General features: G+C 41.0%; 5 protein-coding genes, 1 long non-coding RNA gene and 1 pseudogene across 6 annotated transcripts in view; 2 read left to right on the forward strand and 5 right to left on the reverse strand.

The window, feature by feature from the left end:
* Positions 1–8213: 8213 nt before the first annotated feature.
* On the reverse strand, positions 8214–27316 carry LOC136767376 (uncharacterized; annotated as a pseudogene).
* Positions 27317–35540: 8224 nt separating this feature from the next.
* LOC136768161 (uncharacterized) lies at positions 35541–43481 on the forward strand. Its single transcript, XR_010821947.1, has 3 exons — positions 35541–35589; positions 35679–35743; positions 43312–43481. It is a non-coding gene; the product is annotated as an uncharacterized LOC136768161 (long non-coding RNA).
* Positions 43482–46056: 2575 nt separating this feature from the next.
* On the forward strand, positions 46057–48867 carry LOC136768162 (uncharacterized). Its single transcript, XM_066722211.1, has 6 exons — positions 46057–46870; positions 47029–47188; positions 47345–47553; positions 47676–47750; positions 47893–47944; positions 48079–48867. The coding sequence occupies exons 1-6, from the start codon at positions 46403–46405 to the stop codon at positions 48093–48095; spliced, it is 981 nt and encodes a 326-aa protein (XP_066578308.1). The 5' UTR covers positions 46057–46402; the 3' UTR covers positions 48096–48867.
* A 593-nt stretch (positions 48868–49460) lies between these two features.
* On the reverse strand, positions 49461–50893 carry LOC136768163 (fish-egg lectin-like). Its single transcript, XM_066722212.1, has 4 exons — positions 50796–50893; positions 50430–50675; positions 49979–50321; positions 49461–49759 (listed from the first exon to the last, which is right to left on the reverse strand). Exons 1-4 carry the CDS (start codon positions 50842–50844, stop codon positions 49597–49599), a joined length of 801 nt encoding a protein of 266 aa, XP_066578309.1. The 5' UTR covers positions 50845–50893; the 3' UTR covers positions 49461–49596.
* Positions 50894–56342: 5449 nt separating this feature from the next.
* Positions 56343–57767, reverse strand: LOC136768164 (fish-egg lectin). Its single transcript, XM_066722213.1, has 4 exons — positions 57678–57767; positions 57312–57557; positions 56861–57203; positions 56343–56641 (listed from the first exon to the last, which is right to left on the reverse strand). The coding sequence occupies exons 1-4, from the start codon at positions 57724–57726 to the stop codon at positions 56479–56481; spliced, it is 801 nt and encodes a 266-aa protein (XP_066578310.1). The 5' UTR covers positions 57727–57767; the 3' UTR covers positions 56343–56478.
* A 5439-nt stretch (positions 57768–63206) lies between these two features.
* LOC136768165 (fish-egg lectin-like) lies at positions 63207–64639 on the reverse strand. Its single transcript, XM_066722215.1, has 4 exons — positions 64542–64639; positions 64176–64421; positions 63725–64067; positions 63207–63505 (listed from the first exon to the last, which is right to left on the reverse strand). The coding sequence occupies exons 1-4, from the start codon at positions 64588–64590 to the stop codon at positions 63343–63345; spliced, it is 801 nt and encodes a 266-aa protein (XP_066578312.1). The 5' UTR covers positions 64591–64639; the 3' UTR covers positions 63207–63342.
* Positions 64640–69995: 5356 nt separating this feature from the next.
* Positions 69996–71342, reverse strand: part of LOC136768166 (fish-egg lectin-like) — a 1433-nt gene continuing 86 nt past the window's right edge. Inside the window, exons 1-4 of the mRNA XM_066722216.1 lie at positions 71331–71342; positions 70965–71210; positions 70514–70856; positions 69996–70294 (exon numbers count right to left, since the gene is read on the reverse strand). The exon at positions 71331–71342 is cut by the window's right edge and continues 86 nt beyond it. Of these exons, the coding sequence (XP_066578313.1) occupies positions 70132–70294; positions 70514–70856; positions 70965–71210; positions 71331–71342 (764 nt within the window). The 3' untranslated portion in view covers positions 69996–70131. The remainder of the gene's footprint in view (positions 70295–70513; positions 70857–70964; positions 71211–71330) is intronic.

Below are 71342 nucleotides of genomic sequence, written 5' to 3' on the forward strand. Positions count from 1 at the left end.
TTTGTTCCTGTCTCCGTAAGGTCCAGGCTCATTCACTGGTTTCACACATCACCAGCATCAGGACATCCTGGAATTCGCCGCACCATTGCACTGATTCAAAAAAGATTCTGGTGGTCTTTCATTAATAAAGATATTGCTCCTGCTCTCCGACCTCGTGGTTGGGTCGCCGATGGTCTACTACACCAGGGGTCGCTCTTGGGGAGGGAGGGTAATGTCAGGCCTGCAGTTTTCAAGCTCACCACTAGATGTCACCCGTACTCCAACTTTTCAGTTATTTTCCTGATTCTCCTAATCATTCAATCAAATAACCTCAGCCGACCCTTATCTCCCTCCTCTTTATCCCTTGTATTTTAACCCCCGTCTCCAAACACTTGTTGCAAAGTCTAGTTATATAACTTAGTTATAGTTATTACTTTTCTGAGCATTCTAATCCTCTGTTTCGACCCTGCCTGGCTTTTTGACTTTGTATTTTGGATTCTCTACGTGGCCCTGTTACTGCGTTCGATTGACCTCAAGCCTGTCTCCCTGATTACAATTTCTGGATCTCCCCTTAAATCTAGTTTGCCAAGCTCCTATCCCTGTCCCTGTTTTCCCTTCTTCCCCAATAGCCCTGCACCTGGATCCACACGCCAGCTCCTTCTCAGGATGACTGACGTGACACCATGGATATCATGAAAACAATATTTGAAAATCTCTAGATTTGAATACGAATAATATCTGCATGTAACTGGAAAATACAAATAAACAGCACATCATACCTACCAGACCCGAGATGTTAAAGCGTAACAGAGATACGTTTCAGTGTTTCCCTTGTAAAAAAGCCAACAAAATACATTATACAAAGTGAAAGAAAACAGATCGGTGTCCAACCTGAGTCTTATGCCCCGTTTCCACTGGCTGAGCATCTGGACGTGGCTGTGTTTTGTGGAGGTTAAATATCTGGTGCTGGACGTGTCCGTAAGCGCCCGTCCCCACTGAGGACATGTTTCGCTTTCAGCAGCGGAGGTGTGCGCTGGACTAGAGACAGACAGGGAAGAGATCAGATACATTGTGTCGGAAGATATAATCTCAAATACCGTGTGCGATCACAAAGAAATTACACATACAGAAACAATGACTGCTTACAGTTAATATCCGAGTGTGTTAACAGTGGACCGGTGCAGTGCCCTGACTAGTTAAAAATAAACTGAAGGATAATAATCGGATCGTAGCAGCCGATTTTATTAATATTTTATGAACAGCTGGACGGTGTGATCTGGGTTTCCCTCTAAAACATTAAGGACTGGTTTAATTAATGCGCCCATAAGTCCATAAACCCCATGACTGAAACGTGCACACTTTAGTTCAATTATAACCTGCTATATTGTAGCTGGATGATTAATCGTGAAACGTGTGTATTTTGTTTCAACTGTAACTTGCCCTGGTTAAGGACGTCTGATAAGTAAATTATAAATAATACGGCAACAAGTATGGTTTGTGGTTACACATCTGCAGAAAGTAATACATTAAGGGAGTCACACGGTGTCATTTAAAATACGTATATACTAGCACAAATGATGATAATAACAATACATATTTGCTATTTAGTTTTATTGTTGCACATGGAAACGTATTCTTATGGGATGTGCTTGTCTGAATATAATGTTGGGTATACACGTTTAACTCTTCCGAATATCTCTTAACAGAAATGTTTATTTATTACGCGGTTTACAATCATGTAAAGCACAAAGAATAAAAGATGCCACAGCTGGCCCTTTAGAGAGAGATAAGGTCCTAAAACTTATAAATCTCTGCCAGGCTCAGAAATCCCCATAAAACACCATGACAAAATAGTCTACGTTTTTAAAAGCAATTTTATTCAACTTAAATCGCAACAGGAAGCGGCCTATGAGAGGAGCAATGGGGAGATCAGCCCAAGACCAAGAAAAAGAATACACCCCAGTATCTAAACATAACCAAAAATAGAAAGTGATATCTATTAAATTATCTAGTAAACCACTAATTAGAACTTCAAGCCAACACAAAAAAACAACAAAGGAACCAAATCTTTAAAATAAAACAGAAAATCAGTCTTGGAATTCTTCCCCACAACTACATCGGAGAGAGTAATGAAAGCTGAAATAAGTTCTACTATCCTCCCCTAAGAGAAATCGACAATTAAAATCAATTCAGAATAAAAATAAAGGGACAACACCTTTAAATAGTCTAGACAAAGAAAATCAAATAATTCAATAAGATCAGTTAAATATATACACTCACCTAAAGGATTATTAGGAACACCTGTTCAATTTCTCATTAATGCAATTATCTAACCAACCAATCACATGGCAGTTGCTTCAATGCATTTAGGGGTGTGGTCCTGGTCAAGTCAATCTCCTGAACTCCAAACTGAATGTCTGAATGGGAAAGAAAGGTGATTTATGCAATTTTGAGCGTGGCATGGTTGTTGGTGCCAGACGGGCCGGTCTGAGTATTTCACAATCTGCTCAGTTACTGGGATTTTCACGCACAACCATTTCTAGGGTTTACAAAGAATGGTGTGAAAAGGGAAAAACATCCAGTATGCGGCAGTCCTGTGGGCGAAAATGCCTTGTTGATGCTAGAGGTCAGAGGAGAATGGGCCGACTGATTCAAGCTGATAGAAGAGCAACTTTGACTGAAATAACCACTCGTTACAACCGAGGTATGCAGCAAAGCATTTGTGAAGCCACAACACGTACAACCTTGAGGCGGATGGGCTACAACAGCAGAAGACCCCACCGGGTACCACTCATCTCCACTACAAATAGGAAAAAGAGGCTACAATTTGCACAAGCTCACCAAAATTGGACAGTTGAAGACTGGAAAAATGTTGCCTGGTCTGATGAGTCTCGATTTCTGTTGAGACATTCAGATGGTAGAGTCAGAATTTGGCGTAAACAGAATGAGAACATGGATCCATCATGCCTTGTTACCACTGTGCAGGCTGGTGGTGGTGGTGTAATGGTGTGGGGATGTTTTCTTGGCATACTTTAGGCCCCTTAGTGCCAATTGGGCATCGTTTAAATGCCACGGCCTACCTGAGCATTGTTTCTGACCATGTCCATCCCTTTATGACCACCATGTACCCATCCTCTGATGGCTACTTCCAGCAGGATAATGCACCATGTCACAAAGGTCGAATCATTTCAAATTGGTTTCTTGAACATGACAATGAGTTCACTGTACTAAACTGGCCCCCACAGTCACCAGATCTCAACCCAATAGAGAATCTTTGGGATGTGGTGGAACGGGAGCTTCGTGCCCTGGATGTGCATCCCACAAATCTCCATCAACTGCAAGATGCTATCCTATCAATATGGGCCAACATTTCTAAAGAATGCTTTCAGCACCTTGTTGAATCAATGCCACGTAGAATTAAGGCAGTTCTGAAGGCGAAAGGGGGTCAAACACAGTATTAGTATGGTGTTCCTAATAATCCTTTAGGTGAGTGTATATATAAAAACAGTTACGCAGTTTACTAAAATACTATTAATTAGACAGCGTCCTCTCGGCTCCAGCAAACAGGCACGGATCTCTGCCTCCGATTTAGTTTTGATCTGTTTCACGGTCTTTGATTCATTCCGCTGTCCGTGGCCTCGTCTGGCTGTTATTCAGTTCGTGGCTACTCAGGGCAATCCTCTTTTACCTCGCCCCCCCCACCCAAAGTCCTTTTTAACTGTGGATGTAATTAAAGAAAACAATGGACAGGTGCCCAATCAAGACAATCTGCAAATCAACCCTTCAAAAGTAAGTGTCCTATCAATTTAGGGATTTCCAAGTCATTTGCACTTGAAAAACAAACCACATTATTAATGACAATACAATACCAAGACAGAAACCGTGACAAAAACGGATTATAAAAGGAATGACCAAATAGTCACTTGTGACACAGACACAAAAGTCCTTTCCACATTATGCTGTATCGCTTGTAGTGTTGGTCTCTGTCTTAGTTTTTAAAACGAAACACAAACCAAACCCATAAGAGGGACGGACTTAACAGCGGCCTGGTTTTACAGAAAAAGCTCTGAGACTCCGGCCTGGCACGACGCTTAAGCCAGTGGAACTTAGGCATTAGAAGGATCCTCGGTAGGGCTGTTTTTGTAAAGCAGTTTGTGCTTGGAAAGTGATCATTCTGCCTAGTATATGAGAGAGAATATAAGAAATAAATAACCTACTGCCTTTTCAAAAAGCAAATAATTTTAGCAATATCATTGCAGTGTACGTTGTTCATAGAGGTTCAGAAAAAGCAATTGGCATTTACTTATCCAAACTTAAATCCAATTGAAAGGGTAGCTTTGTCTCAGGTTTGTGTATCCTGTGTTGGTGTAATTTTTTTGGATACATTAAAGTCTCAGTATTCAGTAGGCAGCTGTCAAGTGTCAAGGTCCTAGGCAGAAGGCCTTCGAAGCGAAAGGGTTTGAGCCAAGCGTGGGGCGAAATATAAAGCAGATAGTTAAGTCAGTAAGTCAGGTGGTAGGTCGTGAGCGTCACTCATAGTGGATAATCTTTTCATAGAAGGACAGTTGTTCTGAGACAAAGACATTGGACACTGTCTTTACTGGTAGCTTTAACCATCATGGAATGGGGAAACCTAATGTGCCCATTGCACGCACACACACACTCACTCATTGCCAACTACCTCTTGTACACGTACACATGCAAACACGCATGTGTACGTTCGCTCCCTCTCTCTACCTCTCTGTTTATAATTCTGTCTTTCTATGTCTCTAGCTCTTTATCTCTCTTTTTTTGTCTACAGAATCCATAGCAACCCTTTATGTTATGTTTATCAATGTGTTTGTGTATTTGTCATGGTGCTCATGTATGTCAATGTTCATTACAAAGAATTAAATGACTTGGGGGGATTAATCTCAATGGAGGAAATACAAATACTGTATTGAGAACATTGTTATGGTGAAGTTGCTTAATAATGTATTCATATATATAATTAATATTGATATACAGCTAGGTCCATAAATATTCGGACAGTGACTCTGTACGACCACCACAATGGATTTGAAAGGAAACAAATCAAGATGTGCTTTAACTGTAGACTTTCATCTTTAATTTGAGGGTAGTTACATCCAAATTGAGTGAACAGTGTAGGACTTACACCCAATTTTATATATGGTCCCCCAATTTTAGGGGCTCAAAAGTATTTGGACAGACTAACATAATCATGAATTAAATGGTGAGTTTCAATACTTGGTTGCAAATCCTTTGCAGTCAATGACTGCCTGAAGTCTGGAACCCATAGACATCACCAGATGCTGGGTTTCTTCCCTGGTGATGCTCTGCCAGGCCTGTACTGCAGCTGTCTTTAGTTCCTGCTTGTTCTTGGGGCATTTTGTCTTTCAAATCCATTGTGTTTGGATTGTTTCCTTTCCAATCCATTGTGGTAGCGAACAGAGCCAAAATTATGACAATTGTGTCAATGTCCAAATATTTATGGACCTAACTATATAATTATAATGGTAATGCTAACATGAGGCTAAAGCTTTGGATTGCAGCTGTCAGAATGACTAATGTGATTAACACCACACTAAATGTAATTGAACAAATTAAGTCATTAATTAGAAATATCCAAAGTCCATTTAAGGTTTCAATTAAACAAGTGACCGCTCTGTTGGAACAAAAAACTGCAGGCACAGGGGTTCACCAGGACCAGTGTTGAGAGCCCCTGCCTACATCAAATGCTCAAACTTTATGAAGTGTCCGTTGCATTTCAATTAAGTAGCCAAATGTATGATATGCATATTTATTTAAAATCAAGTAAATAATAATAATACATATTGTTCTATTCAACACATTCTATTTTATTTCAAAACCACAAACAAGTTCTACAAAAGTTACCAATGTACACTGTTTATCCCAAAGTTCACTTTTCTCAAGAGTTTCACTGTCCCCAATGCCACAATGCTGACCAACCTCCGTATGTGAGCCAGTCATATAGTGAGATATTAATCACATGACCTCCAGCAACCGTCTGTTTGAGCTGAACACTGCAAAACAGCTTCAATGTGAGTGCTGACAAGATAATGTCGTAATATCAAACAAGCTTGTGAAGTAGTGTTTCATAACAAATATTTGCTGATAAGAAACTGAAAATAATATTGAGTGTGTTTTAAAATGACTTGACTGTGACCCTACATCTTGACAGCACTTAGCTTTTACTTTCCAGGATGTATGACCTCACTTACTGTACTTACCCATGTAAGTTGGAAGGTGTAAAATGTATTATTTTGAATTGCTATGTTTAATGTAAATTTTAATTTGTAATGTTTGATGCCTTGTACTTTGCACTTTGCATTGCACTTATGTTGTAAGTTGCCTTAGATAAGGGCGTCTGCCAAGAAATACAAATAATAATAATAAAAAATGGGTACAAATCTGTAAAATTCAAACGCCTCACAATAAATATAGTATAATCATAAATATCGAAAAACTACTCGCTTCTAAATCTTTTGTAGTCATTTTTGTATTAATTTAGTATACATACATGTTAATTTGGATTCATGTATTGTTTTTTTCTGACTTTATGTGAACCAAAAGACACAAATTCGCCCGTTTTCTCATTGGAAATAGTTACATTTCAAAATATCACAAAAGCAAAGTTTGTGGGGAATAATAGCCATTTTCTATTCTTTTGAGGTATAAGCAATTAGGAAATAACACTTACTATCCAGGAACAAAAATTGTGTTTCATAGTGTAATAATTGAGTAATGTTTGGCATGCAGTCCCACTTCCTGTTTGTATAAAAGGTGATGTATATATATATATATATATATATATATATAGAAGCAATTAGGACACTATAAATACATCACATATACATGTAAGCATGCGTAATGTCATGTGTAACTGGTTTGTTTAATTCCCGGCAAGCATTTTGTTTAATGGAGGAAGAAACTGGGAGAAGGTTAAATGATGAAGAAGGTGGAACAGGGAAAGAGAGTAATAAGCAGTTAGAAGGGGGGGAAAAGTGTAGAAAAGGAAAAATAGGCTTCAGAACCCAGATTAAGAATAATCTATGACCCTTCTGTGAATGCCCGATAAGTCTGGGGGGAAATAAATTCAAATCCATATCATCCCCGCAATGGCACAGATCAGGATTCCAGGACACAACAACAGGATCAACTTATTTTCTGATATCCCATCAAAGCACAATGTAAATAAAAATGTAATAAAGGCAATATCAACACAACCAGTGTGACCTCTCGTCGTTTAATCTCTATATACCTAAATTAGGACCAGGAATGGAATATGTAACCCCAGAAGACACATCTACTCAGGCTACTGCTCGCCAAGGCTTCCTCGTCCACCAGGAAATTCCGCCGTCCTCTGGTATGAAATCCTATAATCCATGGGGTTCTTCGCTGCCGCACACTGCCCTCTCCCCCAGCCTCAGCCCCTTAATCCTGTCAGTGAGTGCAGGGCTGCTTATTGCCAACCGACCATCTGCTTACTTCAGCGCCATCCCCAGGTTCTCTCCAGTGCGCAATCAGGGGCACAATAGCCAGTGTGCCTATCCATATTCCCTTTCACTGGACCCGGGTGGGAGACCGGTCACTAATCTCTCTGCTTTACCTCAACCTCTGTTGGTCTCACACACCAACTCTGTCTCAACCCCACTTCTTCCTATCTCTGACTAGAGCAACCAGCCCTTTATACCCGGTCCTTAGATCAGGAGCACAGGTGGAGGTTTGTGGGTTAGTCCATGTGGGAATGTGAACGTACTCAGTGAAAGCAAAATAATTAACACAGGTGAAACCAATAAAGGAATAAACCCGTAAATCAATACAATAAATTAGTTTATTATAACAAAATCATGTGTAAATAAGTGAATAAACAAAGTGCAAGTAATAATATACAATTAGAAACAGAGTTGCTGCACCATCGGTGACACTATCATCAACAAGACAATCTTTCCTCTGAACATCTTCCATATCATCCAGATCGATGCTGGCACAGGGTTCCTTTCTAAGATCATCTCAGCTACATTCTGTACCAAGAAAAGTTTCCTTACAGGTGCTTCCTGGTAAACTTCAAATGCCAATAGCTTCAAAATTTCAAAAATAAGCCTACATTTTCAATACCAGGTCAAAACTGAACGTCTCCTGTGTGTGTGCGGAAGTGTGATCGGCAATGGTGATGCAATGCCGATTATGGTTATACAATACTGATACTACAGTTATACACAGGTGCCGGCAGACATTGTACTCTGGCACAGGGACACACTGGAGTCAGAGAACATAACCCTGAATCCTGCATAGAGGGGTTCAGTGAATGTGCTGTGGAATATGTGCAGGAGGGTCAGGGTGTCAGAGGAGATGTTATAAAATGCCAGATTGCCAGCTGGCCAGTCCAGATATAGCCCTACTTTGCGGGGAAGGGGGGCAGGTATATCAATCCGATTGTTATTGTACCAGGCTATGCAACCAGAATCCACAGATTCCAAACTCCAGGATTTGTCATTGTGTCCAAGGAGACAGTCATCACCCAGTCCTTTCCTTCCAATTCCTTTATATGCAACTCCTATAGCAGCCCCTTTCCCATTCCACTCACTAGCAGCGGCCAGTGAGAGCCTCTCTGCACAGCACGTGCTCCCAGCAGTTAAATCTCTCTGGGTGATCAGGGGATGGCTGCCCACTCCTTCTCCATGTGACCTTTCTGTTCCCCTCAGACAGAGACAGGTATCTGTGTGCTATAAAAAAGTATTTGATCCCCTGCTGATTTTGTACGTTTGCCCACTGACAAAGAAATGATCAGTCTATAATTTTAATGGTAGGTGTATCTTAACAGTGAGAGACAGAATAACAACAAAAAAATCCAGAAAAATGCATTTCAAAAAAGTTATAAATTGATTTGTATGTTAATGAGGGAAGACCAAAAAGCATGAATACGGTAAAACACATATGCACAATGTGGTAAAGCTAATGATATTGGGCAAAGTTAACATAGCTACCCAACTGGATGAGGGCTATAGATACTGAATTTGAAAGCACAATGAAGAGCTAGACAACAACAGGCATATTTTGTTAAATAAAGACTTTAGCACAGTCTTCGTTCATGGTGAGAGTGAAGACTCACAAAACCCAGGAGTGCTTGTAGGTTTAGTGGAATTGGTGTCAATGTTGGACAGTTATTTAAAGCAACACCTAAAGACTGCAACTGTGTTAAGGGGACTGCAAAAACAGTGCAAAACAAACTGCTAGAGTGTATTCTCTGGGTAATGAAACAGCACATTGTGGATGAAATAAGTAATGCCGTCTCAGGGGGATGAGACCATCGATGTCTCAACACGCTGCCAATAAGTCCTGATCTTTTCGTTAAATGGACAAATTAAACAAAGTGCAGGAACATGTTTTGGCTTCCATTTGAAGAATCTCGGTGCATCATCTTAATGCCATAATCTCTGAGAAAGCTCAGGAAAAGACAGGAAAGGAAAAAATAACTATGTGAAGGGAAAAAACACTGTGTGCTTATAGAAGGAGTCACAGGTTCTGTTGTACACAAACTTGGAAAATGACTGAGCTGGGGGTTGGTGCCAAATTGTGGTGCCAAAGGAGGAGTTAAATTCCTCTGAGTTACTTAACCAAAGTTTATGTCATGACATTACAGTGAATCAAAGACTGCGATGACATCACTGCACACAGTTTTTGTCTCTTTTCTTTCATTTGTATCTGTTAAATACATAACAGTAGGCCTACATAGAACATACTTACAGGATAACTTTGTTTCTATTCATTGGTAGGTCCTTGTAGGAAGACAATAAGAAATATTGAAATACCGGACAGCACTACAAACTGATTCACACATTTCTGCATTGTTTCTTTTTATCAATACGATCAGTTAAGCAAGAACAAACCACAACGTGGCCTGCTATGGGATTCACACTTCTAGTCTGTATGTTAAGAGAGCAGCAAATTATATTAGTAAAGACAGTCCTGTGACAGACAATAGGTGTGAGTATTACAAGTGACAGTAGAGGGACTCTACTTTAGAACAGTGTATAGGAGCATAGTTGAGAAACCAGCCTCTTCATGTTGAATTGATCAATTATTCACAGAAATACACACTCTCCACTTACAGCAGTTTCTCTAGTTTACAGTTGGGATCCTCCAGTACAGCGGAGAGCTTTGCCACTCCTGAGTCCCCTGGGTGATTGTAGCTCAGATCCAGCTCTCTCAGAGTTGAGGGGTTTGAACGCAGAGTTGAGGCCAGAGCTGCACAGCCTTCCTCTCTGATTTGACAGCCCGACAGCCTGCAGAAGGAGACACAATCTCACATAATTTTGTTTCACAATATGATAAAGGTGATCACTCAGAATAACTATGTAATGATTTGCAGTGACCCTTCAAGTGACAAGTGGACCCAAACCATGCCAGGAAAATGCCCCCACAGCATAACAGAGCCTCCGGACCGCCTCACTGTAGTGGTCAAGCAGTCAGGCCTGTAGCGTTCTCTTGGTGTCACCACACATGCACTCGCCCACTTGTCCAGAACACGAGCCAGCTGGGCAGCTCCTGCCATTTGTACCCTCATAATGACCTTTCTTTCAAAGTCACTTAGATCCTTTCCTGTGGTGAAGGATGACTCATCTGACCATATAACTTTTTCCACATCTATGTAGACCAGTGCCTACATGGTTTTTGCACCACTGAACTGTCTAATGTGCATTTGTCTTTGTAATGAGGGGTTTATGCACTGCAGCCCTACAATAATATCCCTCTCTGTGTCATTCTCGACAGACTGTTCTTGCTGACACAGTCTGATCACATCCTGCATTGACATTCTCAGTCACCAGGGAAAGAGTTGCTCTTCTGTTTTCTATACAATTTCCTTACATATCGCAGTAATGCACGGGCATCACGGTCATCAAATGTGCGCTTTCTAAAACAATTTCCAACCCTATCGACTGATGTCTTTCCCAAAGATCTAAATGCAGATGTAACTTCAGTCACTGTTCCTATTGAAACACTCCTGCCATTTGTACCCCAATAATGACCCCTCTTTCAAAGTCACTTTAGATCATTTCCTCTTGCTTTCTTGATCCAAAATCGAGGTCAACTGGACCTGCTCAGCATTTTTATACATGCCACAGAGCCTGATAGGATGTGAATTGCTTAATTGTATCATGCATTACACCTGTTTGGAGGCATCTGCATTTGTTATGTTCCTCCAGTCAGGTATTTACTTTAATTTGTCACCTATCTGTATGTTCAATAGTCTAGCTACTGTGGTGAAGTGTGTGAATTTAAGACACAAGGGAGGTATGTCAGCCTACACCTGTCCAAAGCCTTAGTCCCCTATAAGGCCACCAGTACCAGTATCAAGCCCTCTAGAGGTCTGAAGAAAGTCACCTCCCCAAGAACACCTCGTGCAACTCATCTGTTGCCAAACACAGGTGCAGTCAATTACGCTTATAAAATGGCTAGGGAGAGGAGAGGAAGGCTGAGAATCTACAGAGAATCTGTGAGTCACGAAACTGTAATACAGTGAATGGAGAAATGGCATAAAATCTAATTTGTGTTGCCTATGTAAGAGAACAACTTAGATTTCTATCCTGCTGGCCATTCTCTACTCTTACATTAAAGAAAACAAAACTACACAGAGGTTATGTAGACTCAAATTAATTTGCAGACAGACCTGAAGTAGTTCAGATAAACAGCATAATTGTAATTAATTAATGCAATAAAATAATTAAATAATCATATAGTGTAAATATAAATTAATAAATCTTTTTCCCTTCTCATTATAAAGCAAAACTGCTTCTTGTTCGAGCTCTGTCAAATTGGATGGGGATCCAATTTCCCCACATCTGGAATCAAATCTACAATGCCGAAATGGCCGTTATTATGGTCATGTTTCAAAATGGACAAATCAAAATATAGTGATGACACTTCTGGCTAAGGTACTATTAATTAAATGAACAAGGCCATCAGTGGTAGTTTTCCAAATGTGGGTGCTGCACTTTTCTTTTAACCTTACCTGTGACTGGCAACTGCAGCGATTCAGGTCAAACGCCTACACACACAAAAATATATTTGGCAGTGGAAACATGCAACAAGTCAAAAAAATTATAAAACATAATCTTTCAAATGTTAATTAGATGTGGTTAAATTATTTGACGTGTTCATTTGCAATGAATACAATCCCAATCATCACACCTGTGCTGCCGAATACAATTCCTCAGATAGTTCTTTGAGTTTCAGAATGAATTTAAAATTAATAATGCGTTAATATGTTTAATTGCATTTCGCTATTTTGAGAATTCTGTGCACCCATGAACCACAGATGCAATCGTGATGGAGAAGAAAGGTGAATTAATGAATGGCTGTTTCTGTTTTAAAACACTTTGAGATGGTTAAATGGACAAAAACAAATGTATATGATCTCAGTAAAGGTTACTTTCAGTATCATAGAAGCACATGAAGGCTGAGCTGTCACTTAAAACTAATCACCTTAGCTATCACCTAAAAGTGCTAGTCAAGGTGGTGTACAGTGTCAGTGATAATAATATAGAAGAGAGCAGCATTATCTTCTGAAAATGGAAATGTAACTAGTTTGTCTGAGGAACTGGCTCAGTGAGAAGAAATAGGTGACCTGCAGTACTTTGGTTTTAGTTCCTGTATTGAACCTATGCCTTTAAAAGTATTTTTAACTGTATTGACTTTTTCAGTTTACTTAAATTAATCTGATGATCTAAATACATTTACAGGGGACATTTTTCAGTACATTTATTATCATGAAAGGAGATCAATTTGATGGTTAGCACCACCTTGTGGTAAGCTGTAGCAATTGCTTGTAGTTTGCTTTCTCAGTATTCCTGCCTTGAGTTATTAGAATTGTCTGATTGGTTCCCTTTAGTCACATTGCAAGCTCAAAGTGTATTCTGCTTTTTTACACAGAAAAGTCATACAGAATGTATTCTGTCTCTCACAATCTTATTCCATCTGTTAAACTCTGAAGAAACTTTGTTTGTAAGTTATTTAATAAGAAACATAAGAAGAAACATAAGAAAGTTTACAAACGAGAGGAGGCCATTCAACCCATCGTGCTCTTTTGGTGTCCATTAATAAGGACAAGGATCCCATCCAGTCTGACTTCAAATGTTCCCAAATTTTCAGCTTCTACCACATCACTTTTGTGAGTTTGTTACAGATTGTGACAACTGGTTTGATGTGGTTGATGCCTTTCATGATTTTGAAGACTTGAATCAAGTCCCCACGTAGTCTCCTCTGTTCCAGGATGAAAAGGTTCAGGTCCCTCAGTCTCTAAGTATGACTTTCCCTTCAGACCTGGAATAAGTCTGGTTGCTCTCCTCTGAACTGCCTCTAGAGCAGCGATATCTTTCTTGAAGTGTGGAGCACAGAACTGTACACAGTATCCAGATGAGGTCTAACTAGTGCATTGTACAGTCTGAACATTACTGACCTTGTTTTAAATTCTACACTTTTGACAATATACCCTAACATCCTGTTTGCCTTTTTTATTGCTTCCCCACATTGTTTGGATGGAGAAAGTGAGGAGTCCACATAGATTTCATCTAGTTCTATTCATCCCATAGTGTAATTATAGTGGACATTCTTGTTACCTGCATGTATTACCTTGCACTTGTCCACATTGAATTTCATCTGCAATGTGTCGGCCCACAACTGAATATTATCTAAGTCCCTCTGAATAGCCTGTGCTGCCGAGATTGTATCTGCTGAGCCACCTATTTTAGTATCATGTAAATTTGACACGTTTGTTAACTATCCCAGGGTCCAGATCATTAATATAGATTAAAAAAAGCACAGGCCCTAGTACTGATCCCTGTGGAACTCCACTAACAACCTCAGTCCAGTTAGAAGCAACTCCTCTAATCGATACCCTCTGTTTCCTATACATCAACCAGTTCATAATCCATCTACTTACATTACCCTGAATGCCTGCAGCTTTCAATTTGAAGATCAGTCTTTGGTGTGGAACCTTATCAAAAGCTTTTTGAAATCTAAGTATATCATATCATATGCGTTCACATGATCTACAGCTGCAGTTGCATGTTAAAAAAACTCCACTAAATTAGTAAGACATGATCTGCCTCATCTAAACCCATGTTGACTATCTCCAAGAATATGGTTTTTATTAAGATGCTCCTCTATTTTCTATCTAATCATTTTTCCAACATTTTACAGGTGATGCAGGTGAGACTGATTGGCCTGTAATTTCCTGGCTGAGTTTTGTTCCCTTTCTTGTGGATTGGTATGACATTAGCTGTCTTCCAGTCAGTTGGCACATCCCCTATTCTAAGTGTCTTTTGGAATATTTGAGTTAGCGGCCTATAAATGATTTCCCTCATTTCCTTAAGTACTTATGGAGAGATCCTATCTGGCCAAGGTGATTAGTTTGTTTTTAATTCTGCTAGTCCCTTTAGTACCTCCTCCTCATTTATCCTGATCTCTCTAAGGTTTTGACTGGACTGGTTGTTAACCTGTGGCATGTCATCTCTTTTTTTCTTTTGTAAAAACCTCTGTGAAATACTCATTCAGAACATTTGCCACATCTTGTTCATTTTCCAAGATACTTCAATTTTTGCCCTTTATCTGTTTTACTTTCCTCCTTTATTGACCTCTTGCTGTTATAGTATTGAAAAAAGCTCTTTGCATTAGTTTTAGCTCCAAGAGCTATGTTTCTTTCTATTTCCCCTCTTTGCTTTCCTGATCCCTTTCTTAAGATCTTTTTGCAGCTCAACATATTCTTTGTATTTTGTTTAATCTCTATCCCTTTTGTATGCGCTATACAACATTTTCTTTCTCTTGATATTTTTTTGCATACCTCTATTAAACCATTTAGGACAATGTTGGTCCTCACTTTGCTAAATTTTGGTACAAATTTCTCCTGAGCCTTAAGTAGTATATTCTTAAAATATAACCATCCATCAACTGAATCTGTATCCAGTGTGCTCCAGTCTACCTCTTCTAAGTGCTGCCTCATACCTTCAAGGTTTCCTTTTCTAAAATTGTAGACCATTGTTTTAGACTTGCTCCTTGTTTTTTTAAAGTATGCCTCAAAGCTAACCATATTGTGAACACAGTTTGCCATTGGTTCTCTAACTAGTGTCCCTCTGACTCTGTCGATGCATGCACTCTCCCTGGTTGGTTCTCTGACAAATTGAGTTAGAAAGCAGTCATTTACCATCTCAACCATTTCTATTTCTGCTTCTGTAGTCCTGACTGGGCTTACCCAGTCTATGTTTGGGGAATTGAAATCCCACATTATAATAGCCACATCCTTGCTACATGCAGTCCTGATTATACTGTACAATGCAACATCTTTCTGAATATCTGAGTTGGGTGGTCTGTAACACACTCCTACCACTAATCCTCCAGATATTTTATTCAAAAGTTGAACCTACAAAGATTCTGTTTCATTACTAGGATCTCATTTGAATTCTTCTGCCTCAATGTCATTTCTGACATATAATGCTACCCCACCCCCTCTTCAATTTTGCCTGTCTCTCGTAAATTGTGTGTATCCTTTCAACTTGTATTCATCCCCATCATTTTCTGTAAGCCATGTTTCCATCACTCCTACAACATCATAGTCACATGCCAGCACTGTTGCTTCTAGGTCTAACATCTTGTCCCTCCTGGCATTGAGGTACAAACACTTCAGGACTTTCCTACTAGCAGTTTCCCTTGGTTTTCTTTCCTTAGTGGAACATCTCCCATTGTCAGAGCTCCCTGCCCCCCTGGTCCCTAGTTTATAAGATTCTCAATTACTCTGCACATACACTCTCCCAATGCATTAGCCCCTCTTCTGTTTAGATGTCCGGTTTGTACAGGTCCCATCTATCCCAGAAGAAAGACCAATGCTCCATAAACCTAAAACCCTCGTGTTAAACTTTCTCATCTCAGCCTGTCTCCCTGGCCATGCACGTGGTACCGGAAGTATTTCAGAGAAAACTACCGTGGAGGTTCTGCTCTTTAGTTTTGTTCCTAACTCTTTAAATTTGTCTTGCAGCTTGGACCATGACCAATGGATTCCCCCTGGCTTTGGCCAGTAGTCCGTCTACTAGTTTAGGGAGATCTGCAACATGAGCACCAGTCAGGCAAGATACCATGCTGGTTTCCTTATCACTAGAACATACTGTGTGATCTACACCTCTAAGGATTGAGTCTCCTACTATAACTACCTCCCTCTTCTGGGGGGGAGTGGGCACCATGGTGCTCTGGTTCTCAACTGCCCTCCCATCACCCTCTGGGCTGTCACTGTCCAACTCGGTGTTCAGCAGTTGGAACCTGTTGGGCATTTCTAGCTCTTGGGATGTCTCTAAGGGTTGTGCGGACCCTTTTCTGTATTTGTTACAGTGTAGATAAACAGCTGACCTCATTGTTACATGGTAGCATGGCTGTTGAGTTTAGTTAATAATTGTGATGCAATTATATAATTAAAAAATCATACATTTTAAAGGTAATGTCTTTACATGTATTTACATTGTATACTTACTTATGGAATCTAATTGAGAAGATTGTTTGTATATGTTGTCATTTCAGTTCACAAATAGTAGGATTAAGTGCTGTGATAATATACATGTTACTCAGGACATGCAAGTAAACTGCCTAAACCTTACTTCAGCACCTGGGTCTTCATTCAATCCTTAGAGTCCTCATCCTCAGTGTTTAGCTATCTGTCTACTCATGCAGAGCCATGCATGAGGGGGACAGAATATTTATAATGAAGCAGTAGAAACCTCTTGAGAATATGGAAACAATTTTGTGACCATTTTTGATGGCATTGCTGGAATTCTTATTAAAACAACATTTGTGTGGAATAATTTAATATTATTTAATTTTGCTGGAATTACACAATTGTCATGTTAATGTGTGATTAAATATGTGATTAATCAGGATTAATTAGTAAAAAAATAGAGATTAATGTGATTTAAAAAATTAATTATTTTACAGCCCTATTGTGAATATATTATACTCTACATTCCTCACCCCAGTCTCTGTAGTTTACAGTTGGGATCCTTCAGTCCAGCAGAGAGCAGCTTCACTCCTGAGTCCCCCAGGTCATTGTCCCTCAGCTCCAGCTCTCTCAGCTGGCAGTGGTCTGCACTGAGAGCTGAAGCCAGAGCTTCACACGACCCCTCTGAGAGATTACAGCTGCCCAGCCTGTGGAGAGTGAGAACAAGTAGATTTGATTACAGGTACTTATGATACCTAATCAACTTTGCAACACATCTTCTAAAACAACATAATGAGTTTGATAGCTTGAGACTAATAGATCAGTTAGTCTGCTCATGTAAACTTAGACCTATAAATAACAGTTTAATTTAAATCTGACTCCACCTTTATCTGACTTTGCCCCTGCTTTCTCCTCTGTCTCTATCGCTAACTGTATTTTGATCTACAGGCCTCCCATGTGGTGCATCCAGTAAAAGTACTGTATATATGAAACCCAGAAAAAAAAAAAAAGAATTTGTGAAAAAAATCTAAAGAACATTGTTCTTGACAGAACCTCTTCCAACTGCCAACTGCAACTCCTATTGCTTTCAGGAGAAAACAGAAAAGCTCAAGATTAATATGAAACTAACACAGAAATGCTCACAGCTGTGGTCCATGCAAAGTGAAAAGACTTCCTTGACTAAAAAATAATGCCATAGCCACCCTCCAACAAATGGCAAGGCAATGTTTAGACTCCTTGTGGGGAAATGAGTGTTTGTCTATCCAGAATTGTGAAGATACAGTATGGGTGACATCAGAGGGATGTAGTGGTATAAACATTTGTCCTACTGTGAAAGGTACTGCTTACCACAGATCCCACCCTGAATAAATAAACAATGATCAAGCCAAGCAAATGGATTGCAAGATTGACCATTACACATAATTCTTTATCGAAAATTAAGTGTTTAACTCAGCCTTAAGTTTGATGGAGGACATCCTAGTTTTACCTTGACTTGTCTTGACTGAGGAGTTTAGTTAACAGAATGACAAACTCCCCTGTGGTAAAGTGTCTGCAGGAGAAGGAATCCCTGCAGAATTGATCAAATGTAACAAAGATGTCCTGAAGCTCCAGCTGTTAATATTATACTGGCAAGAAAGATGCGTTTCTTAAGACCTTCATGATCTGAACATAATCCCCCTGTAAAAGATCAAAGGAGACCATGGCAACTGCAATATCTACAATGCCATCTCTTCTTTGTATTGGAGGAAAACTCTTCGCTTACTTTGCCAACTTACAATACTGCAAAACATATTATCTGGAGTTCCAGTGCAGGTTTTGGGCAGACTGGTCTACTATTGACATGATATTCTCTGAAATAATTGCAGGAAACTAAACCAAGGATTCAAACCAGCAGAAGAAGGTTTTATTTGCACATATTCTCAAATGGAAACTTGTACCAAATCAAAACTCCGTAAAACTACACTTCAGGAACTTTTCTTCGCAGATGTTGTACTTGTCAGTCACACTGATGAATGGTTACATAGTCTCATCTTCAAATTCTCAACCTCAGAGATTGCAGAGATTGTGGTCTTACTATATGCCTGAAGAAGACTGTTTTCATGCATTAGGAGTCATGAATGCCCTCTTCAATCCTCTTCTTTTGACACCAAAAACATTGTCATTCAGGAAATGACACACTTACACACTTACACTGGATGAGGAGCTCAATTGTCACACTCACAGGCTAACCCAAGTTCGCCGCCAGAGGTCCCCGTTGCCTCATTTCTGACAGACTCCTCTCTTTACTCTTAGCTATCCTGATTATTGAATTATCAATTTAATCACTTAGAGTAATTAGTCACACCCGATTACCACTCCACAATCTTCAGCCCCCTTATTTAAACACCTCTCCAGCTCGCATTCAAAGCAAAATCTTGTCAAACACCAGTGTTACAATTCTAAGCCTTTCCCAGTGTTTTTGCCTCACATGTTCCTGATCTTAGCTATTTACCTTTTTGACTGCGTTCTTCGGATTACCCTTTACCTGTTCACATTATCTTCAACCTGAAGCCTGTCTATTGACCTCGACCCTTGGATTGCCTACTTTACGTTTACCAGCTCTAGACCTCCGCACATCTCTTGGTTACAATTTCAATCCGTGCCTGGGTCCTCTTCCCTTGGCTTCTTCCCATTACATGAATATTTGCAGGTGAGATTGAACAAAAAGCTTTCAGTAAAAAATAAATTATTAAACAGTATGTTTTCAGTACCTTGCTGTTTGACAGTGAAACATTAACCACAGATTCTCATCAGGTGAGATGACATTTGTGGTGTTTCCTATTGATAGAATATTTTGATGTTCTTGACAAGGGTCTGTAACCCGTGTTTTAATTAAATGACATCTGTCCATACAGGAAATCCAGGTAAACAAATGTACGTAACGATTAGAACATTAATATTGAAGCTGGGATTAATTAGGCATCACAACAATAATAACAACAACAACATAGGGGGACAAAATATCTTCCTTCTAATATTCGACCCACAACAGTGTTTGTCCCTGGAAAACCTCGAATTAGAATTGATTCAAGGATTTGATACTGATTGTAAATCAGAAATGGACAAACACCTACCATATGTAAAATATCTGTAAAAATATTGAAAATGAAAGACTATCTGTCCAATTTGTGGATGCTGAAACATGTATTTCTTCTGGTTTAACCAACTGAGAATGTTTGCATAGCATATCAAATTATAATGTACTGTTGGAAGCTGATCTGGAGGACTGAACCTGCAACATTGCTGTCCCCATCTTTATTATAAAACATTTAAAACTTTCCATTTAATTTATGATATTGCTTGTGAATTGACGTGCACCACTGTCTTGTGATTATTTGTAGGAACTGTATTCACTTTATTTTTTGGAACAGTAAACTGTTCTATACAGGCATTTGGGAATCCCACTCTGAACATATGAACTTTAAAGTTATAGTACAGGGCACCAAATTAAACTTGTAAAAAATGTGTGCTTTGCCACTGAAATAAACCCTTTCAAGTATAAAGTTTGAATCACACTGAACTACAACTTCATTGCAACAGGACAGAATAATTAATCTGAGTAAAAACCATCTGTAAGGCTATGTCATGTTTATACAGATACTTACAGAGCTTTCTAGAATTCATGATGACTGGCAGCAGCTTCAGACAACCTTCTTCTGTTCTGCTGTACTTCCCCAAGTCAAACTCATCTAACGAGTCTTCTGATGTCAGCAGCAGAAACGCCAGTGCTGACCACTGTTCAGATGAGAGCTTTCTTTTTGAATGGCTTCCAGAACTGAGGAAATCACTCTTCTTAAAATATTCCTCTTTCTGATCATCATTAAACCCTCGTACCTCTGTAACCTGGTGGACGCACTCAGCAGGGATCTGATTGGCCGCTGCTGGCCGAGAGGTTATCCAGAGCAGGACAGAGGGAAGCAGATTCCCCCAGATGAAGTTTGTCAGCAACACATCCACAGTCAATGATTGTGTCACATCATGCCAGATCTGATTTTCATGAAAATGTAATGGAAGCCGGCTTTCATCCAGGCCATCAAGGATGATCAAAACTTTGTAATCTCCTGACTCAATATTTCCAACCTCTTTTAGTTCAGGGTGGTAGTGGTAAAGAAGGTCCAGCAGACTGTATATTTCTTCCTTCATCAAATTTAGGCCACGGAAAGGAAGAAAGAATATGAAATGAATATCCTGATTAGCTTCTCCAGTTGCCCAGTCCAGAATGAACTTTTGCACAGAAACAGTTTTTCCAATGCCAGCAATCCCCTTTGTCAGCACAGTTCTAATAGTGTTTTCCTGGCCAGGTAAGGGTTTAAAAATGTCATTGCATTTGATTGCTGTCTCTTGTAAGGGTTTCCTTTTGGTTGTCATCTCAATCTGCCTCACCTCATGTTCTTTATTGATTCCTCCACTGTCACCCTCTGTGATGTAGAGCTCAGTGTAAATATTATTGAGGAGGGTGCGCTCCCCTGCCTCAGCTATGCCTTCAAAGACACATTGAAACCGCTTCTTCAGGATTAATTTATGTTTCTCTTGGACTCTTCTCAAGGTGTTGTCTGAAAAAGAAAAAGAAATCTCAAACTCATACAGTACCTTGACATTGTTTTATTAAAATAGCCTGTTATTGGGAAAGGTTGAATAGATGATGTATTCATATTTCAGAAGTTTAAGGATAAAATGTAATTTACCAAAAGTATATTTAAGACACAGCAGTAAATGGTATAATGTAACATTTACATGCAGTGACAGTCTGATTAGTTTGTCGGGTCACTCTTTTGATGGGACCCATAATGTTTCAGACTGACTTTAATTCCCTTTATTTTTGTGTATAGGGCAGTTTGTCAAAAGCTTTTGCACTGATACAGTAGAATACATGTTCCTACTTTTAGACTGGTTTGTCTTGACTTGTCTTTTCCTGGGTGACTTATTGGATCTTTCTGTGTGCAAATCCTCAGAATGATCTGTCAGTTTAGTCACAGCTTTCCTCACCGCCTGGACAGAGAAAGCAGTAACACTGGTTCAGGGTGTGGGTGTTATAATTGGGGCCCTGTGTTTTAAGCAACGTGCTTTTGATGGCTGAACTTCATTCTTCCCCACGCAAGGTGGCCATGTAGTCTGCTTAATTAAACCACTTAGATTAATAATCTCCAGATTCCTTTTATCATCTCAGTGTTTTTATTAAGGCACATTGACGTGTTGATTAAGCAGCAGCAGGTGCGGACATTTATTTAAAGGGACATTAAACTCTTTATTACTAAAACATCTTATTCAATATAATTTGTTAGAATCACTAAATACATAATTCAAATGTTTTACTGTATTATTGGAGACACATCATAGTAACATATAGTAAAAAATGACCCCCCCTGCACATGACAAAGATAACATCCTAATGCAAGGTTGTTCACAAAATCACATAGTGACTTACAGTTTTATGAAAGAAAATGTATCCTATAAAATTTAAGCATCGTCAGCTGGTTAACCTACCTTCTGTCAGAGATTGACATTTATCTGTAAAAACACATCCATCAGAAGAAACACGTATTTCAGCACCTACAGAATTACTAACAACTGACAAATATCTTTTAGCCTTTCGTGTTAAACTGGGAAATAATTATTCAGCTTTAATGCAAAATAATTATATACAGTTAAGTCCATAAATATTTGGAAAGTGACACAATTGTCATTTTGACTATACACTCACCTAAAGGATTATTAGGAACACCATACTAATACTGTGTTTGACCCCCTTTCGCCTTCAGAACTGCCTTAATTCTACGTGGCATTGATTCAACAAGGTGCTGAAAGCATTCTTTAGAAATGTTCGGCCATATTGATAGGATAGCATCTTGCAGTTGATGGAGATTTGTGGGATGCACATCCAGGGCACGAAGCTCCCGTTCCACCACATCCCAAAGATGCTCTATTGGGTTGAGATCTGGTGACTGTGGGGGCCAGTTTAGTACAGTGAACTCATTGTCATGTTCAAGAAACCAATTTGAAATGATTCGACCTTTGTGACATGGTGCATTATCCTGCTGGAAGTAGCCATCAGAGGATGGGTACATGGTGGTCATAAAGGGATGGACATGGTCAGAAACAATGCTCAGGTAGGCCGTGGCATTTAAACGATGCCCAATTGGCACTAAGGAGCCTAAAGTGTGCCAAGAAAACATCCCCCACACCATTACACCACCACCACCAGCCTGCACAGTGGTAACAAGGCATGATGGATCCATGTTCTCATTCTGTTTACGCCAAATTCTGACTCTACCATCTGAATGTCTCAACAGAAATCGAGACTCATCAGACCAGGCAACATTTTTCCAGTCTTCAACTGTCCAATTTTGGTGAGCTTGTGCAAATTGTAGCCTCTTTTTCCTATTTGTAGTGGAGATGAGTGGTACCTGGTGGGGTCTTCTGCTGTTGTAGCCCATCTGCCTCAAGGTAGTACGTGTTGTGGCTTCACAAATGGTTATTTCAGTCAAAGTTGCTCTTCTATCAGCTTGAATCAGTCGGCCCATTCTCCTCTGACCTCTAGCATCAACAAGGCATTTTCGCCCACAGGACTGCCGCATACTGGATGTTTTTCCCTTTTCACACCATTCTTTGTAAACCCTAGAAATGGTTGTGCGTGAAAATCCCAGTAACTGAGCAGATTGTGAAATACTCAGACCGGCCCGTCTGGCACCAACAACCATGCCACGCTCAAAATTGCTTAAATCACCTTTCTTTCCCATTCAGACATTCAGTTTGGAGTTCAGGAGATTGTCTTGACCAGGACCACACCCCTAAATGCATTGAAGCAACTGCCATGTGATTGGTTGGTTAGATAATTGCATTAATGAGAAATTGAACAGGTGTTCCTAATAATCCTTTAGGTGAGTGTATATGCCACCACAATGGATATGAAAGGAAACAATCAAAATGTGCTTTAAGTGTAGACTTTTATCTTAATTTGAAGGTAGTTACATCCAAATTGGGTGAACGGCATAGGAATTACACCCATTTTTATATGTGGTCCCCCCAATTTTAGGGGCTCAAAAGTAATCGGACAGACTAACATAATCATGAATTAAATTATGAGTTTCAATTGGTTGCAAATCACCAGATGCTGGGTTTCTTCTCTGGTGATGCTCTCCAGGCCTGTACTGCAGCTGTCTTTAGTTCCTGCTTGTTCTTGGGGCATATTGCCTTCAGTTTTGCCTTCAGCAAATGAAATGCATCCTCAATTGGATTCAGGTCAGGTGATTGACTTTCCACTTCTTCACCTTAAAATAGTCTTAGGTTGCTTTTGCAGTATTCCTTAGTTAGTAACCAGTTCCCTTGGCAGCCATACATGCCCATGCCATAACATGTTTCACAGATGAGGTGGTATGCTTCAGATCATGAGCAGTTTCTTCCCTTCTCCATACACTTCCCTTCCCACCATTCTGGTATGAATAAATTGATCTAAGTTGATCGTTGTCTCATCTGTCCATAGGATGTTATTCCAGAACTGTACAGGTTCTTTAGATGGTCTTCCTGTTTTTGGGGCTTACTAATGGTTTACATCCTGTGGTAAAGCCTCTGTATTTACTCTGGTGAAGTCTTCTCTTGACTGACTTTGACACAGATATGACTACCTTCTGGAGGGTGTTCTTGATCTGAACTGTTGTGAAGGGGTTTTTCTTCACCAGGGAAATAGTTCATCCACAGTTGTTTTAGCAATTAAACTCGAAAAATGTAATTGTATGCCTTGATCATGTAACTGTCATTATCAGAGACAAATCCAGTCACATTATTAAAGTTAACTTCAAAGCACTTTAAGATTTCACAGCGCCGTGCCCCTGATAAGTGCACATGAATCGTTAGGCTAATACTACTTTCAGTTCGGAGATATTCAGTAGTCCTTGGAAAACAATACAGTTTTCTCATTATTTAATGCAGGTTGCCTATTTAACTTATATTTGAAAGACACTTGTATGCTATGTTAATATGTTAATATTTCTTTTGAAACTAATTATTGGGACAGGAGTTTGGAGACAGGAAATCTTGTTCCCACTGAATTCGGTGGGTTCTCAGTTAAACTTGGCAGTAACAAATGCTCACAAGACAATGAACAAAAGGACAGTGTGCTCCTTGCACACAAATAAAATTCATCCCACACACAGAATAAAAGCAATGATTATACGTATTCAGAAAAGCATTGATTATTCATATTAAAATGCAATGGTATACATATTAAAGAAAAGCATTGATAATGCATATGAACCCTTCGATTTCCTGTGCAGTTATGAGGTTTGAAGCTGTTTAACCCATGTTGTAATTATTTTTTTCTTTATTGAAAGAGTTACAGTGCAGACAAGGACATACGCTGTTTAACAAAAAAAAAATGCACCAGTGAATGCCATAATTTATAGTATTGTCTTTATTTATTTAATGAGTTAGTTATTTATTATTTATTTATTTTAACCAATCACACTCTTTATAAGTCTGACTTTTATAGTCTACTTCTAATATATACTTTTATTTTATGATGGAACAAACCAACCAATACAGCAATACATTAGCAGGTTTGCAAAAAGGTAGAAAGAATCGTCAGGTGGTTTCATTCAACTTAGAATTAGTTAATGTTGACATGAGATTCAGACAGAAACTCTCAACTAAAATAACTGAAAGGGAAATCAGAACAACTAGCAGAGAGAAGCACTACATATTTTGCAGAGTTCTGATATTTTATGGCAGATGAATGACTATAGCTCTTTACCTGATCTATGTATGTGTCATGGCTCTTGTGTTTCTCCACGGCACACCGGCTGCAGATCCAACTCTGGTCGGTCTGACAGAACACCTCCAGAGCTCGGCGGTGCTGCTGGCACAGTCTGTGCTCCAGGTCTCCAGTTGTGTCCTCCAGTCTGTGTGTCTGCAGGGCGCTGTGTAGTGCTGCCGGACGTGAGTCTCACAGTAGGAGGCAGTGCAGGTCAGACAGGATTTCACAGCCCTGCTCTTCCTCCCAGTGCATAAATCACAGGCCACATCTCCAGGCCTGGCATAGCTGTGAACAGAGATTTCTACTTTTCAGATTACTAATACATCTGTGTAAATGTGCAAATCTAATTCAGTCCCCATTCAATCCTATAATTGGAATTGACAGATGCATCAGATTTGCAGAATAGGAACTGGAATTGATTAGATTGAAGCCAAGCAGAACTGGAATTTAACAAAATTCAATCCAACCTCTAATAAGTAGACTTCACAGAGTTCAAAATGTCAACTCAGGCCTCCCGAGTGGCTTAAGTACAAACTGAGCCCTATTAGCTGTGGTTTGCTGGTGTGATCCCAGCTCATGTCATTGTGACCTGGAGTGGGAGGGGGGGCTCATCGCTAACAGGCATTCCCTGATACCTGGATGCCTGCAGGTTTCCAATTCTACCGAGGGGGACATGCCTCTACAATTGCTGCTGAACCTCCTGTGCAGGCTGTGTAGCCTGCAGTGTGTAAAATGACGGGTGGCTCGAGGGTGTGGGAAATAAGGATCACAGTCTTACTTTCTCACCTTCCCAAAGTGTTGGCATTTCTGAAAAATGCCCATGTAAAATACCACTTGGAATTTGCAAAACAACATGGGAAAAGATTCTGTGGTCTTATGAAACAAAAATGTCTGTAGGGCTTTGTTAAAATGAATACAAAACCAAAAACACTCCTGGAACATAAAAAGTGAAACTGCCACAACCATGCATCACAGTAGGGATGGTATTACGTTTGTGATGTGCTGTGTTGCACTCACTTTTAGCATTTAGCATCTCACAATTAGCAATTTACTGCAAATATCACCTTGCTAGCAAAGTTTTCCCCAGTGGTTTCTTATAACTTTGCCTATTGGTTTGATATATCCTCTGTACATGGCTGGGCTATCTTCACAAAGTTTTTTGTATAGATGTACAATACCTTACCTTGGGTCAGAAAGGAAGCACTCTGCACTGGATTGGTGTATACTGTCTTTCACTTCTCATAGACAGACAGCTGGACACAGGTGACTCTGCTCTCTCCAGTGGGTCTCTGTAAGCAGATGATGCAAGCATGCAGACCTTTTGTATAGCTGGACAATCTATGGAAATTCAGTTTTAATGGGGGGATTGAGAGAAAAAACAAACTAATACATCAATAGATTATGTCAAATGTATTCATTCTAAGACTCTAAGATTTGAAGATTCATTCTAAGTAGTGACACCTATAACTTCACCTATATATACAGTGGTGCAAGTAGGTAGTGTCCAGTACTTCATAACAGTATAACATCTTGATACTACATTGCATAATTAAGTTTCTTTTCAGATATACATTTTAAAGATCAAATATATTAAATTAAATTATCACATTAGCATCACATATGCATGTCTCAACTGTGGCAGGGTACACTTGTCAATTAAAATTGTCATGGTAAGGTATCAATGTTGGATGGTGATAAAACAAACTGCAGTGTGGAATTTAAATTGGTGGAAACAATAAATTGAATACCACTAGTTTTTAGGTTGCAATAAAAATGGCAGACAGATATATATATTGTTCAATCTTGTTTCAATTTTGAGAATCCATTAAATAACTTTTTTCACATTCTTCTGTTTTATATGTTTCAATGAATATCTTAAATATTTTATTATCGATTATTTTCATACTATCTGTTCTTATTTGGTGCATTTGGAGATATCTTTAAAGGGCCTGTGTGACATCTACAGCCTGACTATTCCCGGTTCCGCCGCCAGAGGCCACCCTAGCCTTACCTTCTTTAGTCTTGGCTCCCTGATCTCTGCTTCCAATCATTCTATCATTCAATCATCTTCCCAGTTTCATCAGTTACAATTCCTACATGTTTCATATTCCCTCATTAGTCCTTGTATTTATACTCCATATGTCTCCATTTAATTCCAGAATTTAAAGGGACATAATTTATTTCAAATAGTTTTGAGATAGACACATATGTATTTAACTGATGTGAAATACCACCCCAACTGATATTTTCAGTTTATTATAGATGGTGGGTCAAAGTTAAAAGTGAATAGCTGTGTTTTTTGTACATATCCATATTCCTCTAGAGATATCATTAATTCAGTAAATATGATATAACAAAACCTAATCTGGTAAAAGGGCAAAACAGCTGCTCTGCCTCTTCAGAATGTCTGTGGGATATCTCAGGAAACCAGAGCACCCAGATAAAACACACATGGACCCAGGGAGTGAAATACAAAATTGAAACCTCACCTTCGGTCACAGGAGGATCAATCTGCACTGAACTTGATTGGTGGACTCATTGAGTTATCACTCCTCATAGACAGACAGCTGGGCACAGGTGACTCTGCTCTTTCCAGCGTGACTCTATAACCAGATGTAGCATTATGTTGGGTGTATTTTGATAAGAGCATTTTAGCTCTGAGCTGAAGCACTGATCTAAAGAAGACCTCTCCCCCCCAAAGTTATCAGATTTCCTTAACTCATCAGCTTGGAACTGGTTTACATCAAAGTGACAGTTTTGGGGAGGATGGCACAGAGAATAGGCCAAATAGTTTGGAATCCTGCTATGAGATGTCTGGAGAAAGGGGCCTGTAGGTAATAAAAAACTATTTGAAATGGACGAGAGCCGAAATCCAGACACAGAGCTACGAACCTGGGCCAACCGGCATTTCCAAAAGATGGCATGGATTGACATCAGTCATAAATCAAGCCCCCCTCCAATAGGACACTGGGGGCTGAAACCAAAATCCAATCTCAAAAACTCAAGAACCAATCACCTATTGATCTGACAGACTATAAAGAACAGCGCACGGTCTCTCTCTCTCTCTCTCTCTCTCACCTGAACCAGTAACTCGCTGCCACAGCTCAACCTGTAGCTCTGTTGCCCGAACCGGAACCAGAAACCAACCAAGTCTTTGCCGGCAACAGAAGAGTTAAACTGGGAGAAGGAGATTGAGCCGTACGAAAAATTATTTTAAAGGACTTTATTAAATAAAGAACTTTACAGACTGCGCATGCCCGCCTGTGCCCACCTGATCAGTGGAGTTTTACAGCTGGACAATTGACTAAGTCGACTGAATACGAAAGTGTCAGTCATTTAAATAACTATTGAGTCTTAAGAAACTTGACCCTTGGAACAAACAGGGCCCTGCTTTCCTCAAAGACTTTGTCTTCAAGTAACTACGGTGGAAACCCTGCTTACAAAGAAGATTTTGTGCACAACCTTGGAGCCTTCAAACCAGAGGAAAATCTGTTTGGAAAAGACTCTACTTTCGCGAAACCCCAACTTCCAGGTGCATCGACTGAGTGGAAGTTCTTGGACAAAGCCAAACCTTTGCCTTTGTTCCAAACCACACGGACCTCGTGCCGTGTGCTGTTATCTGAGCCCGAAGCCAGAGAGGCCTCTCTGCGACGAAGTTCAGATAAGTTTAACAGTTTGGAGTTTGTGATTCATGACATTTGAGAAATCAATTAGAAATGTTAATCTGTGATTCATAACTCTAGAATGTGTAATATCATTTAGTTTTCTTAAATATGTGTGTTGCATTAAACTGTTTTGTTGATAATTTTAGAAATAAAATCTGTCAACGCCGAGAAATATCTTCTCATTCCTGTTTAAACTGTTTAGTCTGAAATTGACACAAGGTGGCCCTGCCTATCCTTAATCATTGAATAATAATCAGTTAAGGGAAATTGTGGTAACATTTAATGATATTATCTTTCTCGGCACCTAAACGTAAATGAGATTGATATATATATATAACGAGAAGTTACCTGACATAAATACTAACCTGCATAGTTATTTAATGTCTGACTAACAATACTAATGAGAGACTCACCTTCGTCTTACTAAGCGGTATTGTAGTCAATGTGTTTATAACCTTTTTTGTTTAACGATTTGTGTTATCATATGCGATCCCATGGTCTTTGATTTGGTCACGGAAGTGATTTGTCTTTGATTTGTTGATCTAGACTTGAATTTTAATTAGTTTTTCCCTTTTGTATAATTAGTGTAGTGCTACATTTAGTCTTTGTTTTCGAATACATTTGACAATTTATATCTTTGGAATTGGTGTCTTCGTCCAATTATTACGGAAATTGAGTTCTACAAGATTCCAGGATTCGTGATAAGGTGATACTATAAATTCACAGGTGTGCTGAAAGGGAATGTTGAATTTTTATGGGTAATCAGCTGAATTCAGATGCTCTGCTTTCCTTGACTGTCTGATGTGTGTTTGTCCTCACAGATAAGGCCTAGCTTACATAGCATGTTTACAATAGAGAAATGTAAAATAATAGTAGTCAAACCTCCCTAGACTACTCTATTTAATTACAGTAATATTACATAAATAACTCAATGACAGATTAATACTCAGTACCCATGCACTAGAGTAGATGCTCTGTCTCATCCATTCAGAGCCATTCTGCCACTCGCATCTCTTTTTCTCTCGTGATCTCAGGGCCTGTGGCTGCATCGTGGGCCTCTGGCTCCTTAGAGAGACTCATCTCAGAGGCAGCTCTCCCTCCTCGGGATGTTGGGCTGGGGCAGATCAGGGGGTGTCCAGGATCAGCACACTTGCAGAAACACACACCATAAACACAGTGAGAGACAGTCCCGGATCCTGCATTGCATACTAACATCAGCTCAATGAAGAAGGACAGAGGGGGATATTTTTCTTTAATTATAATATTTTAAATTGACATTTGTTGCATTTCCGTGAAAATTTTTTGTTTTTCCCAGTTATATTAATGAGCTTTTCTAATTTTCTTTCCAGATCTCTTATGTTGTTGTTGGTCCTGTATTTCAGACTGTCAGCATTATTGTTAGTAAACCTCAACAATAAAATCCTAAATCACAATTATGGCCACTGCAAAAATATTATGGTAATCAACTGCTGTCCAAAATAGTACGTCCTTTTTTGTGCTATTGTCCTAAATATCGTACAAAACACAGACTATAATTAATTATTAATTAATTGTATACAAATCTCTAGTTGTGTTTCAGATACTATAAAAATCACAAGATCTAGTGAAAATAATGAAGTAAATACACACATCTGAATCTGACTGGAAGTTACCTTACTGGAAGGAAACTGGTTTTATTCTCAGGAAAGCAACTTGTACATGAAGGGGTTAAGGCAGAACCAGAAAACAACAGGTCTTCACAGGGCTATGTTGGTCTTGGAAGTGATAGCCTTAACCCAACTGAAATATTGCATGTGCTTCACATAAAATTGCAACCAATATAAAAACTCCAGAAGATGTTCCAGATTGATTGGACACAGAGATATATGTAGTGTATTTTTTTTCAGGATACATATATCCATGTGCACAGTGAATTCACTTTCCTGAATATTCCATTATTAATATCAACATACCACGTGTCACCCTTTAATAAAAGAGACCTTTCAATTTATCCTAACTATTTTATTTTAAATTATATCTGGCATCTGAATTGCCAACACACATATTTCCTCTCTTCAACTTCTCTCCTGCAAGCACTTCACTTGTGTCTGCTCACTAGTGTGGACACTTTTCCAAAAATAAAAACGTTTAATATGGTCAAATTAAGATAAATTACAGATTCTATATTTAATCTAACCAAAATTATGAAACAACACCTTGTGTTATTATTCAATATTCATAGAATTTAAAGTCTTATACATATTTGATAATATTATTAAGAGTGGTGTAAGTAGGGCTGCGCCGATATATCGGTTGCTTATCGTATTGGGGATCAGGGAGAAACTACATTATCAACCGATAATGTTTACCAATACTTATGCTTGTCGCATATAATGCTGTGATGCATAAACCGTGAGACAGTAAAGTATTTGCTGTGATGTGTAATGTGCGATCTGTAGCAGTAAATATGTCTCAAAGGTGTGTTATGTTTTTGTTTTGTTTTTCATTTCCAAAAATAACATCCGAACAGCTGGACATAGTTATATACAGATGGGTGACAAATTAAAGGAAAAAAACAGAATAAATGAGTGGAGGAACGAATGCAGATGCCTCCAAACAATTAAGCAATTATCATGCTCTGATTTTGGATCAAGATGGCAAGAGGAAAGTGACTTTGAAAGAGGGGTCATTATTGGGGCACGAATGGCAGGAGCTTCAGTCACACAGATGCTCAGCTGGCTAGTGTTCTAATACTAAAAAGGTCTTACTTTAAGTCTTAGCCTTAGGCCCTGTGTCCACCCCGGCGCTCGTCTGAAAGCCCCGGGCTGCAAGCGTTTGACAGCACTTTGGAGGCACAGCACTGTTTCAGTGCAATGATATGGAATATCCACGGAGAGGACGTAGAGAGAGAGGACGGACAGTCAATGTGGTGTTTGTCCCGCCCCTCCTCCGCTGTGATTGGACAGCTGGGTAAAAAGTGACAGTGACGAGCGCAGCGTTTTACTCAAAGTTGAAAATTTTTCTACTCTCGGCGACCAGACAAAAACGCGCAGCGCTCAGCGTGAAAAGACGCTCAGCGCCGCGTCACGCTGCCGGCGCTTTAAAAACGCGGCGCTCCCATTGCAAACAATTGAGAAAACACGGCGACCTCAGGCAAAAACGCTTTGGTGGACACACGGCCTGAGTATTGTGAAATTGGACTTGCGTAAGATCTCGCGGGTCCTACGTTAGCCCTGGCTTACCTGATGTTTCTAAGCAGCAAAGTCTGGTCTTATTATTTTTGTTAAGAATGGAAAAAAACATAATGGCTGCTTGTAAAGTAAAAAATACAAATTTCACCTAAGATGGAAAAACTTGCGATGGTTGTTCAACTAATCATAAGAAAACGGGTAAATATGGGGGAAAATGCTGACAAAAATAAACGCAAATGCCATCAACCCCGCGGTAGTGCACACTGTAAATGTAGTGCAGAAGTGCACAAGGGTGTGGAGGAATGTTAATTGGGTGATTGATAGGTGAAAAAAGAACAATGAAGGGAAAGGAAAGACAGGGAGACAGCGGCCTCTAGTGGAGAGAGAGGGTGTTGGCTTAAAACCCTGACAGTACAACCCCCTCCAAGCTCGGCGTAGCCGAAATGGGTCAGACATGGCAGGGAGGGCCATAGGACAGGGACTGGGTCGGGAGGTCTGGGAGGAGGCCACTATCGGGAATGGGTCGGGAGGTCTGGGAGGCAGCCATAGGACAGGAGCAGGGTCCGGTGGCTGGGAAGGCGGCCATAGGATTAGGACAGGGTCCAGAGGTCTAGTAGGCGGCCCCAGGACGGGAGTGGGGTCAGGAGGTCTGCAAGAGGGCCACTGGGCAGAGGCAGGGTGCAGGTCAGGCGGAGGATGTGCTGGACACACTGGAGGCAAATTCAAAATTAACAAAAAAAATAATTAATATATGTTGCTTATTTTACAGCTGTTTTACCGACTACATAACAACAGGACATTTACTGTACTTATTTAATTCCAGATTCTGAAGATGTCAGCCCCACTCAAACTAAACAAAGAAAATCTAGGTTCAAAGACATGACCTTTACGTTGAAGTGTTGGAACTACAGAAGGGAAATATTTTGTTGTAAAGGGAACAACTTGATCTAGAAATCAAAATGTTAAAAGGGGAAGGAGAAAAGTATTATTGTAATTTATTAAGAGTTGTCGGTTGTTAATACAGCTGTCATTCTTTATAATAGATACTAGATTATAGATTTGAATTTATATTGTAATAATTCACCTAAAGTATGAATACAGTTTTTATTAATTAAACATTTCAGTGTCAAATTAGTTGCAACTATTATTAGTTAAACTTCCATTACTTTGTATGTACACCCCTTCATTTAAAAAAATCTAAATTACCTCAGTTAAATTATGTCAGTTTCTATAGCAAGAGATACCTTTTTCCCATTTAAGCCTGGTGTAGAGTAGGCTTAAAAAATTTCTTAAATTTAATACCAAACTGATTCTAATTTTTTTTGTGCAACATGCCTATTTATTTTGGGCTTAAATTTAAGTCTAAGACCTAAACAAATGGTCTTAAAAGCATTTAAGACCTTTTGTGCAACTGGCCCCTGGACAAGTGGGCGAGTGCATGTGTGGGACACCAAGAGAACGGCACAGGCCTGACTGCTTGGCCCCTACAGTGATGGGGTCCGGAGTAGTGTTTCCAGCCCAGGGACCCAGGGCAAATTCTCAAACCCCGCGCCCGGGTTTGGCATTGGTATAAAACCAGGGTTGACGAGAAAAAACAAAACAAAAAAATCATACTTGCGTGCACAGCGCAACAGCAAACTCTTGTACTTATACTTATACTTTTCTGTATTTTTTCATTTGGTGAGAAGATTGAAGCGGGAATGTTGATTCAGTAAGCTGTCGGCAAAACCTACAATACAATTGAGCACTATTGCATAATACGAGGAGTTCAAGAAACATGTTCCAATCCTAGCTTGGTTTGGTTCTATTTCCTACAAGAAGTAAACGGCCAATCAGCCAAATGCAAAAAGCATGCAAACAAGGTATTGCAAACAGCTGGGGGCTCTACAGGTTCGCTTCTATTTATACAAATGATCAATACATAATAATATTATTTATATTATTATAAATAATAATATTGCAATATAACTGAGTTTGTGTTTAATTTCAGCTCCACATAAAATACAGACACAAAAAACGCATTTATTATTTTACTTATTTAGTATTACCTTGTTGATATGGCCAGTGGTTCTAGTTTAATTAATAAAATAACAGGAAAAAAATAAGACTTCAGGAGTTCAGTCAACTAATACGTTTTATGTGTCCAACAGTGTGTGACAGGGTGAGGTGTGGGCCTGCAAGGTATCGTGGCATGCACGCTGCACTGAAAGCGTTGTATAATCGCATTTGAGAGAGAGATCCTCCCCCATATTTTTTTAGATAACAAGCTATATTTTTATGCTTTTTTATGTACTCTGGCACCTTACTTACATTCAAAGTACATGTCTTAATAATTGAAAAATGTAAATGTGTAGGCCAACCTCAAAAACTGTTGTTTTCTTTCAAGTTTAATTATGTTAATGATGTTAAAATAGTAGTAGTTGTTAGTAATTTGTATTAGTATTGAGTAGAAACAGAATACTTCATAACTGCTATCATTAAACATTTATTGACACGCTACACTACCAAACTAGACAAAAACTGTTACATGTATTTATGTTAACATTAGTTTGTTGGAATTCTACTATTATTTTATCTCACTCATACACACACACATCTCAGATACAGTTCATACAGTGTAGTGCTGCACTGTTCACCTCTCCATCATCTGCTGCTGTCTGACTCTGTACAGGCATGATGAGTAGCATTAGCATTTTAGCTAATACAAATTGCTTCACTCATTAATGACTCTCTCTGACACACAAATACACAAAGTAACACCAAATAGTTGTTACCAGTTTCCATGCTATGGCCTTCACACTCACCAGATCTCAGCCCAATTGAACACCTATGGGAGATTTTGGACCGACGTCTCCACCGACGTAGATCAAAACACTGAATGAGGGAATATCTCTTTGAAGAATGGTGTTCATCCCTCCAGTAGAGTCCAGAGACTCATAGAATCTTACTGAGACACTTTATGTTGGTTTTTCCTTTAATTTGTCACCCGTCTATATATCCATATTAGTTACTTTTTATTTGCTTTTTCAACTTATATTATGACCCACGTTACAATTATACATTTCTGACAAATACTGTCATCTGCTAAAAAAAAATCCCTAAAAAGTGTAGCCAGGTGGTAAATTTGGATATAGTTAATTTCCTTGTAGTTTAGTTTCCTTGTGTTGTATTTAGATTTAATTAATTTATGTATAAACTTATTAAGCTTTATACAGTTTGAAGTTTGCATACCCATTGATTGGTCATTTAAAAGGGTAGAAAAGGAAAGTGTTAAAACTAATTTGTGGACCGCAGAGAAACGAATACAAAGATTAATCTAAATGGTGACATCTCTAAGGTCTTTCTCACCTCCACCGCCACTAGGGGCCGCTGTTCCGTATAAGTTATTAGGTTAAGTTAAGCACTTCCTTTTTCATTGCGTTTCTGGGTAGAGCTGAATGGGGAGAGTGATGCAAGATGGATGCTGTGGTGCATCGGAGCTAATCGCGGGTAAATCTCCAATTTAGTTATGTAAATGTAAATGTATACACGTTTATATATTTATAATCTTTGATATGTGAACATATTACATGTTTTAGGTGTTTATCGTGACGGATGCCTTGAGTTAATGAAGTAACCTGATGTCTCCTCGTGGTTAGCGAAGGTAATCAATCCAAACGATTTGAAATTCACATTGGGGTTTTACTTTTGTACTTATATTTAAAAGACTGATATTTTAATTCAAGAGTGTTGGTGTTAGTGCCTTTTTTTCCTGTTAAATCTAATTCAGGAACAGCTGTATAAGTGAATTGTAGTGGAAGTAAACGTATGCACACGTGAGATACAGTGGGCTTAATAGATGTGTTCTGTATTTTGTCTTTGTCTTCATAGAGCTGTAAGCCCACTGCCGTATTGGTTAGTATTGTTGTGTATTATCTTGTATTGTTTTTATTTTATATCCTGTACCTCGTATGTCCTATAGTAAATTCATTTCATGCCAATTTAGAAAGGCCATTTGCACACCCTCTCAGCAACATATAACAAAAATAAAGAACCCCCAAAGAAGTTAATGTGTCCTGTGTAGTTTATCAATTTCACGGGCTACAAAAGAAAAACAGAATGTAATACTTTTTTTTTTTTTTTTCAAAATAGGTTTATAGTGGAACTAATTGTAATCTTGAAATGTGTATACATTTTTATGTTGTTGCAGTGTTGACAACAACCCTGTTTTTACAGAACACAATTTATTCTGCACATCTGCTTATTAAATGACCAGTTGTGTTTCTACTGTTGCACTCAATGCTACTACATGTATAGTAGGTAAATGCCTAAATAAAGTGTTACCATATTTTTAAATGTGATTATGGACAGCTAAAATGGTATATTCAATTTAATCAACCAATGCTTGATTCACCTTCTCTTAACATGACTTGTCATGTGATGAAGAATACTAGATTTGAATGCCTACTCACATACTGCACAAACGTTGTTTCATTACAGACCTGTCATCACAGTCCAGACAAAAAATAATTCTTCACTATTTAAACTTGATTGATCTCCATCCAGATCCATTAATCTATTCACACCAAATGGTTTCAGAATGGTTTTGTCTTACCTGGTGCACTTCTGATATTGTTTTCCCAGATGTTTTCAAATGCTCTTTGGAAAGGAAAGTATTTTTCATATCCCTCCCTGTAAACTTTGTACTTGCAAGATGGAATCAATATCTCAGTGTCGGTTAATAATGAACTTCAGAGATGCATGATTATACACTTACATGTACATTCCATATATATAAAGGCTGGCATAGCGTGGACCCACATTTTTAAAAAGCCCTGGACAATAGTTCATGCGGTGTGATAAAAAAGGAACTATTTTTATCCATACATATGGTGGAAGGTAGGGTGCACCCTGGACAGGATGTTAGTCCATCACATGGCAGCACTCCCATACAGACATGGGAGAACATGCATTGTCGCCACTTTCTATTGACTCTTCAATAACCCACCCTGAATTCCCTGGCAGGCAGACAAGATCCCCAGGGCACCAACACAAGGACAATATTACATATACAATTATAAAATAAATGCAATAACTAAAAGCTACATTATACACTCACCTAAAGGATTATTAGGAACACCTGTTCAATTTCTCATTAATGCAATTATCTAACCAACCAATCACATGGCAGTTGCTTCAATGCATTTAGGGGTGTGGTCCTGGTCAAGACAATCTCCTGAACTCCAAACTGAATGTCTGAATGGGAAAGAAAGGTGATTTAAGCAATTTTGAGCGTGGCATGGTTGTTGGTGCCAGACGGGCCGGTCTGAGTATTTCACAATCTGCTCAGTTACTGGGATTTTCACGCACAACCATTTCTAGGGTTTACAAAGAATGGTGTGAGAAGGGAAAACATCTAGTATGCGGCAGTCCTGTGGGCGAAAATGCCTTGTTGATGCTAGAGGTCAGAGGAGAATGGGCCGACTGATTCAAGCTGATAGAAGAGCAACTTTGACTGAAATAACCACTCGTTACAACCGAGGTATGCAGCAAAGCATTTGTGAAGCCACAACACGTACAACCTTGAGGCGGATGGGCTACAACAGCAGAAGACCCCACCGGGTACCACTCATCTCCACTACAAATAGGAAAAAGAGGCTACAATTTGCACAAGCTCACCAAAATTGGTGAGAAGACTGGAAAAATGTTGCCTGGTCTGATGAGTCGATTTCTGTTGAGACATTCAGATGGTAGAGTCAGAATTTGGTGTAAACAGAATGAGAACATGGATCCATCATGCCTTGTTACCACTGTGCAGGCTGGTGGTGGTGGTGTAATGGTGTGGGGGATGTTTTCTTGGCACACTTTAGGCCCCTTAGTGCCAATTGGGCATCGTTTAAATGCCACGGCCTACCTGAGCATTGTTTCTGACCATGTCCATCCCTTTATGACCACCATGTACCCATCCTCTGATGGCTACTTCCAGCAGGATAATGCACCATGTCACAAAGGTCGAATCATTTCAAATTGGTTTCTTGAACATGACAATGAGTTCACTGTACTAAACTGGCCCCCACAGTCACCAGATCTCAACCCAATAGCGCATCTTTGGGATGTGGTGGAACGGGAGCTTCGTGCCCTGGATGTGCATCCCACAAATCTCCATCAACTGCAAGATGCTATCCTATCAATATGGGCCAACATTTCTAAAGAATGCTTTCAGCACCTTGTTGAATCAATGCCACGTAGAATTAAGGCAGTTCTGAAGGCGAAAGGGGGTCAAACACAGTATTAGTATGGTGTTCCTAATAATCCTTTAGGTGAGTGTATTATAAATCAGGGAACAAATAAAGGCTTAGCCCTAAGGCCATACTGTTACTTGCCCATACCATATATACAAATAAATCATAAATTAGTTAATGTTTGTGACCTATTTATTTTTATCTTTTAGATTGTGATTGTCTATTAATAAGGCAGGAAGTCTCTCCATTGTAATATTCTCTCAATTGCAGGTCTTGGCACTCAAAATGCAACTTGCTAACAATGTTTTGATTGTAGTTTTGATAAGAAGTGCACATTTGTATATAAAATTAACATTAAAGGCAAATGTTTTATTGGTGCATTGTAATTAATATTACCTTACAATTATTACTGTACATTTGCAAGAGCAGAATCTTTTTGCACGTATAAACAAACATGTAAACTTTCCAAGTACCCACCAATTATTCTGCTTTTGGCAGACTGCACATTTCTAGGGTTGAGAAATGGTAAGGCATTTTCCCTGGCTGTGAATAATGAAGCTGAATGACAAACCTGAAATATGTTCTAATTTAAATGCATCTGTGCCCCCACACTCAACTCCTCTTCAAATGCTCCAAGCAACTACTCCAAATCTACTTCTCTTTAAACCCTCTTTTTTATGTCACATGTGGGTTTTTGTGGGTTCAGCCTTATCTTGAGAATACAGGTGATGTGGACTGACGGATAATCCCCAGGTCCAGAGCCTGATGTACTCCTCCATGGCCTGTGATTCTGGGAGGGAGAGAGGGTAAAAGTGACCACTTAGAGGAGAGGTGCCCGAAAGGAGGTCAATGGCACAGATCAATGTGGTGGCAAACGGGAAGCCTGGGTTTTGCTGAAGACCTCTGCTAGGTCAGTGTGTTCTGGGGGAATCTGTGTTGGTGAGGAGACAAGGGGGCTAGGATGAGACAGAAAAATGGTTTTGACCCCAGGATATTATGTCCCATATCTGCTCCAGGGGAGTTGATCACCAGAAAGGGAAGCTATTCTGAATGAAGCAGACCAATGGACATGGTGAGGGGCTTGTCTTTTGGGAAACCGGGCCGGAACCAATGTGCTGGTTGTTGACAGCACCGACACCGAAAGGAGGCACACACGGTGAGAGAGGGATTTGGCGTTTCATCACTGTCGCCCTGGTGATAAAATTCCCAGCAGAACCAGAGTAAAGCAGAGCATAAACAAAGACGTGTTTATCACTGAGCAGGATCCAAGCCAGAACATGACATTGAGCCGGAGTGACAAGCAGGCAAAGTGTTGCACTCACAGGGTCGTCGGGGGAAATGAAGGAGGAGCCAGAATGACTCGGACATGCATCCCAAAAATGCCCAGACTGTCCACAATAGAAGAATGTTGCTGTTGAGAGCTTCGTCTCGGCACACAAGCTCAGAACAGTAAGGAGAGCATGATCACCCCATCCGCTGCTTGCTGTCAGGGTGTGGAATTTCAGGGAGTAATCCGTAGCAGATGAGGTGTCCTGGTGTAGTGCGAGGAGTTGTTTCCCGGCGTCTCTCTCTTCCGCTGGGTCTTGAAAGCCATCCTCAAAATTAGTAAGAAAGGCAGTGAGGGACCTTGTAGTCTCACCTTGTTGCTCCCAGACAGCAGAAGCCCACCTGAGCGCTTTCCCGGTCAGGAGGATGACAATGAAGGTGTTCATAGCCTCCTCGGTATGGAAGGACATAGGCAGGTGAGCGAAATCCAATTTACACTGTAGTACAATGCCCTTGCAGTGTTCTGGGGAACATCGTATTTCGCTGGAACAGCCAGCTGGACCACCCTGACAGGAGCTGCAGGGGCAGCAGCAGGAGCCAGAGCAGCCATCACCAGATTGTAAGGTATGCGCTTGAGAAGCTGGTCCAAGACAGTCTCAACTCGTGGAGCACGGCCCCCTGGGTGGAGAGGGTGGTCAACACCGCTGGGTCCATTAGCAGTGAAGTTTTCTGTCACAGTCTGCGAGACAGTGGAAAGGGGGACCCAATTGCAGGGTGAGGTAGAGGTGGTCAATTAAGCAAGGGTCAGATACCAGCGAGACAGGGCAAACAAAGGCAAGGCAAGATGTAGTCATGGTCACAAGCTAGGGTCAGGCGATCAGGCAAACAGGGAATCAAAGGAAGTCCAAGGTCATGGTCAAGAGGTAAAGCTGGAGGTCGAGGATACAAAGGATATTACAAGGCACAAGGAGACTGCTTGGAGATGTAGGTAAACTGACAAAACTTCTCAGTTAGTGAGAGTCAGGGAGATGTTTATAAAGGCTGGTGGGAGAAGCAGATGATGGAGTGGAAGCAGGTGTGCGATGAAGATGAAATGATCAACTGAATGAAAGCTGATAGAGAAGACAGTTATGGAGAGGGCGATGGCGACCTCTGGTGGGGACATATGGAGATGCATTTATTCTGTGCTGTAATGCAGGGATTCCCTGTATGGCGGTGGAACGGGGGTTCTGAAGGTTAAAACCTGCTGTAATGAACTGTAATGTAGCAGTACAATACAATTGGAAATTGTAGGCATTCAGGGTAATGTAAGTCGATGGATTATGAACTGGTTGATGTATAGGAAACAGAGGGTGTCGATTAGAGGAGTCACTTCTAACTGGAACGAGGTTGTTAGTGGAGTTCCACAGGGATCAGTACTAGGGCCTTTGCTTTTTCTAATCTATATTAATGATCTGGACTCTGGGATAGTTAGCAAACTTGTCAAATTTGCAGATGATACTAAAATAGGTGGCTCAGCAGATACAATCTCGGCAGCACAGGTTATTCAAAGGGACTTAGATAATATTCAGTTGTGGGCCGACACCTGGCAAATGAAATTCAATGTGGACAAGTGCAAGGTAATACATGCAGGTAACAAAAATGTCCACTGTAATTACACTATAGGAGGTACAGATCTAGATGAAGTAACGCATGAGAAAGACCTAGGAGTCTATGTGGACTCCTCACTTTCTCCATCCAAGCAATGTGGGGAAGCAATAAAAAAGGCGAACAGAATGCTACGGTATATTGTCAAAAGTGTAGAATTTAAAACAAGGGAAGTAATGTTAAGACTGTACAATGCGCTAGTTAGACCTCATCTGGAATACTGTGTACAGTTCTGGGCACCACACTTGCTGCTTGCTGCTCTAGAGGCAGTTCAGAGGAGAGCAACCAGACTTATTCCAGGTCTGAAGGGAAAGTCCTACTCGGAGAGACTGAGGGAACTGAACCTTTTCACCCTGGAACAGAGGAGACTACGTAGGGACTTGATCCAAGTCTTCAAAGTCATGAAAGGCATCGACCACATCAAAACAGAGGAGCTTTTCCAGATCAGCAGGGACACACGCACCCGGGGACACAAATGGAAATTGGGCTTCAAGGCATTCAAAATGGAAAACAGGAGACACTTCTTTACACAGAGAGTAGTCACAATCTGGAATAAACTACCCAGCGATGTGGTAGAAGCTGAAAGTTTGGGAACATTTAAAAATAGACTGGATAGGATCCTTGGATCACTTAGATATTAATGGACACCAAACAAGCATGATGGGTCAAATGGCCTCCTCTCGTTTGTAAACTTTCTTATGTTCTTATGTTCTTAATAAACAACCCATTTCTTGTTTTGTATTTGGCCTAATACAGGTTACAATTAAGTTGTAGATAACTTTTTGGGTCAGCAAACTAGACATGCTACTGTTGATTGACTTGCTAAGTGCTGTAGAAGAATAATAATATTGACCTGACTGAAGTTTTAATATACAGTTCACACTCCGCAGTAGCCTACACGGCAGTCCCCCGAATAAAATAATCATGTAAAATAATTGTGACCGTTCTGGTGGGTGAAATAAACTTTTTATGTCTACAAACTGATGGTTCTTTCTGAAAAATAGGGTGATGGGGCCATTGAAAGTGCATAAAATGTTATGTATTAATGATTTTCGTGACTTTTCTGATTTCCCACATTGACTTCCATCAAAGCAGCTTCAGAGTTAGCACCCCCGTGACGTCAGGGTATATTTTTTTATCTCCAATTTCTGGTTCATAGAATGAGCTGGACATGAAAAACTCCATAGAATATGTTTCTACTTATAGAATAACCTGAGAAAATATAGATTTACTCTGTAAATAATGTATTTCGTGACAATAAGATCTGCATAAGTAATAGGTTTATAAAAACACAGGAAACCGAGCATTAACTACCGAATACAGAAATCTCTAACCCTGGTCCTGTAGAGCCTCAATCCACTTAATCTTATAGGTCACTCTAAATCACCAATTTCCACAATTTCCAAATACTGGGAACACATCAGTTATTCATCAATTAAGCAACCCAATAAGGATATTTTTGCTTCGAGAGGCTCCAATGGCATCTAAAGGACTGAATTTACAAAACAGCCTGCATAATTGTGCAGAATGAAATACTTCCAGGTGTTTATAAACTGGTGATAGAAGGTGACCTCTGAACCCTGTTGGATAGGGGCTCTCCAGGATCAGGGTTGGAGACCACTGACCTAATAACATATTAACTGCAGTGTACATTTACCACTGCAGCATTTAAAGGTCAGTCTTAGCACTATAGAAATGATCCTGCGTTAATTAAAAACAAATCGGAAACTTAGTTACAAAAAAAATTGCATGGAAAGGAGAGGAGGTTGATTTTCATTTATTACAACATTTGAACACTAGAGGGCAACATATAAAGCTAAAGGGCCTACAATTTTTTTTATTAATTGACTTATCAGAATAAATTTTTAAAAATGCCTTTATATTTTTAGATTTATTTTCACTATTATTATTATATGCTTTATGTATAATTGTTAAATATATTTATATTTATATATTCAATATATATTGATTGGATATTATTTTCGTCATCTCATGATGATTTGTTGCTTTAATTATCATTGCCTTTTGCTGGTGTGATTTGATTGTGTCCATGTTTTACATGTTTTCTGTGTTACAGACTTTGACTGGAGGCACCTGAGCTGATTAGGGCACTGCCCAGCTTCCATTGACTAGGAGGAAAACAGGTGAGTATCGTTTCTAAACCTGGGCGATCTGGCTTCAAAAAGGGACAGCTAGTTGGGACAGCGGGTACACAAAGCACACTGAAATAGCAACATTAAACATTCCTGGTAGGACGCAGGAAAGTGGTGGCAGCACCAGTGAAAAAGGTCCAAGAGTACCCAGGCTCTGCCATTGTTTTGGCTGGGCAGATTGGAATACTTGCTTTATTGAAGAGGGAACTGGACTGTCGAAGCTACATGAGTGAATGGCAAACAAGTTAGTGCTTTCATTGATTTCAGCAATGCCCCCTGGAAGAATATCGCCACAAATCTGGTTTCTATAGCCTTACAGTAAATCGTGTTTTTAAAATGTATGATCCTATTGCTAAAGCTAACATTTAAATCTTTAAAAAATGTACCATAATATGAAGTACAAATGTGAAATTTATTAAAACATTGTTCTGAATTGGTGGAGTTTGCCTAGATGGATGCTACTTGGCAAAATAATCTGGGAAGTGCCAATACATTAATTTGTACATTTTGGATTTCAATACCAATTTGTTTAGGTTATATAGCCCACTCCTTTTAAACCTTCACCCCTAAGCAGTGGACCGACCTTCCCACTGAGGTCATGACCACATGTCCCAGACCACCTTCTGGCAATATCAAGACACCTGTGTATTACTGCTGTATTACAGGTACAGTTTAATCCCCTGGGTGGCTCAGCACTTTATTATGCATTTTATTAAACTCTGATTCTGCCCTTGCACACTTTTGTATGGTTAGCACTTCTTTCATTGTACTACAGCTTCTCCTATGCCTGACCTTCCCTTTAGCACATATCTAAGACTTAACTGTTATGTCATTTTTTACAAGGTTTGCTTATTGTATTTTGTCCTGATTGTATGCACTTTTGTAAAGCTTTAAAATGTTTCTTGTGTGAACTGTAAATTGCACTGGATGAAGGGCGTCTGCTATGAAATATCAGTTTGCAATAACAGATCCCATATATAAAACAGTTTGAATCAAATACTATACAGTGAGGGAAAAAAGTATTTGATCCCCTGCTGATTTTGTACGTTTGCCCACTGACAAAGAAATGATCAGTCTATAATTTTAATGGTAGGTGTATTTTAACAGTGAGAGACAGAATAACAACAAACAAATCCAGAAAAATGAATTTCTTGTTATAAATTGATTTGCATGTTAATGAGTGAAATAAGTATTTGATCCCCTATCAATCAGCAAGATTTCTGGCTCCCAGGTGTCTTTTATACAGGTAACGAGCTGAGATTAGGAGCACTCTCTTAAAGGGAGTGCTCCTAATCTCAGCTTGTTACCTGTATAAAAGACACCTGTCCACAGAAGCAATCAATCAATCAGATTCCAAACTCTCCACCATGACCAAGACCAAAGAGCTGTCCAAGGATGTCAGGGACAAGATTGTAGACCTACACAAGGCTGGAATGGGCTACAAGACCATCGCCAAACAGCTTGGTGAGAAGGTGACAACACAAAATAACTGTCAGTCTCCCTCGGTCTAGGGCTCCATGCAAGATCTCACCTCATGGAGTTTCAATGATCATGAGAACGGTGAGGAATCAGCCCAGAACTACATGGGAGGATCTTGTTAATGATCTCAAGGCAGCTGGGACCATAGTCACCAAGAAAACAATTGGTAGCACACTACGCCATGAAGGACTGAAATCCTGCAGCGCCCGCAAGGTCCCCCTGCTCAAGAAAGCACATGTACAGGCCCGTCTGAAGTTTGCCAATGAACATCTGAATGATTCAGAGGAGAACTGGGTGAAAGTGTTGTGGTCTGATGAGACCAAAATCGAGCTCTTTGGCATCAACTCAACTCGTCGTGTTTGGAGGAGGAGGAATGCTGCCTATGACCCCAAGAACACCATCCCCACCGTCAAATATGGAGGTGGAAACATTATGCTTTGGGGGTGTTTTTCTACTAAGGGGACAGGACAACTGCACCGCATCAAAGAGATGATGGACGGGGCCAGGTACTGTCAAATCTTGGGTGAGAGCCTCATTCCCATAGCCAGGGCATTGAAAATGGGTCGTGGATGGGTATTCCAGCATGACAATGACCCAAAACACACAGCCAAGGCAACAAAGGAGTGGCTCAAGAAGAAGCACATTAAGGTCCTGGAGTGGCCTAGCCAGTCTCCAGACCTTAATCCCATAGAAAGTCTGTGGAGGGAGCTGAAGGTTCGAGTTGCCAAACGTCGGCCTCGAAACCTTAATGACTTGGAGAGGGTCTGCAAAGAGGAGTGGGACAAAATCCCTCCTGAGATGTGTGCAAACCTGGTGGCCAACTACAAGAAACATCTGACCTCTGTGATTGCCAACAAGGGTTTTGCCACCAAGTACTAAGTCGAAGGGGTCAAATACTTATTTCCCTCATTAACATGCAAATCAATTTATAACTTTTTTTAAATGCGTTTTTCTGGATTTGTATGTTGTTGTTCTGTCTCTCACTGATAAAATACACCTACCATTAAAATTATAGACTGATCATTTCTTTGTCAGTGAGCAAACGTACAAAATACTTTTGTCCCTCACTGTAGCTGTTATTATATCAATGTTATGTCAAAAACACAGGGGCCCATAGGAAAAAGTCTGTTTTAGGCCTTTTAACCCCAGTGTCCAAACATAAAATGTTATTCTCTTACACCCCCTGTTAAACTCAATGCAAACACATCCAATAATTAGATGTTTGTCCCTGAAGCGGGACATTATCTGTTGGACTTAACATAACCCCTTTCCGTCTTCTCATCCACAGGTTAAGAAGCAAAAAACCCGCCGGGTTTTCGGGCATGCACAGATCGCCCTCAATGCCGAGGAGTTTGGGTGGATGGAGGAATACCTCGGCATTCGGGGCAATCTGCCTGGTGGAGATTCAGACTTTTTTTTCTTCAGTTCAAATGGGGGGCCTTAGAAAGGCCTCTTGGAGGCCTTCATGGCCCATTGGGAAGGCATGGGACTGCCAGGGACACCGTCGTTCGAAATAATCAGAGCGTCCATCAGCACATGCATAAGTCATTCAACCTCATTGTGTATTCACAAGTTCTCGTGGAAACAAAACAGAACATGCACTTATTTTACTTTTTCTTCCAGGCAAGCCGTGCCCTCTCAAAGAAAAACAAAGGCCAAGTACATAGACATATGTGCCATGATGAAGCAACAGCAGACACATTTTACGTTGCAGAAAACAGTGTGGAGGAAGCTTGGAAAATACAGAAACTTATTGAGCAGTCCCTAATTTCCTCCTCTGCCCCAGTTGACTCTGGAGAGCAGGAGGAGAGTGAGGCATCGGGGTCAGAGGGGGGACAGCTCCCTTCGACTCCTAGGAGGAAGAGGAGGGCCCCAATTCACCTTTCAATTGAGGGGGAGGGAGTGGCATCAGGGTCAGTGTGGGGACAGCTCCCTTCACCTCCAAGGAGGAAAAGGAGGGCCCCCCTTCACCTTTCAAGTGAGGAGGAGGAGGAGGAGGAAAGGGTCAGTGATATTTTTGGTGTTTTAGTCCACTTAGTAAAAGTCATAAAATATTCATATTTTTACAAATAAATGTATAGCTATTCATGTCTGTGTAAAATAGTTCCAGCATATACTCTTTTGAAATGGACTAAATCCAAACTTGTTACACTGTGTCACAGGAACCCAGGACGCCAACCAGCATGGTCCAGCTGGAGCACTGTTACTCTGTGTTGAAAAACATCCCGGCCCCCACCGCTGCCAGGAGAGGAGCCAGGAGGAACCTGGCAGTTGAGATAGGGGGCACTGACACAGAGGAAGCGGCAGGCGCTGGGCAGTCTGGTGAGTGATATGCATTGGTTATTTTCTCACCTGCTAAGTCATGTTGTGTTACAAATATAGCTGTTTCACTGATGTCATCTTTTTCCTGTCAGTTTGTGTTAGTGGGTGGTTAAATTGATGTAAATAGTTTGTTCTTGTCTCTGTGTTTTGTGTCAGGACCAGACCAACCCTTACCCCTCCAGCCTGACCTCCCCTCATCTCCCCTTGCCAACCCACTCTCAGCGGTCTCCTCCACCTACAGCTCCCCGTCCTCCTACAGTGGGGATTTCTATTTGAGGGATTGGGAGGTGGATGGCCAGGGGGAGATAATCCGGTTGACTGAGGGTGAGGAGGGGCAAAGTTTTGTATTGGAGGTCTTAGATTCGGTAAGAACGAATCAGTATTATATATATATATATTTTTTTATGAGTAACAGATAAAAAAACAAGAATCAACATCACCAATATGTGTATAGCTCAGCAAATCACACAATATAATCACTGTGCAGGACATGGATACACAAAATATGGCGGAGGGTGTCACAGAAGTAGGAGGACAGGTGGAAAGGGAGCAGCTGCCATTGGTAAGATTGAATCTGTATTATATATATATATATATATATATATATATATATATATATATATATTTCTTTATGAGTAAAAGATAAAAAACAATAATTGATTGCACTGTTATGTTTGTATGTCATGCAAATTTGTTTTCTTCAGGTCTCTCCCCTACCAAAGACATTTCAGGGGTGGAAAAGCAAGGTGGTAAGTGGTAAGTATTCTGCATATAAATGTACTAATCTGATTGTATCAATGTGTACCAGCACCACCATGAATGCCATAGTGGATTTAACATTACAGTGCAATGATCTAATAACATAGTTTATGCATTGTCTTTTATTTTAGAAAAGGAGGTCTCTTGAGTACCCCCCTGAAGTACGTAATATGATAATTCATACCTTTCATGGCCTTTGGGACGGGGACTTCACCACCTCGATTGTAAGTTTATGATGAACTGTGTTCGTGATGCTAACATTACTAATCCTGCATGTGTTTCCCACACCAATTCCTTACCCATTCAATTATCAATGGACACTCACTACACATTGATATTTGCCTTAATATTCAGCTGTGTCTTTCATTTTTTTTACCATTTCTCCTTCTCACTGTTATAATTTTTGTGTTCTTGAATTAGATCCAGAGGGTTCTCCAATCTCAGCCAGAGGTCCTTGCTGAACTCAAGAGATGAAACTATACAATTCATAACATCCGTTATTTCATAAGAAAAATCTAAATAAGTTTAATTGTTATACATCATTTACATCATTTACATTTATTTAGCAAACTACCTTATACAGGGCAACTTATATTTTTACCCATTTATACAGCTGGGCATTTTACTGGAGCAATCCAAGTGAAGTACCTAGCTTTAAGATATAGCAGCAGTGTCCCACCCTGTATTCAGAACCCACAACCTTCCAGTTACAAGAACCCTCACACTGATGCCTTACGTGATAAAAATGACCAACTGATTAAGGGAAATCACTGATATGGTACTTTTCATTACAGGGAGATGGCTGGCTGATCTTGTGCCTCCATGGGCTACACATGGGGATGTGGACAGTTTTTTTTTTTTTTTTTTGCAGTGTATGTGTGCACAACATTGTCAAACAAAAAATAAATTTGTTAAAATTATATATATATGTGTTGTGTGATTTTTGAGAGTGGATAGGACCATGGGAAGTATGTTTGCCAGGGTGCCAAGGACCAACACAGTGCACATCTATGGTCTGACGCCATACACACAGACCACCTTAACAAGTCCCTACCATCTGCCCCTTTGAATACAGGCATCTGACATTGGGACACAGACATGCCAGGGTACATTGGGGGTGCTCACCTAGAATTTGGAGTGGATAGGACCATGGGAAGCCTGTTAGGTTAGAATTCATGTTACAAAGATAGTGATTTACATGACATGATTGGATGTATGGATGCCATACACAAAGATCACTTTCAAAAGTTCCTAAAACCTGCCCCTTTGAAGAGAGGGTTCCATCTATACTTCCCATGGTCCCATCCACTCCAAATTTTAGGTGGGCACACAAAGCTAGAAGTGTCCCCATATGCCATAGAACCATTGGCAAGAAGTGAAGTCAAGGCAAATGGGGTCTTAGGATAAACCATTTCTAGACCAAACATTGGTGCACATTTGGCTTCATGGCATCAGCTAAGATGGGAGTAGTGGAGAGTACACATTAAGGCAGAGAAGCTTGACAAAACAGATGGTCAGTCCATTTTCCTAGAGCTTTATTATTAACACATGGAACAAAGATTACAGAGCATGTGGAAGCCAGAGAAGTACACTTCTCCCAAAGCCATGTCAACTCAAAAGTAGCATCAGCCTACACAGGAGGCCAACATTTACTCAGATGGCAGGGCTTCAGAGAACCTGCACTTCTGGACTTCGCCACTTCTGCAGATAATCCAGAGGACTCCACGATCATACGACACATGGCTGCTTATGCCAGCTACCCTTAGATGTTCCCACCCACTGCCAAAGGGGTTACAGGCACTGACACCAATCCTGAAAGGCAAAAGGGAGAAGTCAGGAGCCAGAGCATTGAGGCTTCTAGACATGGTCCAAACAAGCCCCTTGACAGGATCACACCCTTGTCCAGTCAGTTCATACAGAGGCTATGGTCAAGCATTTCACAACCTTCCTCTCCCCAGTCCAGTTCGACTAGCCATTCAAACCCATCCATTAGCAGCATAACCTGCTCACATTCAACAGCTGGAACCTCACCTTTTGAATACCGAGCCATGTTTGTTCACTCCATGCACTTCACCATCTGCGCTCACTTCCACCATGGACAGGGAGCCTGGAATGCGGTACCACTTCTCAGGGCCAGGACAGGAATTCCCACTGACACCCAGCTTGACGTGGATTTCATCTAGCTTGTTCACTCCCCAGCACCCAACAGGCCCACAGGAGTAGTACTTGAGCTCGCCTGGGACGGCCATCCAGGACACACTGCCAGAGCCATCGTAGCTCAGTGCAGGCCTGTGGTTTAGACAGACAATGCCACTGGAGGGATTGCAGCCCACCACAAACTTGTCCCCACCAGCATCAATCTGGATCAGGTTGCCTGCCAGAGGAATGAAAGAGGGTCTACAGCAAGAATGTGACCTGATGGACAGCTGGTGCAGGTCGAGATTTTAAGCAAGGGATGCAGTAGATCACATCCAGGCCATACCTGGATTCACCTGGACCCAGCCTTTTTGAAACCACTTGAAGACCAGGCCATCAAGGCCAACTCTCCAGAGCCCAGCAGGCCCTACACTGACATGTTTACCAGATGCCTCTAGGTCAACCCAACCATCGTCACGGAAGTCCACAACTTTGCCCTCTTTCGAGATGCCACACACTCTGCCAGCACCAGCATCAATCTGCTTCAGGACACCAGGGACAGCCTCACAGTGCAGGGCTTCAGCTACCCACACTGAAGGGAGAGGGATCCATTAGAGCAGTACACAGTCACCATCTCCATGTGCATGTGCATCTCAAGTGGAATACATTTCATCTCCATAACAAAGAGGATTTATATTTCAAACAAGCTTACCAATGCCAGAACCCACCAACAAAACCACACCAACAATCCCTCCTTTCATGGTTGCTATCACTCTCAGAGAATTGATATATTAGAACTGTTCACACACAGGCATTTAAATACCCCGGTCCACCGCTAGACACACCTGTCTAATCGCTGGTTAATTGATTAATTGAGATGCACAGCGGCAATGAAATGAGGGACCTGATTAGTGATAATCCTCTTAATGAATTCAACCTGTAAGACCATTGGCCAGGGTAGATGACATGGCAAGTGGCACCACTGCTCTGACAATTAAATGATTAACATAATTCATGAAAGACTGCATGTTTTTAGCCACACATGGCTATGACTGCCACCGATACTTATTAACTCTCATATTCCAGCTGCTGTTTAAGTTCTAACTGTGTTTGTTGATTTCTAGTCCGTATTGGGTCAGTTGAGTCATGACTTTGTGTCATGTTTCAATGGAGTGATTCCAGGATACATTTGCCACTACTAACTGGAATTAACTGGCAGTTAGGTTTGAATCATACTTATGCAAATCTGTTGCTGGCAATACACAGAACCTGGCACATGAATTGGATGAATTACATACATTAAGGGAATATGTCTTACTAATGTGGAAGAAACTCAGCCTTCAATCAGGTTAGTGCGTTTGATGAACAATGAATCGAAAACCATACAAAGTTGCTCTGACGCGATACAAAAAGACAGAGGCTTTTATTCACAAAAGTAAACAAAGATCTGGTTATAATTAAGCCATTTCTGTGCTGTCTTTAAAGCAAGCTAAGCAGAAGATATTTATGTATGGATGACAGTTCCCAGGCCAATGCATAGATAAGGGAAGAGACCCTTAAATCACACAGTTCGACATCGTCTGCCAGATGCACATAATTTTTCAAAGAGCGATCAAGGTACCTCCTGGCCTGATTTGAATCTTGACATATCTTCAAGTATACAGGCAGTAAAGCCTTGCAAAGAGAGACATTCAAGTCTTCCTTCCACACTTACATCTTTCATATCTTTATATATCTTTAAATAATCTGCATAACAAATATGTCTACAACAGTGTATGCATTCATAAACACTATTTCTTTTAGTGTATTTTATAACAGTAGCAGTGACAGTGACAGTGATGTCCCCTGTGAACAAGAGCAAGTACTTGACACTGCATGAAATTAAAAGTTTACTGAGCTGCACTCTTTGTAAACTCAAGTCATCTACAAATGTACACAGTGTGTAAACTGCTTTGTAAACATTACGTTTACACTGTTTACAAAGATCTGCTAACCTAGTAGCTCACCATGTATATTTGTACAGCTGGTTTCACAATCAGTTTACAGAGTAATGTAAAGTGTAAACTTCAGGTTCACAAACATATACATCACCTTTGGCTAGTTGCAAACATTACATTTACAAAAGTTAAATTACACAGCATTGTAGGTCATCAGGTTTAGAAATGTTAAACTTTAGGCTTGTGTTCAGCTTGCACAGCAGTGTAGTATGTAAACTGAGTAACCACGTGTCTAGCCACCTGTAGTTACTTGTAAACGGAGTGTGGCTTTTTGCTCTCTTTTGGTTTCACTAAACAATGCAGGAATAACATAGGGAGGCAGAATCAAAAGCCATTGAACTTTGTTTGACACAGAACAGATGCATGAACTTGACTGAAGCGACACTCTCAACTGACTGACTCTGAACTTCTATCTCACCTGAAACTGAAACTCTAATCTGATATGTGGGATCCGGGCACCCCTGTTTAAGTCGTTGTACCATGTGACTGGATCCCTCAATTAAGGAGCCCCCTGTGTTCCTGCGCCGGGCCAACTCCTGACCCCAGAACTAACTAATCCCCCACTACCAACAGTAACACAAGCACATGCACAACACGTGAACATTACACACACACCTGCCCCACATGTCCCCACAGTCCCAGATCACTACAATATGAATTGTGAGAAAGATGTCACCACAGCAGAGGCGCAGATACAGGTTGCAAAATTAAAACAATACTTTAAATGAACAAAAACAAACAGCTAAAACGGAAAACAAATACAAAATAAGCACAAGTTGCCAGGCTGAGCCGCTCCTTCACTAGTGGTGTTACGCTCGAAGCAGGCTTCACGATGCAGTACCAACACATCCGAAGCACAATGTATCGATACAGTGTGTCACAGTCCTGTGACACCTTGCCAGAAATCATGTGATCACTGCAAACAAAGCTTCATTACGTCACACCTGCATCTAACAGTGAGGAATTGGTGTTCAATCCGTGTGGGCTTACCAAACCCCTGTAATGCTTAAAGAGGTCTGAACCACCTCAAATCCAAGGGTTATAGAGAGGAGACAGATTTGTGGTCGCTACAGAATACATTTATTGAGAGAGAGCCAGAGAGAGCTAGAGATATATAGTTAGACAGACGTACAGATTGCGATAGAAGATAGGGAGATAGATAGAGATATAGATTTAAAGACAGTAATAAAGACATGGATTTAGCCATAGATTGATAGATATTTTTGGACATTTTTTTCACATAACCTAAATTGAGCCACATATCAGAGATGCTGATGGGTTCATTTGTATATTGCCTCACGGATGTTTCAAGTACTGCAGCCTTTCGAATCACTCAATACAGTCGCACTACCATGTATTCACCAGCTGATGCCACTATGGAGTGAATGTATGGAGTACTTTGAAGCAGCAAACCCTTTTCTAGGTGCAATAGCTTCAAATGGTTCAATGCTTCTGAAAGGTTTGTATCCCCACCACTAACCTTCACTGGCTTCTGCTATTTATAGCTTTTCTGTTTCCACAGCCACTCTACTCCCTACTCTCCACTCCCTTTCATGGGAATGAAATGAGACACAGAGATTAATAACTGCCATCAGTTACCTAACAAGTATTTTGTTGAAGGAGCTGGTGTAATCATGATTTTAATGGTCTCAGATATTTAAGTTAGATAAAAAGGAAAGAGATAAGCACATTGTTTTGAAAGTTTGACAGCTCCACACAAAAATAGAGTGTTTACACTAGGAAGTAAACACAGGAGATATGATGCTGCTGATGACAGCTGAGTGCTAAATAATGTGTGGTTGTGATCAATTATTATTATTTTGAATTGTCCCTATACTGGAAACCTTATAGATTGTGTGAATGTCAACTACTGTACTTGTGATAGAGATGCCTTTCATAAGGAGGATCTCTGACATTGTGCGAACCACACATTGTGTCTTCAGATGACGGATTTATTCCATATGGCAGATATGCACATTATGAATCGTATCCTGAAGGAACCGACGTTTGACCCGTAGTGGCAAAGGTGCATACTGAGAAGATGCTGGTGTTACAGTAGGCCAAGGGCGCGGCTTTAAAGACAGCCACACGGCATCTTGAACAGACCGATGTTGCAGTCCACAACTCCAAAGTGATGGTTGACTGAGTGGAGAAAAAACTTAAAATATTATAATTGAAGGTTTCCCAGATTATATGAATGTACAATACATTGTGAAACAGCTGTGCTGTGGCATCCACAGTAGCATATAATCTTGTACTGATAGTTTAATTTATAATGTACTTTTGGTGGAGATGTCAAATTATTCAAATGAACAGAACAAGAGCCATGAAGAAAGAATAAGTATGTATTATGTAGGTAGTAACTGGGGATTTACTTTTATGACCTGGGGCAGGATGAAACATAATTTGAGACGCACTGTAAAGCTCCAGGAATTTGTGATGACCACTGCAATTTCCATAAGAGATCTCAATATTCAGAAAGGTGTAGTTATGACATTATTGTTTGACTGACCAAGCAAAGAAAAGGACATTGCTCTCCCCTGATTATTTGAATACCTCACCGTAAATACATACACACCTCGTAGGTGGCAGACTGGGATGGATGGGAACTGAAAACACAGCACCAGACCACCTGCCCCTCAGGAGGAAGAAATTATTGTAACTGACAAACACGATTCTTTTGGCTTCATTCTGCTTCGCTCTATTACTAACTGGAGGGACTGAAGAGCTGGTATTAATGTTTTGAATAAACTTTATAATGGTTTACATTAATGTTTGAAATACTAATATGTCAACAGAGCCAATTGTATTAATGGTCAAGCAACCAAATGTTAGCAAGGCTGTTTTTATGAGTGCTGACGCTGCAGAAGTCCCTCCCAGCATTTTCTTCAAGGTTTTCTGTGGCTTATCTTAAGGCTAGGGAGGTCACATCATGGTTATTGATTAACAGATGTTAAAGATGACCATGGGACTGGACCTCCCCCAGTATATCAAAGGAAGCCATCTGGTTTCCACATCCCACACCTTCCCCCAGGAAGACAACCATGAACATTACAAGGGCCAGAAACCTGACCTTGAGGCAACACTTCTTGGAAACATGTGACTGACCCTGCCCACAGAACCACATGTCATGCTTCCTATAAAAGCTGTTAACTCTTGCTGTTCAGAGAGACTCCACTCAGGTGGAGAGCTTCCATGTCAGGGCCTTCCAGGCCGGACATGTTAAATAAATACATTATCTTCTGTGCTTGAAGACTTCAATTCTATACCTGGGTTCAACAGATACTTTATCAGTGACTGTATTATTATGCATGTGGTGGACTGAACTGGTACAACTGGTTTAGATTGAGATCAAACTTTTTGAGATCACTTTTGACAGATAAGACTAACCTATTGTCTATCAAGAGATACAAAAAGGCTTCTTTCAACTCACATCACAAGTTCTTTTTCTTCACTTCATGTGACAGGAGGGCTCAGAGTTAACCTGTACTTATATTTTGTGCAATAAACTTCTTAATTCTTCACCAGTCTATAGTGGGATTTACTGTAACCACTACTGAACGAGGGCAGATCATTTCATAAATGCTCTCTACCGTTAGTGAAAGGATTCAACATCTTATCACATTGCTCATTGGTGAAAGAAGCAGGAGATTGTATTGGCTTAGGAAGTTTATCTCAGGGGTCCAATGCCCACAGTTGCCTCCCCTCCTTTCCAACTATTTTGGCTACAGTAGCCAACCATTAGAAGCTGGAATAGGATCCAGGAGACACTGTGACGAGTCCACACAATGAAAGGGTCAGTATGGAATGTGGAAAGGGTGTGACTTGCTGGTTTCCTGTTCAGCACAACTATAAATTATGGTTTGAATGATCAAATGGGCTTCTAGGTTTCCCCACCCTAGAGAGGTCAGATCTATATCCAATAGGACATCCTTGTGAGGCTATGCTGAAGAGAGGAGAGAAATCCTCATGCCTCAAGAAGCTTATGCATACTGGGCTCCCCACCCCCCCCATACAGTATCAAGGCTCAATCTGCCATGCCATGGGCACAGCAGAGGTGGACTGTGCTTGCATGCACACAAAGCTAGAAGTGTCCCCATATGCCATAGAACCATTGGCAAGAAGTGAAGTCAAGGCAAATGGGGTCTTAGGATAAACCATTTCTAGACCAAACATTGGTGCACATTTGGCTTCATGGCATCAGCTAAGATGGGAGTAGTGGAGAGTACACATTAAGGCAGAGAAGCTTGACAAAACAGATGGTCAGTCCATTTTCCTAGAGCTTTATTATTAACACATGGAACAAAGATTACAGAGCATGTGGAAGCCAGAGAAGTACACTTCTCCCAAAGCCATGTCAACTCAAAAGTAGCATCAGCCTACACAGGAGGCCAACATTTACTCAGATAGCAGGGCTTCAGAGAACCTGCACTTCTGGACTTCGCCACTTCTGCAGATAATCCAGAGGACTCCACGATCATACGACACATGGCTGCTTATGCCAGCTACCCTTAGATGTTCCCACCCACTGCCAAAGGGGTTACAGGCACTGACACCAATCCTGAAAGGCAAAAGGGAGAAGTCAGGAGCCAGAGCATTGAGGCTTCTAGACATGGTCCAAACAAGCCCCTTGACAGGATCACACCCTTGTCCAGTCAGTTCATACAGAGGCTATGGTCAAGCATTTCACAACCTTCCTCTCCCCAGTCCAGTTCGACTAGCCATTCAAACCCATCCATTAGCAGCATAACCTGCTCACATTCAACAGCTGGAACCTCACCTTTTGAATACCGAGCCATGTTTGTTCACTCCATGCACTTCACCATCTGCGCTCACTTCCACCATGGACAGGGAGCCTGGAATGCGGTACCACTTCTCAGGGCCAGGACAGGAATTCCCACTGACACCCAGCTTGACGTGGATTTCATCTAGCTTGTTCACTCCCCAGCACCCAACAGGCCCACAGGAGTAGTACTTGAGCTCGCCTGGGACGGCCATCCAGGACACACTGCCAGAGCCATCGTAGCTCAGTGCAGGCCTGTGGTTTAGACAGACAATGCCACTGGAGGGATTGCAGCCCACCACAAACTTGTCCCCACCAGCATCAATCTGGATCAGGTTGCCTGCCAGAGGAATGAAAGAGGGTCTACAGCAAGAATGTGACCTGATGGACAGCTGGTGCAGGTCGAGATTTTAAGCAAGGGATGCAGTAGATCACATCCAGGCCTTACCTGGATTCACCTGGACCCAGCCTTTTTGAAACCACTTGAAGACCAGGCCATCAAGGCCAACTCTCCAGAGCCCAGCAGGCCCTACACTGACATGTTTACCAGATGCCTCTAGGTCAACCCAACCATCGTCACGGAAGTCCACAACTTTGCCCTCTTTCGAGATGCCACACACTCTGCCAGCACCAGCATCAATCTGCTTCAGGACACCAGGGACAGCCTCACAGTGCAGGGCTTCAGCTACCCACACTGAAGGGAGAGGGATCCATTAGAGCAGTACACAGTCACCATCTCCATGTGCATGTGCATCTCAAGTGGAATACATTTAATCTCCATAACAAAGAGGATTTATATTTCAAACAAGCTTACCAATACCAGAACCCACCAACAAAACCACACCAACAATCCCTCCTTTCATGGTTGCTATCACTCTCAGAGAATTGATATATTAGAACTGTTCACACACAGGCATTTAAATACCCCGGTCCACCGCTAGACACACCTGTCTAATCGCTGGTTAATTGATTAATTGAGATGCACAGTGGCAATGAAATGAGGGACCTGATTAGTGATAATCCTCTTAATGAATTCAACCTGTAAGACCATTGGCCAGGGTAGATGACATGGCAAGTGGCACCACTGCTCTGACAATTAAATGATTAACATAATTCATGAAAGACTGCATGTTTTTAGCCACACATGGCTGACTGCCACCGATACTTATTAACTCTCATATTCCAGCTGCTGTTTGAGTTCTAACTGTGTTTGTTGATTTCTAGTCCGTATTGGGTCAGTTGAGTCATGACTTTGTGTCATGTTTCAATGGAGTGATTCCAGGATACATTTGCCACTACTAACTGGAATTAACTGGCAGTTAGGTTTGAATCATACTTATGCAAATCTGTTGCTGGCAATACACAGAACCTGGCACATGAATTGGATGAATTACATACATTAAGGGAATATGTCTTACTAATGTGGAAGAAACTCAGCCTTCAATCAGGTTAGTGCGTTTCTTGAACAATGAATCGAAAACCATACAAAGTTGCTCTGACGTGATACAAAAAGACAGAGTAAACAAAGATCTGGTTATAATTAAACCATTTTCTGTGCTGTCTTTAAAGCAAGCTAAGCAGAAGATATTTATGTATGGATGACAGTTCCCAGGCCAATGCATAGATAAGGGAAGAGACCCTTAAATCACACAGTTCGACATCGTCTGCCAGATGCACATAATTTTTCAAAGAGCGATCAAGGTACCTCCTGGCCTGATTCGAATCTTGACATATCTTCAAGTATACAGGCAGTAAAGCCTTGGCAAAGAGAGACATTCAAGTCTTCCTTCCACACTTACATCTTTCATATCTTTATATATCTTTAAATAATCTGCATAACAAATATGTCTACAACAGTGTATGCATTCATAAACAGTATTTCTTTTAGTGTATTTTATAACAGTAGCAGTGACAGTGACAGTGATGTCCCCTGTGAACAAGAGCAAGTACTTGACACTGCATGAAATTAAAAGTTTACTGAGCTGCACTCTTTGTAAACTCAAGTCATCTACAAATGTACACAGTGTGTAAACTGCTTTGTAAACATTACGTTTACACTGTTTACAAAGATCTGCTAACCTAGTAGCTCACCATGTATATTTGTACAGCTGGTTTCACACTCAGTTTACAGAGTAATGTAAAGTTTAAACTTTAGGTTCACAAACATATACATCACCTTTGGCTAGTTGCAAACATTACATTTACAAAAGTTAAATTACACAGCATTGTAGGTCATCAGGTTTAGAAATGTTAAACTTTAGGCTTGTGTTCAGCTTGCACAGCAGTGTAGTATGTAAACTGAGTAACCACGTGTCTAGCCACCTGTAGTTACTTGTAAACGGAGTGTGGCTTTTTGCTCTCTTTTGGTTTCACTAAACAATGCAGGAATAACATAGGGAGGCAGAATCAAAAGCCATTGAACTTTGTTTGACACAGAACAGATGCATGAACTTGACTGAAGCGACACTCTCAACTGACTGACTCTGAACTTCTATCTCACCTGAAACTGAAACTCTAATCTGATATGTGGGATCCGGGCACCCCTGTTTAAGTCGTTGTACCATGTGACTGGATCCCTCAATTAAGGAGCCCCCTGTGTTCCTGCGCCGGGCCAACTCCTGACCCCAGAACTAACTAATCCCCCACTACCAACAGTAACACAAGCACATGCACAACACGTGAACATTACACACACACCTGCCCCACATGTCCCCCCAGTCCCAGATCACTACAATATGAATTGTGAGAAAGATGTCACCACAGCAGAGGCGCAGATACAGGTTGCAAAATTAAAACAATACTTTAAATGAACAAAAACAAACAGCTAAAACGGAAAACAAATACAAAATAAGCACAAGTTGCCAGGCTGAGCCGCTCCTTCACTAGTGGTGTTACGCTCGAAGCAGGCTTCACGATGCAGTACCAACACATCCGAAGCACAATGTATCGATACAGTGTGTCACAGTCCTGTGACACCTTGCCAGAAATCATGTGATCACTGCAAACAAAGCTTCATTACGTCACACCTGCATCTAACAGTGAGGAATTGGTGTTCAATCCGTGTGGGCTTACCAAACCCCTGTAATGCTTAAAGAGGTCTGAACCACCTCAAATCCAAGGGTTATAGAGAGGAGACAGATTTGTGGTCGCTACAGAATACATTTATTGAGAGAGAGCCAGAGAGAGCTAGAGATATATAGTTAGACAGACGTACAGATTGCGATAGAAGATAGGGAGATAGATAGAGATATAGATTTAAAGACAGTAATAAAGACATGGATTTAGCCATAGATTGATAGATATTTTTGGACATTTTTTTCACATAACCTAAATTGAGCCACATATCAGAGATGCTGATGGGTTCATTTGTATATTGCCTCACGGATGTTTCAAGTACTGCAGCCTTTCGAATCACTCAATACAGTCGCACTACCATGTATTCACCAGCTGATGCCACTATGGAGTGAATGTATGGAGTACTTTGAAGCAGCAAACCCTTTTCTAGGTGCAATAGCTTCAAATGGTTCAATGCTTCTGAAAGGTTTGTATCCCCACCACTAACCTTCACTGGCTTCTGCTATTTATAGCTTTTCTGTTTCCACAGCCACTCTACTCCCTACTCTCCACTCCCTTTCATGGGAATGAATTGAGACACAGAGATTAATAACTGCCATCAGTTACCTAACAAGTATTTTGTTGAAGGAGCTGGTGTAATCATGATTTTAATGGTCTCAGATATTTAAGTTAGATAAAAAGGAAAGAGATAAGCACATTGTTTTGAAAGTTTGACAGCTCCACACAAAAATAGAGTGTTTACACTAGGAAGTAAACACAGGAGATATGATGCTGCTGATGACAGCTGAGTGCTAAATAATGTGTGGTTGTGATCAATTATTATTATTTTGAATTGTCCCTATACTGGAAACCTTATAGATTGTGTGAATGTCAACTACTGTACTTGTGATAGAGATGCCTTTCATAAGGAGGATCTCTGACGTTGTGCGAACCACACATTGTGTCTTCAGATGACGGATTTATTCCATATGGCAGATATGCACATTATGAATCGTATCCTGAAGGAACCGACGTTTGACCCGTAGTGGCAAAGGTGCATACTGAGAAGATGCTGGTGTTACAGTAGGCCGAGGGCGCTGCTTTAAAGACAGCCACACGGCATCTTGAACAGACCGATGTTGCAGTCCACAACTCCAAAGTGATGGTTGACTGAGTGGAGAAAAAACTTAAAATATTATAATTGAAGGTTTCCCAGATTATATGAATGTACAATACATTGTGAAACAGCTGTGCTGTGGCATCCACAGTAGCATATAATCTTGTACTGATAGTTTAATTTATAATGTACTTTTGGTGGAGATGTCAAATTATTCAAATGAACAGAACAAGAGCCATGAAGAAAGAATAAGTATGTATTATGTAGGTAGTAACTGGGGATTTACTTTTATGACCTGGGGCAGGATGAAACATAATTTGAGACGCACTGTAAAGCTCCAGGAATTTGTGATGACCACTGCAATTTCCATAAGAGATCTCAATATTCAGAAAGGTGTAGTTATGACATTATTGTTTGACTGATCAAGCAAAGAAAAGGACATTGCTCTCCCCTGATTATTTGAATACCTCACCGTAAATACATACACACCTCGTAGGTGGCAGACTGGGATGGATGGGAACTGAAAACACAGCACCAGACCACCTGCCCCTCAGGAGGAAGAAATTATTGTAACTGACAAACACGATTCTTTTGGCTTCATTCTGCTTCGCTCTATTACTAACTGGAGGGACTGAAGAGCCGGTATTAATGTTTTGAATAAACTTTATAATGGTTTACATTAATGTTTGAAATACTAATATGTCAACAGAGCCAATTGTATTAATGGTCAAGCAACCAAATGTTAGCAAGGCTGTTTTTATGAGTGCTGACGCTGCAGAAGTCCCTCCCAGCATTTTCTTCAAGGTTTTCTGTGGCTTATATTAAGGCTAGGGAGGTCACATCATGGTTATTGATTAACAGATGTTAAAGATGACCATGGGACTGGACCTCCCCCAGTATATCAAAGGAAGCCATCTGGTTTCCACATCCCACACCTTCCCCCAGGAAGACAACCATGAACATTACAAGGGCCAGAAACCTGACCTTGAGGCAACACTTCTTGGAAACATGTGACTGACCCTGCCCACAGAACCACATGTCATGCTTCCTATAAAAGCTGTTAACTCTTGCTGTTCAGAGAGACTCCACTCAGGTGGAGAGCTTCCATGTCAGGGCCTTCCAGGCCGGACATGTTAAATAAATACATTATCTTCTGTGCTTGAAGACTTCAATTCTATACCTGGGTTCAACAGATACTTTATCTGTGACTGTATTATTATGCATGTGGTGGACTGAACTGGTACAACTGGTTTAGATTGAGATCAAACTTTTTGAGATCACTTTTGACAGATAAGACTAACCTATTGTCTATCAAGAGATACAAAAAGGCTTCTTTCAACTCACATCACAAGTTCTTTTTCTTCACTTCATGTGACAGGAGGGCTCAGAGTTAACCTGTACTTATATTTTGTGCAATAAACTTCTTAATTCTTCACCAGTCTATAGTGGGATTTACTGTAACCACTACTGAACGAGGGCAGATCATTTCATAAATGCTCTCTACCGTTAGTGAAAGGATTCAACATCTTATCACATTGCTCATTGGTGAAAGAAGCAGGAGATTGTATTGGCTTAGGAAGTTTATCTCAGGGGTCCAATGCCCACAGCTGCCTCCCCTCCTTTCCAACTATTTTGGCTACAGTAGCCAACCATTAGAAGCTGGAATAGGATCCAGGAGACACTGTGACGAGTCCACACAATGAAAGGGTCAGTATGGAATGTGGAAAGGGTGTGACTTGCTTGTTTCCTGTTCAGCACAACTATAAATTATGGTTTGAATGATCAAATGGGCTTCTAGGTTTCCCCACCCTAGAGAGGTCAGATCTATATCCAATAAGACATCCTTGTGAGGCTATGCTGAAGAGAGGAGAGAAATCCTCATGCCTCAAGAAGCTTATGCATACAGGGCTCCCCACCCCCCCATACAGTATCAAGGCTCAATCTGCCATGCCATGGGCACAGCAGAGGTGGACTGTGCTTGCATGCACACAAAGCTAGAAGTGTCCCCATATGCCATAGAACCACTGGCAAGAAGTGAAGTCAAGGCAAATGGGGTCTTAGGATAAACCATTTCTAGACCAAACATTGGTGCACATTTGGCTTCATGGCATCAGCTAAGATGGGAGTAGTGGAGAGTACACATTAAGGCAGAGAAGCTTGACAAAACAGATGGTCAGTCCATTTTCCTAGAGCTTTATTATTAACACATGGAACAAAGATTACAGAGCATGTGGAAGCCAGAGAAGTACACTTCTCCCAAAGCCATGTCAACTCAAAAGTAGCATCAGCCTACACAGGAGGCCAACATTTACTCAGATGGCAGGGCTTCAGAGAACCTGCACTTCTGGACTTCGCCACTTCTGCAGATAATCCAGAGGACTCCACGATCATACGACACATGGCTGCTTATGCCAGCTACCCTTAGATGTTCCCACCCACTGCCAAAGGGGTTACAGGCACTGACACCAATCCTGAAAGGCAAAAGGGAGAAGTCAGGAGCCAGAGCATTGAGGCTTCTAGACATGGTCCAAACAAGCCCCTTGACAGGATCACACCCTTGTCCAGTCAGTTCATACAGAGGCTATGGTCAAGCATTTCACAACCTTCCTCTCCCCAGTCCAGTTCGACTAGCCATTCAAACCCATCCATTAGCAGCATAACCTGCTCACATTCAACAGCTGGAACCTCACCTTTTGAATACCGAGCCATGTTTGTTCACTCCATGCACTTCACCATCTGCGCTCACTTCCACCATGGACAGGGAGCCTGGAATGCGGTACCACTTCTCAGGGCCAGGACAGGAATTCCCACTGACACCCAGCTTGACGTGGATTTCATCTAGCTTGTTCACTCCCCAGCACCCAACAGGCCCACAGGAGTAGTACTTGAGCTCGCCTGGGACGGCCATCCAGGACACACTGCCAGAGCCATCGTAGCTCAGTGCAGGCCTGTGGTTTAGACAGACAATGCCACTGGAGGGATTGCAGCCCACCACAAACTTGTCCCCACCAGCATCAATCTGGATCAGGTTGCCTGCCAGAGGAATGAAAGAGGGTCTACAGCAAGAATGTGACCTGATGGACAGCTGGTGCAGGTCGAGATTTTAAGCAAGGGATGCAGTAGATCACATCCAGGCCATACCTGGATTCACCTGGACCCAGCCTTTTTGAAACCACTTGAAGACCAGGCCATCAAGGCCAACTCTCCAGAGCCCAGCAGGCCCTACACTGACATGTTTACCAGATGCCTCTAGGTCAACCCAACCATCGTCACGGAAGTCCACAACTTTGCCCTCTTTCGAGATGCCACACACTCTGCCAGCACCAGCATCAATCTGCTTCAGGACACCAGGGACAGCCTCACAGTGCAGGGCTTCAGCTACCCACACTGAAGGGAGAGGGATCCATTAGAGCAGTACACAGTCACCATCTCCATGTGCATGTGCATCTCAAGTGGAATACATTTCATCTCCATAACAAAGAGGATTTATATTTCAAACAAGCTTACCAATGCCAGAACCCACCAACAAAACCACACCAACAATCCCTCCTTTCATGGTTGCTATCACTCTCAGAGAATTGATATATTAGAACTGTTCACACACAGGCATTTAAATACCCCGGTCCACCGCTAGACACACCTGTCTAATCGCTGGTTAATTGATTAATTGAGATGCACAGCGGCAATGAAATGAGGGACCTGATTAGTGATAATCCTCTTAATGAATTCAACCTGTAAGACCATTGGCCAGGGTAGATGACATGGCAAGTGGCACCACTGCTCTGACAATTAAATGATTAACATAATTCATGAAAGACTGCATGTTTTTAGCCACACATGGCTATGACTGCCACCGATACTTATTAACTCTCATATTCCAGCTGCTGTTTAAGTTCTAACTGTGTTTGTTGATTTCTAGTCCGTATTGGGTCAGTTGAGTCATGACTTTGTGTCATGTTTCAATGGAGTGATTCCAGGATACATTTGCCACTACTAACTGGAATTAACTGGCAGTTAGGTTTGAATCATACTTATGCAAATCTGTTGCTGGCAATACACAGAACCTGGCACATGAATTGGATGAATTACATACATTAAGGGAATATGTCTTACTAATGTGGAAGAAACTCAGCCTTCAATCAGGTTAGTGCGTTTGATGAACAATGAATCGAAAACCATACAAAGTTGCTCTGACGCGATACAAAAAGACAGAGGCTTTTATTCACAAAAGTAAACAAAGATCTGGTTATAATTAAGCCATTTCTGTGCTGTCTTTAAAGCAAGCTAAGCAGAAGATATTTATGTATGGATGACAGTTCCCAGGCCAATGCATAGATAAGGGAAGAGACCCTTAAATCACACAGTTCGACATCGTCTGCCAGATGCACATAATTTTTCAAAGAGCGATCAAGGTACCTCCTGGCCTGATTCGAATCTTGACATATCTTCAAGTATACAGGCAGTAAAGCCTTGGCAAAGAGAGACATTCAAGTCTTCCTTCCACACTTACATCTTTCATATCTTTATATATCTTTAAATAATCTGCATAACAAATATGTCTACAACAGTGTATGCATTCATAAACAGTATTTCTTTTAGTGTATTTTATAACAGTAGCAGTGACAGTGACAGTGATGTCCCCTGTGAACAAGAGCAAGTACTCGACACTGCATGAAATTAAAAGTTTACTGAGCTGCACTCTTTGTAAACTCAAGTCATCTACAAATGTACACAGTGTGTAAACTGCTTTGTAAACATTACGTTTACACTGTTTACAAAGATCTGCTAACCTAGTAGCTCACCATGTATATTTGTACAGCTGGTTTCACAATCAGTTTACAGAGTAATGTAAAGTGTAAACTTCAGGTTCACAAACATATACATCACCTTTGGCTAGTTGCAAACATTACATTTACAAAAGTTAAATTACACAGCATTGTAGGTCATCAGGTTTAGAAATGTTAAACTTTAGGCTTGTGTTCAGCTTGCACAGCAGTGTAGTATGTAAACTGAGTAACCACGTGTCTAGCCACCTGTAGTTACTTGTAAACGGAGTGTGGCTTTTTGCTCTCTTTTGGTTTCACTAAACAATGCAGGAATAACATAGGGAGGCAGAATCAAAAGCCATTGAACTTTGTTTGACACAGAACAGATGCATGAACTTGACTGAAGCGACACTCTCAACTGACTGACTCTGAACTTCTATCTCACCTGAAACTGAAACTCTAATCTGATATGTGGGATCCGGGCACCCCTGTTTAAGTCGTTGTACCATGTGACTGGATCCCTCAATTAAGGAGCCCCCTGTGTTCCTGCGCCGGGCCAACTCCTGACCCCAGAACTAACTAATCCCCCACTACCAACAGTAACACAAGCACATGCACAACACGTGAACATTACACACACACCTGCCCCACATGTCCCCACAGTCCCAGATCACTACAATATGAATTGTGAGAAAGATGTCACCACAGCAGAGGCGCAGATACAGGTTGCAAAATTAAAACAATACTTTAAATGAACAAAAACAAACAGCTAAAACGGAAAACAAATACAAAATAAGCACAAGTTGCCAGGCTGAGCCGCTCCTTCACTAGTGGTGTTACGCTCGAAGCAGGCTTCACGATGCAGTACCAACACATCCGAAGCACAATGTATCGATACAGTGTGTCACAATCCGTGTGGGCTTACCAAACCCCTGTAATGCTTAAAGAGGTCTGAACCACCTCAAATCCAAGGGTTATAGAGAGGAGACAGATTTGTGGTCGCTACAGAATACATTTATTGAGAGAGAGCCAGAGAGAGCTAGAGATATATAGTTAGACAGACGTACAGATTGCGATAGAAGATAGGGAGATAGATAGAGATATAGATTTAAAGACAGTAATAAAGACATGGATTTAGCCATAGATTGATAGATATTTTTGGACATTTTTTTCACATAACCTAAATTGAGCCACATATCAGAGATGCTGATGGGTTCATTTGTATATTGCCTCACGGATGTTTCAAGTACTGCAGCCTTTCGAATCACTCAATACAGTCGCACTACCATGTATTCACCAGCTGATGCCACTATGGAGTGAATGTATGGAGTACTTTGAAGCAGCAAACCCTTTTCTAGGTGCAATAGCTTCAAATGGTTCAATGCTTCTGAAAGGTTTGTATCCCCATCACTAACCTTCACTGGCTTCTGCTATTTATAGCTTTTCTGTTTCCACAGCCACTCTACTCCCTACTCTCCACTCCCTTTCATGGGAATGAATTGAGACACAGAGATTAATAACTGCCATCAGTTACCTAACAAGTATTTTGTTGAAGGAGCTGGTGTAATCATGATTTTAATGGTCTCAGATATTTAAGTTAGATAAAAAGGAAAGAGATAAGCACATTGTTTTGAAAGTTTGACAGCTCCACACAAAAATAGAGTGTTTACACTAGGAAGTAAACACAGGAGATATGATGCTGCTGATGACAGCTGAGTGCTAAATAATGTGTGGTTGTGTTCAATTATTATTATTTTGAATTGTCCCTATACTGGAAACCTTATAGATTGTGTGAATGTCAACTACTGTACTTGTGATAGAGATGCCTTTCATAAAAGGATCTCTGACGTTGTGCGAACCACACATTGTGTCTTCAGATGACGGATTTATTCCATATGGCAGATATGCACATTATGAATCGTATCCTGAAGGAACCGACGTTTGACCCGTAGTGGCAAAGGTGCATACTGAGAAGATGCTGGTGTTACAGTAGGCCGAGGGCGCTGCTTTAAAGACAGCCACACGGCATCTTGAACAGACCGATGTTGCAGTCCACAACGCCAAAGTGATGGTTGACTGAGTGGAGAAAAAACTTAAAATATTATAATTGAAGGTTTCCCAGATTATATGAATGTACAATACATTGTGAAACAGCTGTGCTGTGGCATCCACAGTAGCATATAATCTTGTACTGATAGTTTAATTTATAATGTACTTTTGGTGGAGATGTCAAATTATTCAAATGAACAGAACAAGAGCCATGAAGAAAGAATAAGTATGTATTATGTAGGTAGTAACTGGGGATTTACTTTTATGACCTGGGGCAGGATGAAACATAATTTGAGACGCACTGTAAAGCTCCAGGAATTTGTGATGACCACTGCAAATTCCATAAGAGATCTCAATATTCAGAAAGGTGTAGTTATGACATTATTGTTTGACTGACCAAGCAAAGAAAAGGACATTGCTCTCCCCTGATTATTTGAATACCTCACCGTAAATACATACACACCTCGTAGGTGGCAGACTGGGATGGATGGGAACTGAAAACACAGCACCAGACCACCTGCCCCTCAGGAGGAAGAAATTATTGTAACTGACAAACACGATTCTTTTGGCTTCATTCTGCTTCACTCTATTACTAACTGGAGGGACTGAAGAGCCGGTATTCATGTTTTGAATAAACTTTATAATGGTTTACATTAATGTTTGAAATACTAATATGTCAACAGAGCCAATTGTATTAATGGTCAAGCAACCAAATGTTAGCAAGGCTGTTTTTATGAGTGCTGACGCTGCAGAAGTCCCTCCCAGCATTTGCTTCAAGGTTTTCTGTGGCTTATCTTAAGGCTAGGGAGGTCACATCATGGTTATTGATTAACAGATGTTAAAGATGACCATGGGACTGGACCTCCCCCAGTATATCAAAGGAAGCCATCTGGTTTCCACATCCCACACCTTCCCCCAGAAAGACAACCATGAACATTACAAGGGCCAGAAACCTGACCTTGAGGCAACACTTCTTGGAAACATGTGACTGACCCTGCCCACAGAACCACATGTCATGCTTCCTATAAAAGCTGTTAACTCTTGCTGTTCAGAGAGACTCCACTCAGGTGGAGAGCTTCCATGTCAGGGCCTTCCAGGCCGGACATGTTAAATAAATACATTATCTTCTGTGCTTGAAGACTTCAATTCTATACCTGGGTTCAACAGATACTTTATCAGTGACTGTATTATTATGCATGTGGTGGACTGAACTGGTACAACTGGTTTAGATTGAGATCAAACTTTTTGAGATCACTTTTGACAGATAAGACTAACCTATTGTCTATCAAGAGATACAAAAAGGCTTCTTTCAACTCACATCACAAGTTCTTTTTCTTCACTTCATGTGACAGGAGGGCTCAGAGTTAACCTGTACTTATATTTTGTGCAATAAACTTCTTAATTCTTCACCAGTCTATAGTGGGATTTACTGTAACCACTACTGAACGAGGGCAGATCATTTCATAAATGCTCTCTACCGTTAGTGAAAGGATTCAACATCTTATCACATTGCTCATTGGTGAAAGAAGCAGGAGATTGTATTGGCTTAGGAAGTTTATCTCAGGGGTCCAATGCCCACAGCTGCCTCCCCTCCTTTCCAACTATTTTGGCTACAGTAGCCAACCATTAGAAGCTGGAATAGGATCCAGGAGACACTGTGACGAGTCCACACAATGAAAGGGTCAGTATGGAATGTGGAAAGGGTGTGACTTGCTTGTTTCCTGTTCAGCACAACTATAAATTATGGTTTGAATGATCAAATGGGCTTCTAGGTTTCCCCACCCTAGAGAGGTCAGATCTATATCCAATAAGACATCCTTGTGAGGCTATGCTGAAGAGAGGAGAGAAATCCTCATGCCTCAAGAAGCTTATGCATACAGGGCTCCCCACCCCCCCATACAGTATCAAGGCTCAATCTGCCATGCCATGGGCACAGCAGAGGTGGACTGTGCTTGCATGCACACAAAGCTAGAAGTGTCCCCATATGCCATAGAACCACTGGCAAGAAGTGAAGTCAAGGCAAATGGGGTCTTAGGATAAACCATTTCTAGACCAAACATTGGTGCACATTTGGCTTCATGGCATCAGCTAAGATGGGAGTAGTGGAGAGTACACATTAAGGCAGAGAAGCTTGACAAAACAGATGGTCAGTCCATTTTCCTAGAGCTTTATTATTAACACATGGAACAAAGATTACAGAGCATGTGGAAGCCAGAGAAGTACACTTCTCCCAAAGCCATGTCAACTCAAAAGTAGCATCAGCCTACACAAGAGGCCAACATTTACTCAGATAGCAGGGCTTCAGAGAACCTGCACTTCTGGACTTCGCCACTTCTGCAGATAATCCAGAGGACTCCACGATCATACGACACATGGCTGCTTATGCCAGCTACCCTTAGATGTTCCCACCCACTGCCAAAGGGGTTACAGGCACTGACACCAATCCTGAAAGGCAAAAGGGAGAAGTCAGGAGCCAGAGCATTGAGGCTTCTAGACATGGTCCAAACAAGCCCCTTGACAGGATCACACCCTTGTCCAGTCAGTTCATACAGAGGCTATGGTCAAGCATTTCACAACCTTCCTCTCCCCAGTCCAGTTCGACTAGCCATTCAAACCCATCCATTAGCAGCATAACCTGCTCACATTCAACAGCTGGAACCTCACCTTTTGAATACCGAGCCATGTTTGTTCACTCCATGCACTTCACCATCTGCGCTCACTTCCACCATGGACAGGGAGCCTGGAATGCGGTACCACTTCTCAGGGCCAGGACAGGAATTCCCACTGACACCCAGCTTGACGTGGATTTCATCTAGCTTGTTCACTCCCCAGCACCCAACAGGCCCACAGGAGTAGTACTTGAGCTCGCCTGGGACGGCCATCCAGGACACACTGCCAGAGCCATCGTAGCTCAGTGCAGGCCTGTGGTTTAGACAGACAATGCCACTGGAGGGATTGCAGCCCACCACAAACTTGTCCCCACCAGCATCAATCTGGATCAGGTTGCCTGCCAGAGGAATGAAAGAGGGTCTACAGCAAGAATGTGACCTGATGGACAGCTGGTGCAGGTCGAGATTTTAAGCAAGGGATGCAGTAGATCACATCCAGGCCATACCTGGATTCACCTGGACCCAGCCTTTTTGAAACCACTTGAAGACCAGGCCATCAAGGCCAACTCTCCAGAGCCCAGCAGGCCCTACACTGACATGTTTACCAGATGCCTCTAGGTCAACCCAACCATCGTCACGGAAGTCCACAACTTTGCCCTCTTTCGAGATGCCACACACTCTGCCAGCACCAGCATCAATCTGCTTCAGGACACCAGGGACAGCCTCACAGTGCAGGGCTTCAGCTACCCACACTGAAGGGAGAGGGATCCATTAGAGCAGTACACAGTCACCATCTCCATGTGCATGTGCATCTCAAGTGGAATACATTTCATCTCCATAACAAAGAGGATTTATATTTCAAACAAGCTTACCAATGCCAGAAC

This window comes from Amia ocellicauda, chromosome 14 (assembly GCF_036373705.1).
Source record: "Amia ocellicauda isolate fAmiCal2 chromosome 14, fAmiCal2.hap1, whole genome shotgun sequence".
In the NCBI taxonomy this organism is placed as follows: Eukaryota; Metazoa; Chordata; class Actinopteri; order Amiiformes; family Amiidae; genus Amia; species Amia ocellicauda.

What these genes read in the sequence shown, in the direction of transcription:
- LOC136768162 (XM_066722211.1), top strand. Translation starts at nt 46,403, where the DNA reads ATGCATAAGTCATTCAACCTCATTGTGTATTCACAAGTTCTCGTGGAA. An exon ending in GGCAGGCGCTGGGCAGTCTG is followed by an intron (nt 47,189 to 47,344) that starts GTGAGTGATATG and finishes GTTTTGTGTCAG; the next exon opens with GACCAGACCAACCCTTACCC. An exon ending in TATTGGAGGTCTTAGATTCG is followed by an intron (nt 47,554 to 47,675) that starts GTAAGAACGAAT and finishes ATCACTGTGCAG; the next exon opens with GACATGGATACACAAAATAT.
- LOC136768163 (XM_066722212.1), bottom strand. Translation starts at nt 50,844, where the DNA reads ATGAAAGGAGGGATTGTTGGTGTGGTTTTGTTGGTGGGTTCTGGCATT. An exon ending in GTTGGTGGGTTCTGGCATTG is followed by an intron (nt 50,676 to 50,795) that starts GTAAGCTTGTTT and finishes CTCTCCCTTCAG; the next exon opens with TGTGGGTAGCTGAAGCCCTG. An exon ending in CATGGCTCGGTATTCAAAAG is followed by an intron (nt 49,760 to 49,978) that starts GTGAGGTTCCAG and finishes TTTGCCTTTCAG; the next exon opens with GATTGGTGTCAGTGCCTGTA.
- LOC136768165 (XM_066722215.1), bottom strand. Translation starts at nt 64,590, where the DNA reads ATGAAAGGAGGGATTGTTGGTGTGGTTTTGTTGGTGGGTTCTGGCATT. An exon ending in GTTGGTGGGTTCTGGCATTG is followed by an intron (nt 64,422 to 64,541) that starts GTAAGCTTGTTT and finishes CTCTCCCTTCAG; the next exon opens with TGTGGGTAGCTGAAGCCCTG. An exon ending in CATGGCTCGGTATTCAAAAG is followed by an intron (nt 63,506 to 63,724) that starts GTGAGGTTCCAG and finishes TTTGCCTTTCAG; the next exon opens with GATTGGTGTCAGTGCCTGTA.
- LOC136768164 (XM_066722213.1), bottom strand. Translation starts at nt 57,726, where the DNA reads ATGAAAGGAGGGATTGTTGGTGTGGTTTTGTTGGTGGGTTCTGGTATT. An exon ending in GTTGGTGGGTTCTGGTATTG is followed by an intron (nt 57,558 to 57,677) that starts GTAAGCTTGTTT and finishes CTCTCCCTTCAG; the next exon opens with TGTGGGTAGCTGAAGCCCTG. An exon ending in CTGGGTCCAGGTGAATCCAG is followed by an intron (nt 57,204 to 57,311) that starts GTAAGGCCTGGA and finishes TTCCTCTGGCAG; the next exon opens with GCAACCTGATCCAGATTGAT.